The sequence below is a fragment of the Rosa chinensis genome, chromosome 4 (assembly GCF_002994745.2).
Source record: "Rosa chinensis cultivar Old Blush chromosome 4, RchiOBHm-V2, whole genome shotgun sequence".
Classification (NCBI taxonomy): Eukaryota; Viridiplantae; Streptophyta; class Magnoliopsida; order Rosales; family Rosaceae; genus Rosa; species Rosa chinensis.
The window spans coordinates 66,185,333-66,255,579 of NC_037091.1; the positions used below are offsets into that span (position 1 = coordinate 66,185,333).

The following is a 70,247-nucleotide window of genomic DNA, read 5'->3' on the forward strand; positions in this document are numbered from 1 at the left end:
TTTCGACTCTCTTACTCTCTTAGTGCTCCTCCGTGTGGAGGGTTGCATGGGCCGGGCCTGTTTTTGACTCTCTCGGTGGTCCTCGTCCTGTTGGCTACTGGTATTAATATAAGCACATATCCTTCTGAGATTTTTTACGTCTTACATACTATTTTGATCTTAATTTCTATATGTACATGAACTTGTAGTTCGAAATTGAATATTACTAATGTGTGTACATACATGTGTTACATGCAGGGACGGGGCCAAATGCAATGGTTGCTAAGGTTGCGACTGATGAGTCTCTGGGCAGCACGTTCATTGGAACTTGCTTTAGGTATAGCGACTGTGCCGCTGTTTGCCGAACTGAGGGCTTCATCACCAGAGGCGCCTGCCGTGGTCATCGCCAGAGATGCAGCAACTAATCACTCTCAACTAGCAGTGTTGGGAGGATGGATTGGCTGGTGAACATTGATGTATCCATTGGTGAGTCGACGTACACGCTGTTTGAAACAAGTGGCCCAATTGTATGCAATGGGTTTGTGTTGTGATGTATGTTTTAAGTAAACTATATATATATGTAACAACTAATTAACAACGTCTTAATATCATAATTAAAAAATTCCAAACTTGATTCAAATTGAGCGAGAACAATGAACCCTAGCCGCTATGGCTTGGGATTCCATTATCGGCGTCCATCTCCGAAGCATAGCGGATTTCTCCTCTCCGCCGCTCGAAGCTGTTTCGCAGCCTTCCAACATCAACCATGGGTGACAAACACCCAAGCGAACCTGCACTCCACGGGCATGTCCTCTAGTCGAGATGGGTTCAAGGAGGATTTTGTGGGAATTGGTTGGAGGATGCGACCAGCAAGAGGCCGTCTCAAGGCCCTGGAAAGACTGTGACAGACTCAAGGAGGAAGATCAAAATTGGTGTCGCCGATCTTTGGCGTGGAATAGGGTGGACTGGATCTCGGCTTCTGAGGCTTGTAGGCAACGCAATGCTTTTAGTATTCTTCTGGAGATGAGAGCAGTGAAGAGAAGAGCGTGTGTTTAAGGAATCAAGAAGTGAGTTGTTTTCCTTAGTTTTGGGTGTGAGTTTATTTGTGGTGGTTTTGAGTTACTCATACGGGCTTGCAAAAGCTTACCGAGTTTGTTGTGTGGCAACCCGGTGCATCATTCAAACGGTGTAGAGATTAATCCTCCAGGTCAGGGAAATCATGGCTGAATCTGAGATAGCGTGCTAGCAGCTTTATAGTAGGAAGTCAATTTTGTTGTTTGATTTTGGATGGGTGTTGAAAGCGGCAGAGGGGTGCTCAGAGTTGAGGTTTTCCTGGCTATCGGGGCTTGACGTACAACGATGATTGATTTCCTGCTTCGATCTGCCGGGATGATGGTGATAAGCGGCGCACACCGATTGAAGGCGGTGAACATGGCGGCCATCGCAGATGAGGCAGGATGGGTGCCCATATCAGTTGGGAGGCCCAACTCTAATTGGGTGCCCAAACTGACCCTAAAGCCCATTCTGAGGCCCAAACCAATGCTGATGGCCAATTGGGTGTCCTCAGTTTTTGGGAATGTTGCTTGGATCTGGGCTCATTTGTGGACCAGAATCATGGGCTCTTATTCCCTAGGGTTTCGTATTTGGGACCCCGGTGGCTTCATTCAACAATCTACGTCTATGTTTGACTTTGTTAGCCTGCAGATTATAATGTTTTCTCTTTACATCTTGATAATGGAAGCTTCTGGCGCACCGCAATTGAGCGCATTGGCAAAGGAAATTTTCACACAAAATTATCTCTTTGTAGGGTAATGTTGTAGTTTGTTAAGCTCCTTGTTTAAGTGAGCTTCAATGTCTTAAGCGAATGGTGCATGATTCCCGTTTTCTGGGAAATTTGTAAGTGTCGTTCTGGCCTGCGATTATCAATGAAATCTTCATTTACTAAAAAAAAAACAACGTCTTAATATCTATCTAATAGGGAGTCGTCAATTAATCCATCGATCTATTGGTCATTGAACTAACTAAGTACAGTTTAAAATAGAAACGGTTTAGATAGAAAATGATGAATAAGTAGAAGGTCTAAGTTTAATTGTCATTCTCGTTCTAATTTTGCATAATTAAAAAAAAAAAATATATATATATATATATATATAATGATACAAATATAGTAGGGAGAACAATTTTAGTGCTCTAAGTGCATGTGAAATAAAATCACATATTGAAACATGTTAAACAACCTTGTTAATATTATCTTTTCTTGAAAACATATTCTCATGTATCATAAGCTCATCATGCATAGATCATGATTTTTAGGAAGTGTTCCAATTAACAAAACACTAAAATCACAAACAATTTTTTTTTTTTATGAATTTTATTGTTTTTTGGCTTGAAAAATAGTAAAATAAAGTTTGTGCCATGATTTTTTAGTTTTATCAGTTCAATAAATGTTTAAATATCATTGTTTAAGGGTGAATTTTTTTTTGTCTTTTTGGGGAGTCGAGTCCTTGTTATTGTTGAGAATATATATATCCCACAAGGGAAAAATGGGACGTTGCCTATGAGTTTATAAGGGTTTGGGCCACTCCATCCATTACCAATTGGTTTTAGATGTGAACCCCATATTACTTTATCATGGGACCTTGCCTATGAGTTTATAAGGGTTTGGGCCACTCCATCCATTGCTAATTGGTTTTGGATGTGAACCCCAGATTACTTTATCATGGTATCAGAGTCAGGTTACCTACGTGTGCATGTCTAACGGCCACACGGGCTCCACGTCACCCAAAGTTGTCCACGTGTATGGCTTGAAAATTCACCACACGTGCGGGGGCGTATTGAGAATATATACATTCCACATGGGAAAAATGGGACCTTGCCTATGAGTTTATAAGGGTTTGGGCCACTTCATCTATTGCCAATTGGTTTTAGATGTGAACCCCAGATTACTTTATCATGGTAACAAAGCAAGTTACCCACGTGTGCATGCCTCATGGCCACACGGGCTCCACGTCACCAAAAGTTGTCCACGTGTAGACTTGAAAATTCGCCACACGTGCGGGGGCGTGTTGAGAATATACACATCCCATATGAGAAAAATGAGACCTTGCCTATGAGTTTATAAGAGTTTGGGCCACTCCATCCATTGCTAATTGGTTTTGGATGTGAATCCTAAATTACTTTATCAGTTATGATCCCCAATATCTTTGTGTAGAATGGTAGATTTTCATTGCTGCTGTAACCGTGTACCCTTTTTCCATTCTCTGTACGTGTACGATTCTGTAATGCTTTAAGTAGTTCATAATCATGTTCTAGGTTTATAACCATGTTCTCATTAGGTACATGTCTCTTAACTTTCTTGGATATTTTTGTTAATGTTTCCCCTTTTTACCATTAACTATTGGCATCTTAAATATCATTCAAAAATGTGAGCATAAAATACCAGTATTACGTACATTGGTTGATTCAGAAGCATGTGTGAGAAGACCATTCTGCCCATTCCATGATTGAGCAAACTTGGCAAAATGAGTCAGCACAGTACGTACTTGCCATGACTATACCCAGCTCCTCTGTCTTTTTTATCTTTAGTTTTCTCGATCTTTCTGATGACTCGGCTAGCTTCAGTGCGAACTATATAAGGGCTGGTAAGTTTGCATTGTAATCTCATCACATCCTCAACACACTCATACGTACACACCCACATAGCTGGATAAGATTCATAAGAAGAAGAAGAGAAGATATGGAGAGTTTCATGCGTGTGTTTTCGACTTTCTTCGTCGCTCTCTTGCTTCTGGTGGCTTCAGCTGGTTTTATTATCATCTATATCCTTCTGAGATTTGCGTGTTACACTTTTGATCTTACTTTCGGTATGTACATAATCTTGTAGTTTGAATACTATTATGTGTGTTTGAAATGCAGGGATAGGACCAAATGTAATGGTTGCTGAGGCTAGAACTTGTGAGAGTCAGAGCCTCAAGTACGAGGGAATGTGCTTGAGAGAGAGCCACTGTGCATCTGTTTGCCAAACTGAGGGGTACAGTGGAGGCGACTGCCACGGTCTCTATAGCATATGTGTCTGTACCAAAGATTGTCAATGAGTAATTATTAGTATTAGTCGTCACTCTCGGCTAGGTATACCGGCCGGAGAGTACTGTTCCATCGGTCAGTGATGGGAAAATAAATGGTGTTTGTATCTTGTGTTTTTAGTTTGGTGATCTATGGAACATGGATTTATGTATGATTTTAATGCCGCACATTTATGTTGCAGTTTTTTCCTTCTTAAGATTTTCCATCAAGTGTATGCATTGATCATTCATTTTAGCAATATGAAGAAACAACTACTAATAACGATACTAAATGTGCTTCACATCATAATAAGAGTCAATTGTACGTAAAACAAACTATAGACATGTTTATGGAGGATATAATGTGATCCTCAGAGTTGTCACAAAAGTTTCGGAGGTCCTCTTCGAAAAAAAAAAAAAAGGTCTATTAAAATCAATTATAAGAAATTCATCATCAATTGTAGTTTTATTTGTTATAAGCATATCATCATTATAAAAAGTTTGGAATTGGATGCTTGTGGTTGAGGTGAGCTATTGAATTTCGGATCATGAGACAATTGGAGATAGCGCGAATCACTCTAAGGTGGAGATTGTTGGAAAAGTGTGTCTTAGATAAGAGCCCTTTGGAATCTCACATTAATTAGAAAGGTGAAGAGTCATCCTAGGGTTATATTAAGGAATAGTACCAGAAATAGTAATGTCGAGGCCTTTTATATTAAAACCTCAAACCCGTTCTTTACTAGGTGGCTAAAGTGGGGGGAGTATCGCCATTATTGAATCCGTGTATAGGACTCATTTGCCGCTTCCACACGGCAATCATACACACCCACATAGCTAGATAAGAAGAAGAAGAAGAAAAGATATGGAAGGTTTCATGCGTATGTTTTCGACTTTCTTCGTCGGTCTCCTGCTTCTGGTGGCTACAGCTGGTATTATTATTATCTATATCCTTCTGAGATTTGCGTGTTACTATTTTGATCTTACTTTCGATACATAAGCTTGTAGTTTGAATTAATACAAACGTGTGTGTTTGAAATGCAGGGATAGGGCCAAATGTAACGGTTGCTGAGGCAAGAAAATGTGAGAGTCAGAGCCACAAGTTCGCGGGAATTTGCTTGATAGAGAGCAATTGTGCATCTATTTGCAAAACTGAGGGTTACAGTGGAGGCAACTGCGGCGGTTTTCGCCGCAGATGCTTCTGCACCAAAGATTGTTAATGAGTAATGTACTACTAATCGCTCTCAGCTAGCTATATCTGTTGGGAGGATGCATATATCGGCCGGAGGAAACTGATCATGTGTCAGACGTCGACAAACCGTACCTACGTGTTTAGAATAAGTGGTGTTGTGCCTTCTTGTGTTTTAAATTTGGTGATCTATGTCAACTTGGATTTATGTATGATTGTAATGCCACACATTTATATTGCAGTTTTTTCTTCTTAAGGTCTTTTGTTTTAGCAGATATTTTGTGTATGCATCGATCATTCGTTTTAGCAATATGAAGAAACAATTACAAATAACGATACTAAATATGCTTCAAATCACAGTAAGAGTTAACTGTACAACAAAATATAAACATGTTTATAGAAGATGTTAATGTGGTTCTAATAGCCACCTCAAAATTTTCAGAAGTCCTTTGCGAAATATAAAAAGTATCAATTATAAGAAACTCATCATCAAGTATAGCATAAAATCATCTTTCGAAATTAGTTTTATACTTTTATTTTTAGGTCAGCCCAAGAAGTCAAGAACAAATATAGATGTCCTTACGGTACTCCCTCTTTGAAACCCATTAAGAACACAAATAAGTGAATGACTACCCAAATTAATGAACCCGGATCCTCCATCGACCCTTACCATTCGACCCGGAACTGCTTAACCTAACGACGTCGTTCACGTCACCTTGCCCAATAACACTTCATCTCGCTAGAAACCAAAGAAAACAGTCCGACAAATCCAACTCTTTCCGGCAAAGGAAACTATCTATTCGGATGCCGGTTGGTTCGCTTTAGCTATGAATTGATAAGACTAGACCTTATCAACTTGGAAACTTAATTGAATAGAGGGCTTGGATCACTTCAAGGGGATCAACCTCCAATATTTAAATCGAACACTTTCATTCATTCTGATTCTCAAGATAATACATACATCTTCTTATAGGGACTAGATGCACGTTCTAGAGTATGACCCCTAGAAGACCACACCCATAATTAACATTGGGAAATACCAACCCTAATAACTACAATGGAAAACACAAACTTATTTAATATCATAGACTATTAGGAAATTCTAGAGAAGTAGACACTCTCGGCTAGCTATATTGGCCGGAGAGTACTGATCCATCGGTCAGTCCACGTACCATACCTAAGTGTTTAGAATAAATGGTGTTTGTATCTTGAGTTTTTAGTTTGGTGATCTCTGGAACAGGGATTTATGTATGATTGTAATGCCACACATTTATGTTGTAGTTTTTTTCTTCTTAAGATTTTTCGTCTTAGCAGATATCAAGTGTATGCATTGATCATTCGTTTTGGCAATATGAAGAAACAAGTACTAATAACGATACTAAATGTGCTTCACATCATAATAAGAGTCAATTGTAAAACAAAATATAGACATGTTTATGGAGGATATAATGTGATCCTCAGAGTTATCACAAAAGTTTCGGAGGTCCTCTGCGAAATAAAAAAAAGGTCTATTAACAGCAATTATAAGAAATTCATCATCAATTGTAGTTTTATTTGTGGTTGAGGTGAAGCTATTGAATTTCGGATCATGAGACAATTGGAGATAGCTTGAATCACTCTAAGATGGAGATTGTTAGAAAAGTGTGGCTTAGATAAAAGCCCTTTGGAATCTCACATCAATTAGAAAGGTGAAGAGTAATCCTCGGGTTATAATAAGGAATAGTACCAGAAATACTAATGCCGAGGCTTTTTGTATTAAAACCCCATACCCATTCTTTACCAGATGGCTAAAGTGGGGGGAGCATCGGCATTATTGAATCCGTGTGTAGGACTCATTTGCCGCTTCCGCACAGCACTCAAACACACCCACATAGCTAGATAAGAAGAAGAAGAAAAGATATGGAAGGTTTCATGCGTATGTTTTCGACTTTCTTCGTCGGTCTCCTGCTTCTTGTGGCTACAGCTGGTATTATTATTATTATCTATATCCTTCTGAGATTTGCGTGTTACTATTTTGATCTTACTTTCGATATGTACATAGGCTTATAGTTTGAATTAATACTAATGTGTGTTTGAAATGCAGGGATAGGGCCAAATGTAATGGTTGCTGAGGCCAGAAAATGTGAGAGTCAAAGCCACAAGTTTGAGGGAATTTGCTTGAAACAGAGCAATTGTGCATCTATTTGCAAAACTGAGGGTTACAGTGGAGGCAACTGTCGTGGTTTTCGCCGCAGATGCTTCTGCACCAAAGATTGTTAATGAGTAATGTACTACTAATCACTCTCGGCTAGCTATATCTATTGGAATGATGCATATATCGGCCGGAGGAAACTGGTCGTATGTCAGACGTCGACGTACCGTACCTACGTGTTTAGAATAAGTGGTGTTGTGCCTTCTTGTGTTTTAAATTTGGTGATCTATGTAACTTGGATTTATGTATGATCATAATGCCACACATTTATACTGCAGTTTTTTCTTCTTAAGGTCTTTTGTTTTAGCAAATATTTTATGTATGCATCGGTCCTTCGTTTTAGCAATATGAAGAAACAATTACTAACAACGATACTAAATGTGCTTCAAATCACAATAAGAGCTGACTGTACAACAAAATATAAACATGTTTATAGATGATGTTGATGTGGTTCTCATAGCCACCTCAAAAATTTCAGAAGTCCTTTGCGAAATAAAAAAAAATGGTGTATTAACAGCAATTATAAGAAACTCATCATCAAGTGTAGTTGATTTGTTATAATTATATCATCATTATAAAACATAAAAATATGAAAATATCATCATTTCGCATAAAATGATCTTTCTGTTGTAAATATTTGTGGATAATCATGTAAATAGATGTTGAGTAATAGGTGCCTATCCCTATAGATTGGTGATTGAAGGTTGTAATTGTAGGAGTGATTGAATTGTAATTAAGTATTACCCTTTTGTGTACACCATGTAGTCCTATATAAGGCTCTTCATGGTGAGATGAATAATACACACATTCTACTCTTTACGTCTAAACTCTCTCTCTCTCTCTCTCTAATTTTTCACTATTGTTTTACAACACGTTATCAGCACGATGAGTTCTACCATTGAGAATAGTTTTTTGGAGCACGAAAAACTCTGAAATTGCTGATCAACCAAAGGAGGATCATCATTCAATCTGGTTTAGGGTCTAAATCACAATCAAGCTATTAGATTTGTTGGATTGGCTGAGAAGACAACCTTCTCAGTTCTGCACAAATAAGATGAAGATTCATCTGTTCTACATTGAGTTAAGTTCTCCAAATTCTAATTTTAATTTATGTTTTCAAACTTGATTATGTGAACAATCACCATGATGCATGAACCCTAATCCTATCTGATTATTTATTTGGTAAATATATATTTGTTCATGTTTTTGGTTTTGATTGACATATATCATGACACATTGACATGTAGGATTCCTATTTAATATTACTATAATGCCAGAAGCGTTATTCAAATCATTGCCATAATAACGTGCATCATTTCCTGTTAATGCCGTATATTACGCTCATCACCATAATGATTTCATTATTGACTTTACGATATTTATTTACTTCATTACAATTTCTTAATGTTGTACATTAAGTTTATTGCCATAATGATTATGTAATATTTATGGGGTTAATGAAGCGTTAATGCCAAAAGCATTTAAGGGAAAAAAAAAAAAAAAAAGACAGGTTAATGGTGAATATTAAATGAGGTTGAGTCAGAAGCTCAAATCAAGCCCAAAGTCACAACAACAAACCCTAGCTAGAAGCTCAGGCCCAAGTTGCAAGGCTAGAACAGAAGCTCATCACATGTTGCCATGACAAAAGTTATGAATCTTCTCAAACTAGGCTTATCCAGTTGGATGCGATGTCTAGTAACTTTTCATTCCTTGGCAGACCAGTTTGAGCCCAGCAGGCCTCACACACCATTTGACTTACGCATGAAAGGTCGGGTCACAAGCCCGCAGACTAAGCCCGATAGGCTTCACTATCAAGCCCTCTCCTTCTTTAGTCTAGCAGAATCAAAAATAAAAGGAAAAAATGATTCCATATTGTAAATAAATTCACCATATTTAATATGTGTAATTAATTGCCAGAATCATTTATTCACATAATTGTGTGATAATTAATCTGTTATATTACTAGCATGCAATAAATATCTCAATTGATTTGTGATTTTTATTTATCCAATTTGTGAGATTATTTAAATTTGCTCAATTCAATATCATTGTGTTACTTGTCTAAATTTTCGCATCAGAATATATGTGTAGAAAATGCAAGTACCTAATGAACTAGAAGTTATAAATGAACCAGTAGTTCATACATAAATCGAACTTGTAGTTTCGATAATGTCATTTAAGAAACTTGAAGTTTCTTTCATAAATTCACCACACATGATAAAACCAGTAAATTTTACATGTCTAATCTGATTTTTCATACCATGTTATAGAACATGAAGTTCTCATTACTTGCTTATGGATGATATTACTCAAAACACTAATATTATTTGTTCCTTTTCTGTAAGAAATGTCAAATCTCAACATGTTTGACTTTGTTGCTTTGGAGGTGTCCAGAAGAAACTATCTAAAGTGAACTCAAGATGTGAAAATTCATCTGCCTGCAAAGAAGATGAGATCAACAATCAATGCTAACAATGTCATCATTGAGGCTTTTAATATGAGTGCCATAATTTTCAAAAAGGAAACATATGGAGAAAACACTCCAAGCTGAGTATCCGATGAAAAGGATACACAGACTCTTTGGGTCGCTCTAGAAGAGCACTTTCACCATCAAATGACCATTTTCTTGCTTGAAGTAAGACATGATTGGTAGAACAAAATTCGCTCATATGACCGTCTGCCACTTGGCCAAAGTCCAAGAGGCCATGTAATCAAGCTCCACGTGGCCAAGGCCCACGTGGTAGGAACCATGATGCCATAACTCAGCAAGCCCGAGTTGAAAGGAACACTGGTCTGGCCCGCTGCCAGCAGAATCAGCATGATCTTTGTTATCGATGTGGAGGAATTGACTGCTGGTCTCACATCTGTTGTGTGATAGCCTAATCAGTAGATGAGTATTACGCCGGTCGCGGAACTCGAAATACCAACTTTATTAAAGGGTCATTTTCTATCGATTCCACACTAGAGATCACGGATTTTCAGGCAGTTACTGAACATACCGAGGATTAGAACTTGAAGACATGGGTATAATTGGCCCCTTGTGCCATATCTATTTCATCTTAATGAATGAAACATCTTCGAATTTTGGTGATTTATGTTTTCAATTATTTTGGATTATAAAAATGTGGTTATGTTCGAATATATTTAATTCAGTAAACTTATTCATACATGTGATCCATTGAATTAAATAAATGAATAGGCATATTCTGTGGGGAAGTTTGTTGTCTGGTTAAAAGTGCTATTACGCACACCATACTCCTAGATCGGATATATTTTTCAAACTTATTGTCTATTCATACATCTGTGACAACCATATCAGGCCAATCCAATCTGATAGAGGGTTATGGCAAAACCCACTTTATGTTGTCCAATAGTACTAAACTTACCATTAATGAGGCCTTATATTTTCCACGTTCCAGAAGAACGTTATTGAGTATTTAGGATATTCGAACCAATGGTTATCACGCTGAAACCATTGAGAAAAATGAGTGTAATATCTTTGCATAACCTCCAAAGTGTGTGCCCAAAAGCGTACATTGGAGAAATTGGAATCTGTTAGCTAGAAGCTAACTAATTCAAGCAACTAATTGCTATGGCATGACTGTTTGGGACACCCAGGTCAAAGTATGCTGCACCGTATCCTCAATTCATCGCAGGTGCATCCCCTTCTGAATAAGGGTCTTGTATATAATGACACACTATGCCATACTCGTTAAGAATATTTAATACTAGACCATCATATGCAAAGACTAGTATATACACCACCATTTTTTTGCACAGAATGCAAGGGAAATTTGTAGACATATCCAATCACCATGTGGACCAGTTAAATATTAATGGTTTTGGTTGATGTATCGACAAAGTGATCACATGTTACACTATTGTCTGCAAGAAAACGCTGCTTTTGCTAAACTCTCACCTAGATCATGAAATTGAGGGTTCACCCATCGGATTATCCCATAAAGTCTATAAGACTTGATAATACCGGAGAGTTTACATCGAAGTCTTTCGATGATTATTGCATATCCCTTGGGATTGATGCTGAACATATAGTTCCCTATGTTCACACCCAAGATGGTCTCGCAAATAGAATCTTGGTAATGCGCACCAAGCTTCTAGTTTTTGTGTGGGGCTATGCAATCTTGCATGCAGCTATGTTGGTCATGTTGAGGCCCACTGCTACCCAACCTTACTTGGTATTACAGCTGGTGACTGGGTACGAACCTGAAGTTTCGTACTTACACGCATTTGGGTGTGTAGTCTCCGTGCCAATTGTGCCGTCACAACGTACAAAATTGGGTCCTCAACAAAGGATGGGCGTGTATGTCGATTATGAATCACATCCATTATGTGCTCTTTAGAGCCCTTGACAGGCGATCTCTTTACCTTTAGATTTGCGAATTGTCACTTTGATGAGACAGTCTTCCCGCCGTTAGGGGGAGATAAGAACATGAACGTTCCTGATGAACGACGTGAATTAACATGGAATGTCCCCACAATGTCTCATCTTGATCCAAAAACCGCACAAAAATAGTGAAGTGCGAACAATTCTAGATCTATAGAGTATAGAATTAATACAATATGCCAGACACTTTCTTTGATCTAGCTAAAGTGACGAGATCATATATATATACCTGCTGCAAATGTGCCTACAAGGATAGACGTCCCCGTAGGACATGTCGTCCCAGATGGACGAGGTACGACCATGACGGCTAACCAGTCATATGTCTCTACCCAGAAGTGAGGTAGACCATCAGGTTCGAAGGATTCTTATCCCCAGAAGAGGGTAAACTTGGCACAAACGAATCCTCTTAACATCGCAATCTCAAACCGATCAATCTCATGAGATAAATCCGAATTATGGGTCTGTCCTAGAAGAGACGATGTTGGGGAACTCTCCAACATTTGAACCCATTCCCGAGAATAGAGAAACTCGGTAAATTTAGTGAGATTTGGAATCGGGTTGAGATTATCATCGATGATATATTAGTATTTGCGGTGGCTACCAAATCTATACTATGTGATGACCTCGAACGTTGTTTTGTTGATCAATATCAATGAAAAGACGACTGGCTAACAAGGAAATAAGCAATCCAGGTCAAATTAGATTCCTTGACAAAGAGAAAGGTGTTTGGACCTGTTGTTCCTACACCTCCCCATGTTAAACCCGTAGAATTTAAATGGATATTTGTAAGGAAACGTAATGAGAAAAACGAGATTGTGATACACAAGGCTCGTCTAGTGGCGCAAGAATTTTCTCAACGCCCTGTGATTGAGTACGATGAGGCATATTCTCCTGTAATGGACGTCATAACGTTCCGCTACCTTATCAATTTGGTAGATTCCGAAAAACTAAATATGTAGCATATAAATGTGGTCACAGCTTATCTCTATGGGGATCACAATACAGAGATATACATGAAAGTTCCTGAAGGACTTATGATACCCAATGCAAATAGTTCTAGACCACGGAACACGCTCTCCATTAGTTTTGAGGCATTTACTTTATAGATTGAAAAAATCTAGACGGAGGTGGTATAACTGTCAAAGTGAATATTTGATCGGGATGAGATATGTGAATAATAAACTATGCCCTTGCGTGTTTATTATGGAAACAAGTTCCGGGTTTGCAATTGTGCGGTCTATGTCAAAGACATGAATTTGATTGATATTCCTGAAGAAATCAAGGAAACTGCAAAGCACCTGAAGTCGGAATTTGAGATGAAAGTCCTTGGGAAAACAAATTATTGTCTCGACCTGAAGCTCGAGGACAAGTGCAGATGAAATTTTAGTCCATCAACCAAATTACATCCAGAAGATGTTAAGACACTTTAATGAGGATAAAAGCAAGCACACCCATGGTCGTCTGAAGTCTAAAGAGAACCGTATCGTCCTGCAAATGATAACGAAGAGATATTGGTGCCAGAAGTCTCATATCTAAGTGCAATAGGTGCAATATTGTACTTGGCTCAATGCCCTAGACAGGACATCCTATTCGATGTGAACTTGTTAGTTAGATATAGCTCTGCGCCAACACGCCGCCACCGGAATGACATAAAAGACATTTTTCGCTACCTTAGAGGTACGGCGGATATGGGCTTATTCTATCCCTACGCATCAAGGAATGGATTAAACCCCCTTGATCCTCTGAATGATGCTCGCCTTGTTGGATATGCTGATATAGACTATCTATTAGACCCGCACAAGGCACGTTCCCAAACTGGTTATGTCTTTACTATTGGGAATGAAATAGACACTTGTTGCTACCTCTTCGAATCATGCTGAGATACTAGCTCTTCACGAAGCAGTATGTGAATGTACATGGCTAAGAGTCGTTACAAAGCATGTTCGAAGCACATGTGGACTGCATTCGACCACTGATGAACCAACCATTATCTACGAGGATAATGCTGCTTACATAGAGCAGATAAAGACGAGTTTCATCAAAGGAGACAACACCAAACATATTGCACCGAAGTTCTCCTTCAATGAGCAACAACAGGAGCATCCGAAGATTGAAGTTAAGCAGATTTGATCTGAAGACAATCATGCAGACCTCTTCACCAAGTCACTACCAAAGTATACATTCCAGAAGCATGTTCAAGATATTGGTCTACGTAAACTATTTGAATTACCTAACATGTAATTTTCAGGAGGAGTCGAAATCAGGGGGAGTATCCTAAAGCATACCCACTTGACTATCGTGTACTCTTTTTGTCATTCGTCCAGGGCTATTTTATCCCACTGGGTTTTGTTACCTGGCAAGGTTTTAACGAGACACATCTTTAGCATGGTCACCCCAATTATAGTACATCCTGAAGATGCTTTGATTCGACATATACGCATTTGCTCATCTTTTTCTTTCGACCATAGGTTTCTCCCATTGGGTTTGCCGGGCAAGGTTTTGGTGCAGCAACTCTAATGCATCCCTCTCGTAAACATACTACCTACTTATGATGCTAATAGAAGACTTCACCTATCACTGAAGTTGTGATACGACTACTCCACGCTCATGCGCGTTGTGCTCTTTTTGTCCTTCGACTAAGGTTGTTTTTTCTCACAGGGTTTTTTTATTACTTGGCAAGGTTTTTGACGAGGCAACTTAGAAGCTAGCGCACAACCTATGCAACACTATTGACATGGAATATCCAAGGGGGAGTGTTGTAAATATTTGTGGATAATCATGTAAATAGATGTTGAGTAATAGGTGCTTATCCCTATAGATTGGTGATTGAAGGTTGTAATTGTAGGAGTGATTGAATTGTAATTAAGTATTACCCTTTTGTGTACACCATGTAGTCCTATATAAGGCTCCTCATGGTGAGATTCTTCTACTCTCTACGTCTAAACTCTCTCTCTCTCTCAAATTTTTCACTATTGTTTTATAACACTTTCGAAATTAGTTTTATTTTTAGATCAGCCCCAGAAGTCAAGAACAAAGAGATAATGGACACTATGGTCCCTCTTTGAAACCCATTAAGAACACAGAACAAGTGAATGACTACCCATATTCATGGACCCGGATCCTCCATCGAAGCAAGGAACAAGGGTCGACCCGGAACTGCTTAACCTAACGACGTCGTTCACGTCACCTTCCCCAATAACACTTCGTCTTGCCAGAAACCAAAGAAAACAGTCCGACGAATCCAACTCTTTCCGGCGAAGCAAACTGTCTATTCGGACGCCGGTTGGTTCTCTTTAGCTATGAATCAGAAGTTCGGTGGAGGGAAGCTGCCGACCGGCACTCCATCGCTGGCTTGGTCCAGCGTCGTCGTCGTCGTCTCACTTCTCGCCGGAGCCTCCGTCGTCCACAATCTCTACAAGCCCGATCTTGTACACTCACACTTTCTCTCTTTCTCACTATTTATACTTCTTTTTGTGTTCACAAATTTCATTATGAATTAGTGCACATAAGGTGTTCGATGAAATGCCTGACTCAACTTGCAACACAGAATGTTCAATGAAATTTGTCGAGTCTTTTATAATAATGATGGGTTTTTATGTTTCGCTTTGTGTGCAGACATTGCCTCCTGTCGATGGTGTTAATGTGACCAAGGAGAAGGAATCGGAGAAGAAAGAATGAAACTGCTTCCTTCGAGTTTTTCTGCTATGCCAATCGGCTGTGTTTTGAGTTGTAATCGCTTCATGAATATACCTCTTTCGCATTTGTTAGTTTGATTACAATAACTTTGTTGCTGCAAGTTGGAGAGAAACTTCCATGGAAGTACTAAGTCGTATCATTTGTATAATTCACAAGGTCAGCTAATATACACGATAAGAACAAGTAAAATATGATTGCGAAAAATGTTGACAGCTTCAGAGCTTTCCCAAATAACAAGAAATGGCACAATCTGAGTATGAATTACAGCTAAAACTGTGTTAGGGGGATGCTTGAGCATACTTATAGGACATTGTATCTAGTCAAATGAGATAGACTAGAGTTGAGGCATTCAAATGTTCAGGATAGGTTTACCTCATTGTATCTCCATGAGGTAGCTGTGGCTTTTTGTGGCTTACTCGTAAAAATGCTATGAGCAAGAACAAAACATGGGCTGCGATCATCAACCCGTCTGGACCAAGAATTTGCCTACTCTTTTATTCTGTCTCTACGTATATGAAACCCAAATGCATGCATGGTGGAGAAGCTGTTTTCATTACCTTCAATTGCAATTAGAGACTTTAATTACAATAAGACAGAGACTATCCAGGTCTGGTTGTAATATTTGTAAATGATTACCTTTCATATTGCGTTTGACAGCATGACTTTATCCAAATAAGAATTGTCAAAGGATAACACATGTAAAAAATGAAGACTTTTTGCCAACCAAATCAGAATGGGTCATTTACAGAATTGAACAATGATATGTTCAAAGGGAGGCGTTAGCAGTAAATAGTGATCAGGGCAAACCTTAAGGTCTACTTCACCTAAAATGCCCTATAAATAGATTTGAGCTTAACCCTGCTCTTCATCACCATCAATCCGGCCTACTCATTTCCTTAACTCCATTTGCAGTACTTGCGGGTTTAACTTAATTGCTTCGAGTACAAGTTATTACACATACAAATCGAAAATTGGTTTTGTTGAGTGGGGAGTTCAACTTTCAAATTCAATGATGAAGTCTTTTAGCTCCAATGCAAATGTTGCCTTAGTTGCTTTGCTGTTGTTGCTTGCCCTGATGAGCACAGCAAGCTCAGCTAAGCTCTCCTCGACATTTTATGACAAAGCCTGTCCAAATGCTCTCGCTACTATCAGAAAATCAATAAGAACAGCAGTCTCAGCAGAACGTCGGATGGCAGCCTCCCTAATCCGCTTCCATTTCCATGATTGCTTTGTTCAGGTACTATTTATTAGCTATAACCAATTAAGTGATACCATTCATCTTGAACTATAACTAACGGTGCAGTACTCATGTGTTTGCAGGGTTGTGATGCATCAATCTTACTTGACGATACTTCTTCTATCACAGGCGAAAAGAACGCACTGCCTAATCAGAACTCTGTGAGAGGATATGAAGTCATAGATAATGCCAAATCTGAAGTGGAGAAACTATGCCCTGGTGTAGTTTCTTGTGCAGATATCGTCGCCGTGGCTGCTAGGGATGCTTCAGTTGCCGTGAGTTAATTGATTCATTTCATTTTTTCATTTTTTTTTTCTCATCAACTTCTAGCTATCTCATTCTAATTGTTGGAATTGATAATCTGTATACATATAGGTTGGAGGTCCAGACTGGGCGGTGAAGCTTGGAAGAAGAGATTCGACCACAGCAAGCAAAACTCTAGCTGAAAGCTCGCTTCCCAGTTTCTTAGACAGCCTCGAAAGCCTTGCTAACAGATTTGCTGGTAATGGCCTCAATATCAGAGATTTGGTTGCGCTATCCGGTGCACATTCAATTGGACAAGCTCAGTGCTTCACATTCCGCGGTAGAATCTACAGCAACACCAGTGACATTGATGCAAACTTTGCTCGTACTCGCGGACGTGGTTGTCCAGCAGCAAATAACGTTGGTGATGCAAATTTGGCACCACTTGATTTGGTGACACCTAATCAATTGGACAACAGCTACTTCAAGAACTTGATCCAGAAGAAGGGTCTTCTTGCATCTGATCAAGTTCTCTTTAGTGGAGGATCCACAGACAGCATTGTCTCGGAGTATAGCTCAAAACCTGCAAACTTCATAGCTGATTTTGCCGCCGCCATGATCAAGATGGGAAACATTAACCCTCTCACTGGCTCAAATGGGCAGATAAGAAGGATATGTAGTGCTCTCAACTAAAATCGGAGCCTTCATATGCCGTAGTGTCAACAGCAAAGCCACAAAAGTCGGCGAATGTTTTGTTCTTTTGATTCATTCAAATGTAAACTTATACAGTACTTTATACAATAAATCCATGGATAATATGATGAAAAGAGTGGAAATAAGTTCTTCTTCCTAGATCTTGGAGAGAAATTTAGAGTTATAGAAGACAATCAAATTGTACGTTTAAGTGTATATACCATATTGAAATATCAGTTACCTACATGAAATTATGGAGTATAACAACTCCTAAAAATGGGAAACGGGCTTTGACACGCGCTTACCAAAGTACGACCTAGGGATTGGGGCCGTCTCTTACCAGGCCACCGCCATGGGCGAGCCTCCTCCAGCATGCCCGTGGAGTTTTCTTCAGCCATTCTCTGACACGAGATCTCCTTCTTCTACATCTGAACAGAAAATTCACAAGGCAAAGACCTTTGCATCCATTGTTGCAGGTTCAGAGGAAACCCACGTTCCTATCAGCCAACTACCAGCGCCAACAATTCGTGGAGACACGGTTTATGTGAAGATCAATGAGAGGATCTATCAAGAACAATTAGCAGCCTGCCGAAATAATTTGATCGGTTGATTGCTACTCCGTAAGGGCACTATTCCATTGAAAACTGAAACTCTCAAGGCTTCTCTGCATACTCTTTGGCGTCCGTTGGGTCCGTGGCGTCTGGTCCCCATTGGCAAAGGGTATTTTGACATTCACTTCAACTCTGAAGCAGATATGTGCAAAGTTTGGGGCACTGGGACTTGCACTCTCGAATCTGGAATTTTTCGTCTGTCTCAATGGAAACCTGATTTCAGGCCTGGTGATGTGCTTCCCCAAACGCATGCACAAATCTGGGTACATATTTCAGGCCTTAGTCAAGAGTATTGGCAATTGAATGCGGCAACTAAAGAACAACGTATGGATATTATGCTAGAGTGTTGGTGGATGTTGATCTGTTGGGTGCTCTTCCTACGTCCATCATGGTTGAAAGAGCACACCTTTGTTTTCCAGTAGGTATTGAGTATGAAAACCTACCTCCTCAGTGCTCTCATTGTGGTTTGATAGGGCATGAAAGGAATAATTGCAGGCAACTAAAGTCCAAGGACGTTCCTGCGAAACGTAAAGAGGTTCGTCAAGAATATCGTATAAAGAATAAATTGCAGGAAACCCATGTTCAAGAGGCTAGCTTCTGGGACGCACATGCCATTAACGATATTGACGGTAATTGAAAATACTAGATGGAACAATAATTATACAGAACTTTTCACATAAGAATTTATCTAACGAAAATATAATTCATAACACGGAGAATTGCTGACGCAGTGTAAACCTCTCCACTGAGGAAACTTTACTGCGTGGCTTTTAACGTAGCAAACACGAAAAGATAATCCAATATGAAACACTAGAGTTTACAGAATACAAGTAGTGTTGTTCTCAACAAACACTTTCACTTAGCAACACATGCTAACTTGTTTTACAACCGTTCTAACTTCTAATCCACAATTCTAGATAATCTATCTTCAACTTTTCTTGCTCTCGAATGAGTCACTGATCTTGAGAGTAAAAATGAATGATCATGCAATGAAGATACATGAAACAAACACTGAGAGTTTTCAAAGACCGATTTGAACAACCAAGCTATAAGTTCAAGTAAAAACCAATTTTATGCAAAAACAAAAACTCTGCAAATGAATTAGTTTGAAAACCCTTTTATAGGAGCAGGACTCCCCCTCAAACAAATCATATCTTAATCACATAATAAGATAAACATGGAAGGGTTTTAAAACTGTTTTTAGCATGTAATCGGATATGCATATATAAAGAGATTTTGAGATCAATTAAAATCAATGCATATCAATTTAGAATCATGTAAATATGATATGTATTAATTAAAGAGACCTTTATCTCAAGATCAGTGAGATAGTTTCCTTGAAATTCTCTTCATGCGATCTTCCTTTATTTCCTTTGTTTCTGCGAGCAATTAGGAGAGTATCTCTCCTAGTTCTTTGCATGTCTGTTGTCCTTGAGATCTGTAGATACCTCTACTAGCAAGGCTAGTTTGCTACCTCACCAAGCATAAACAACACCCTCATGGGATCCAACCGCTACTTGCATCTTGTAGCCCTATGTTCAAGCTACGCTACGGTATCCGGAAGTCACAAATTTGTCGCTGGGAAGTCACCTTTCCGGCCTTGCCAAGTTGCCTCCACAATATGCTTTTCTAGACTAGAATAGTAACTTTGAGTCCCACATCTAAGAAAATGTAAATGAGGGAGCCTCCTTCCCCTATAAAAGGAATGCCTCCTCCCACTTAAATCCAATCCCATTACATCTCTTGTAATCTTGTTAGGCCGCAAGGCTCGACACACTAGTGCACATTCAAGTGGACGTAGTTTCCCGCTAAGGCGGGAAACGAACCACTATACATCTTGTGTCAATCTCTCTATCTCTTTCTTTACATTAATTAGATCCCCAACGGATCCAAACGTTAACATTGGCGCCGTCTGTGGGAAGCCAACACAAAGGCTTCATCACTTACCATTGAGTTAAGTCATCTTAACGAATCTCAAAAGAGTTCTTTCTTCTCTTCTTTGAATTATCAAAATTGCTCACTGCCATTTTCTTTTTTCCTTTGAATTATTATATAAACTGCTGGCAAGCATGGCACCCAGCCCCATCCTTGGCGGTAACAAAATTTTTCAAACATAAATTTGTTCCCAGTGCTTGCAAGGTTGCAAGGTTTCAACGCCCGTTCAACATCAGATTGGGGATGGTCAACTCTGGTCAACGCCCAACTCTAGTCAACACTATTCAAGGTTGGTCAGCAGCGGTAAAAAAAAAAACGTCACCGCTTAACTATTCAAAAAAAAAAAAAAAAAAAAACTTGGCGGCAAAACCTCTATGGACACCCAGCGAATTCATCTGGACACCCCACTTCTTCGTTGCTCTCCGCTCCGCCAGACAACGCCGCTAGGCTCTCTTCCGCCCAACTCGCTGGCAACGTCCGCTGCGCTCCTCCGCCCAACTGTAGCTCCGAGGACCCGCCAGCGACCGCAGCTCCTACGAGCTCCGCCAGCTAAGGATTCACCGCTCCGCTAAGAATACCGCTGGCAAAGCTTCTTCCTCTACACAGTGCTCCGCCGGCATAGCTCCGCTGACAAACTCTAAGGATTCACTGACTTCAAAGCCTCCGCTTAACTCAGCGTCTCCGCCGCACTTTGAGTATCCGCCGAGCTTCAACACCCAACATTTGATCAAAGCAACCTTCTTTGGAGCTCCGCCGAACTCTACGTCTGCTGTCCCCGCTGATCTTTGGGTCTCCGCTGACCTCACATGTCGAGCCTCCTCTGAGCACGAAGCCTCCGCTGAACTCTAAGCCTCCACTAGCTGTCATTTGTCGTCAATAAACTCCACCAAGAGTACCGCTAGACAGAGGCTCCGCAGGCCAAGTTCGTCTGAGCAACTCCACCAAAAAACTCCTCCGCCGAGCTTCGTCAGCGGCAACCATTGAGAACCTCTGCTAAACTTCATCAATGGCAGCAAGACTAGCGGCCTCCAGCCAGCAGCACCGCACCAAGTAAGAGCTTTGCCCAGCGCTAGCACACCAGGCAGCAGCAAACCACCAGCGTAAACCTTCGGCGGCAGGCTGCAGCGGTAAACGGTCGCCAGAACCCACAGCAATGGCTAGCCCCGCTATGCCTCGGTGGTTCCGCTAAGATCCATCAGCGGCACACTTCCGCTACTCTCCGTTAGCAGCACCTTTCTTCGTTGCATCCATCAGCGCCTCCACTAGGCTCCGCCAGCGCCCGCCCACCAGCCATCTCCCGCTAGCCTGCCTCTGCCAGGCAACTGCCGCTAGCCAGCAGGCTAGACCTTCCACCGCTGATCACACACCACTGATCATGATCTGCCGGATGCAAAACGAGTCACCGCCGAGCACCAAGTCTCCGCCACTAGGAGCAACCGCTGTCATGTTCTTCTTCCGCTAGCCACCTCCGCTAGCAAAGCTCCGCCAGCCACCATGTCGCTAGGAGCAAGGCTTTGTACTCACTTGACCCACAAGCTCCGCTGACCCGCTAGACTGTACACCGCTGAACTCCACCGCTAGCTATCGATGTCCCAGAACCTCACAACCTCTGGCCACGACTCCGCTGAGCATCACAGCTCAACTTCCTCCGCTGGGCACTACCGCCCAACTTCCTCCGCTGAGGCACCACCGCCCAACTTCCTCCGTTGAGCACCGCTGGACAAGGCTCCGTCGGCCAAAAGTTCCCCCATCCAAGCTCCACTGATGTCCCAGCTCTAAACAATGCTCTGTTCATCCCCATGCCTACATCTTCACTCGATCCGGGTTAAGACCCATCCCTTGCTCACTACCATGATGCTCGATGGATATCAATTACGGTGGCCTCCGAGCGTTCAAGCATTCGGTCAACGGTATCTGGGCTATATTCGCTATACCCAACCATAATAGCAATTCCATCTCTACGGCAAAGCTAAGTGTTCCTCCATATATAATTAAAGCACCACGTGCTTCTGCTTTATCTCACAATTTATGGCCACATACACTTTTGCCGCATGGAACACCTGCCCACACATACACCACATATATTTATGTTTATATTCCACTTCCATCAGCTATGGCACATGCACACACAAAGTGTTGAGCTAAGTATCTAATTCATAATTATAGGATGGAACTTTACAATTATGCATGTGGCAGAGGTTGAGAGTCATGTGAACTATACATGTATAACTATATATACATCTAGCATGACGCACGTAGTTATTTTAGCTGGGCCCAAATGTCAAACTGACATGCATCTTCACGTCATGTTTAATTAATGACTATCTCAACAGCCTAAATTTGCTTCCATTACTTTGCCTTATGCACAGCTAGCACTCTATATACTAAAATATGCTGCACACCACAGGAGACAGAACTGAATCATTGTTTATCATAATTCAAATATGTGCATGATCTGCTACGCATTAATGCAATGCCACATATAAATTATGCTTGTCTCCTGTGCACACCTGTTACGCATTAATAGGCATATGCTTTATGTTGGTTATTTACGTGCTGCAATTAGACCATGATTTTATATACTTGTTATAACATGACGCACCATTGTAACCGTGCACACGTTTGTGCTCTTATCTATGCTGCACGTGTCAACTACAACTACAATAATTGTGTGCCACATACAAGTACATAACCTCTCATCTGGACACATTGCTCACACAAACTACTTTACCATATCTATAGTACCATGGGCACATATAATTGAACTTGGCTTATGTTTCTGTACGCCTGCACACGGCCATAGCTTAATTGCTAGACACATGCTACCATGCTCATAATATTATAATATTATGAACATGTTCAAATGGGCTTTGCTTATTTCTCCCATACAATTGAGCTGTTCACTCCAAACTTCGAAATTCATGGTAGAAGCCCACAAATGGAACAACATTTGCTTGTGCACTTTGTTTAAAACTTTATCAAAGTACATATGCAAATTATTTATGTTGATTTTACAAATCTATATATTAATCATCTATTTTGTTTCAAGGAAATTCAACTATTTCTATTGAGCATTCAACCGCAACTACGAGTTGACGTACATTATCGAAGTACTTTATCCGCCACAAGCAAATGAACCTCAAATCGGCATAAGATAAGTGCCTTCCTCTTATCTTTACGCTCTTACAATTTGAGCTACCGCCGATGCCATGACTATACATGTCTCTATAACCCTTAAGCATGCCTACAACATGTTATTAGCAACTTTACTACAAGTACATGCTACACACATACATGCTTAAATGCACTTTCATGTGACATGCATCTAGAAGCTAGTGACACTTACGACTTAATTAAACATGCTCGGATAAACGACTTGCTCGGGTTACGACTCACTTGGGTATCGAGTATGGCCACGACTTGCGCTTGGGCCACGCCTCGCATGCTCGCACAGCGCCTACACACTCAACTACACCCAACTTGCTCGAACAACCCAACTTGCTCGATCATGTTCGACATGCTTTACTTAAGCCCCAAGTTCACAAACGCTTCATTCTATGTCACCGGGACTACTCCCACAAAATTACTTTGGACACCCATTACACTTGCCACTATCTATTGTGCGTGTTATATGGCCATAAGATCCACATATACAACTACCAATATTTTACATGTTCATACACATTAATGGAATATTGAGTTCTTCTACCATTTGTTGTTCACAACAAAACGAATTCTTTTCGCATTCCATTAATACGAGCGGTAACCAATACAACAAGCATTCTACATATGCGCGTTTTTGTCTCATTGTGTAGGTTAAAAGAGTCCCTTCTTGCTTATGGAGCTCGGGGACTTGTAGGGGCCAGGCGCCTCTCGGACATTGTTTATGCTTGATGACTTCATGATTATAACTCCCCAACCAAGAAGCTCCTCTTACTCGGGGACTTCGGGGACTTGTAGATACCTCTACTAGCAAGGCTAGTTTGCTACCTCACCAAGCATAAACAACACCCTCATGGGATCCAACCGCTACTTGCATCTTGTAGCCCTATGTTCAAGCTACGCTACGGTATCCGGAAGTCACAAATCCGTCGCCGGGAAGTCACCTTTCCGGCCTTGCCAAGTTGCCTCCACAATATGCTTTTCTAGACTAGAATAGTAACTTTGAGTCCCACATCTAAGAAAATGTAAATGAGGGAGCCTCCTTCCCCTATAAAAGGAATGCCTCCTCCCACTTAAATCCAATCCCATTACATCTCTTGTAATCTTGTTAGGCCGCAAGGCTCGACACACTAGTGCACATTCAAGTGGACGTAGTTTCCCGCTAAGGCGGGAAACGAACCACTATACATCTTGTGTCAATCTCTCTATCTCTTTCTTTACGTTAATTAGATCCCCAACGGATCCAAACGTTAACAAGATCTTGGGAAAGTCATGTGTTGAAGGGAGTAGGCCAAGTACTTACAATCTCCCCCTTTGGGCAATCCCATTCAACACATGACAATCTTTCAACTTAGTATTCCTGCATGTTAGATTTCAACAGACATATACATATTGTGACAAAGAGTTGCTTGGATAACGGAATCAGTTTCCATCCTTTTCCTCATCCAAGTTACCAAAATAAGGTCAAATAATAATAAAAAGCATCCCAAAGGTACTTGTGCTTATGCACTTACAAAAAAAACTTTTGTCCATCAAAAATTAAAAACATGCAGAAACAGAAAGAATAATAAAAACAAATTTATTCCTTCTCCCCCTTTGAATGGGAATGCCCTTCGACTTCCTCCATAAGCTTGACAACATGATCCTTAAACTCCTCGCTGTCCATTGAAGTGGAGCTCTCCTCAGGGGCGACGGCGACTGGAACAGCAGTGGAGGGACCGGGAGCGTCAAACCCGGGAGGGTGACGCTGCATGTTCCGGATCTCCTGTGTGAGAGTGGTCAGAGCATGACGAGTACGAACTAGGAGGGAATGCATGTCGTCCATGTCCGTAGTGAGGCAGGCAATCCTCCAGTCAGCCACCATGATCTGGTCACGAAGACTATCCAGAGAGACAGGAGGAGGAGCAGCAGAGGTAGCAGAAGAAAAGAAGCGAAGAGGAGGGCTCCGACTGCGCTGACGCTGCATGCCGGGATGGAGAATCCCGGCTCTTGCAGCGGCCTGACTACCTTCCTCTAGAGGAGGGCGACGATGTCCACCAAGTCGAGTGGTTTGCTGTGTGCGAACCATGGTGAGAGAGACCAGTTAATGAACGAACCTGCACACAGGGACAACCAAGAGTAAAATCTGAGGGAGACAAGAGAGGCTATATAGAAAACAATTAGGTTTAGGGAAAACCAAAGAACACACCGATTGGGATAGCGTCTCAATTGAGGAGAGAAGTTATGACAATTTATTTTTCCTAGAAGTACGCATGCAGAGAACGTCTCCCCCTCAACTTAGGCATAATTATTATGGAAATTAAGTACAGTCAGATGGCCATTAAGGAAGGAAACGAAAAGATAAAAGACAATTGTAGAATCGGCAATTATAGCAGATGATCGTTTCCTTTGCGAAGAATTAAGACACTGAATGCATAGGTCATATCGAAGAGAGAAAAAATAGCATAGTTGAATCACAAAGAGCACAAATCATGTAGTGAAGTGAACATAGTTCAAAGTATGAAGCAAGATGTATTCTATCAACAAAAGAATTGGTACTCATATTCAGATCTTAGAGAAAAACTCGGTGATAAAAGTGAGTATAACCAGTGAGTGGGGCTTAGAACCACGTTTAGTGACAGAGAGAAAGAGTGAAATAAGAGAGCTAGACATCCGAACTAGGCTCATGAGATCTCCTTAGAGGGGTAGGAAACATTGTTCCTAAGCACGTACATTATCGAAGTCAGAGACCACTTTGATTTAGTGATAAGTAGTACTCATGTAACAAGACTCTTCTCAGCAACTCCCAGAATAGATATTCTTAGGGTACTAAACATAACAAGGATGCTCCATGGAGAGAGTCTCGAGTAGTTGTCTGTATATTTTGTTGTACGTGCAAATATCACTCACCTACTCGTTTCTTGCAAACCTTAGAAAGTTCACCACAACTAAGGCCTGATTACTTAGAGAGATGAGATGTAGTTATCCATTCTCGTTTCTTACAAATCCTAGAAAGTTCACCACAACTAGGACTTGATTACTTTGAGAAGAGGGAAGAGATCATTTGAGCAATTCAAGTAGTTCACCTATTTCACCGAATCTCTCTGGACATTAAACAATGAGGAGGCCACCACATAAGCTATAAGTGTAGGTGCATATGAGGATTTTCCGAATAAGATATGAAACATGAGTACACAATGTCTTGTCCAGAATAAGGCATGTCAACTAAGAATACATAGTGAACCGTATGTACATTTCACTAGTGACTGTGGTCAAGGGATACTAAGATCACAAATTTCTCACTCAACAGTGGACAGTCATCCGTGTGCCTTAGTGCTTAGAACATATCCCAAGTGCATTTCTTAACATCTCAAACCTAGCAGTGTCAAGGGGCTTAGTGAACAAATCAGCAAGTTGATTTTCAGTGGGCACAAAGTTTAATTCAAGTATGTTTTGTTCAACTAAATCCCTAATAAAATGATATCGAAGATCAATGTGCTTTGTTCGAGAATGTTGAACAGGATTCTTAGTAATGTTGATGGCACTGGTGTTGTCACAAAAGATAGACAACTTACCTTGAGAGATGCCATAGTCATGGAGCATTTGCTTCATCCAAAGCATTTGCGTGCAACAACTCCTAGCTGCAACATACTCAGCTTCTGCAGTAGAAAGAGAGATGCAATTTTGTTTCTTGCTATGCCAAGCAACCAAATTGTTGCCTATGAAGAAACATCCCCCTGAAGTACTTTTTCTATCCTTTAAGTTTCCTCCCCAGTCAGCGTCAGAATATCCTGCAATTTCTACGTTAGTGTCAAAGGTATAGAAAATGCCACAGTCAATTGTTCCTGAGATATATTTGATGATTCTTTTGACAGCCTCCAAGTGTGATTCTTTGGGATTTGCTTGAAATCAAGCACACACTCCCACACTGTAAGAAATATCAGGTCTACTGGCTGTTAGATACAGTAAGCTTCCAATCATGCTTCTATAGAGAGTGGAGTCAATTGATTTTCCATTTAGATCCTTGCTCAGCTTTGTAGTGGTGCTCATAGGATTTGTAACCACCTTCTTGGATTCAAGCCCAAATTTCTTGATGAGATTCTCCGCATATTTGGTTTGAGAGAGAAAGATACCTGTATCAAGTTGCTTTACTTGTATCCCAAGGAAAAAGGTTAGCTCCCCACACATGCTCATTTCAAATTCACTTTCCATGACTGATTGAAATTCATTTACAAGATATTTAGACGTAGAGCCAAAGACAATGTCATCAACATACACCTGAGCTATGATAAGATCATTTTTCACATGTTTAACAAAGAATGTTTTATCAATTGATCCTCTTGAGTACCCTTTTTCCACCAGATGGGTGGAGAGCCTTTCATACCAGGCTCGTGGATCCTGCTTTAACCCATACAAGGCTTTCTTGAGTCTATAAACATGATTCAAATTATGTGGATCTTTGAAACCTTGAGGCTGTTCCACATAGACTTCTTCCTGCAAAACACCATTTAGAAAGGCAGTTTTGACATCCATTTGAAACAACTTAAATCTTAGGTGACAGGCAATAGACAAAAGCAACCTCACTGATTCTAACCTTGCAACAGGGGAAAAGGTTTCATCAAAGTCGAGACCTTCAATCTGTGAATAACCTTGGGCTACTAGTCTAGCTTTGTTTCTTATTATGTTCCCTTTTTCATCACATTTATTTCTGAAAATCCACTTAGTGCCTATTATATTGCAGTTTCTAGGTCTTGGTACCAGGTACCACACATCATTCCTAGTGAACTGATTTAATTCTTCCTGCATAGCACTAATCCATTCATCATCTAGTAGAGCTTCCTTGACATTCTTTGGTTCAATTAGGGAAACAAAACCACACTGAGATATAACATTCATCGTTATTTGATTTTCTGTGATAAAACAAAGTAAGGCATTACCTCGACTTACCTCATCCACACTTACCTGTGGAGCTATTTGGCTTCTAGTTTTGAGACCATCAGAGATTTGTCCAAGAATGTCTAGACGAGAATGATCTTTTTGGACTTGCTTGAATCCTCTTTTCATTTGAAGAGCTGGCTCGAGGATATTGTCAGCATTCTCTTCCTGTTCATCAGTAGTTGGTGAGTCTTCTGATTCTGATATGAAGGTAGGTGATGTTTCTGCAAAAATTTCCTCCTGTCTAGTGTAGTAATCATCAATAGATACGTTAATAGATTCCATAACAATCCTAGTTCGTTTGTTATAGACTCTATAAGCACGACTATTAATAGAATATCCAAGGAAGATACCATCATCACTTCGAGCATCAAATTTTCCTAGTTGCTCTCGATCTCTCAATATGTAACAAGGACTTCCGAACACACGAAGGTGGTGTATATTTGGTTTCTTACCTTTCCACAGTTCATACGCTGTTTGGTCAGTTCCAGGTCTCAAAAATACTCTATTTATGGTGTAACATGCAGTACTGATTGCCTCAGCCCAGAAGTTCGAGCTTAGGCCAGCTGAGTGCAACATTACCCTTGCCATGTCTAACAGCACTCTATTTTTACGCTCAACTATTCCATTTTGCTGTGGAGTGATCGGGGCTGAAAACTCATGGGAAACACCTAACTCATGAAAGTAGTTAGCAAAAGCAGCATTTTTAAACTCAGTTCCATTATCTGACCTTACTCTTACTAAGCCCATGTTGGTAGACTGTTTTTCAATTATCATTCTTTGGTTTAGACCCTTGAATGATTCAAATGTTTCAGCCTTGTCTTTTAGGAAGTTAACCCAAGTATACCTTGAGAAGTCATCAACTATCACAAGTATGTATTTCTTACCTCCAATGCTTTCTGTTTGAGCTGGTCCCATGAGGTCCATATGTAGCAGTTCCAATACTCTTGTGGTAGTGGTAGAGTTTATTGATTTATGAGGAGATCTGGTTTGCTTTCCGGTTTTGCATTCTCCACACATCTTGTCAGTCCTACCGTTTAGTGCTGGTAGTCCTCTAACACATTGCTTAGTGGATAATTTGAGTAGATCCTAATAGTTTACATGTCCCAGTCTTCTGTGCCATATTTCGAAGGTTTCTTCAGCAGATCTCACAGACAAGCAATCCTGTACATTTAGAAGTTCATTAGATTGAATGTGATAACAGTTATCTGAAGATCTCTTACCTCTCATAATATTTTCTCCCTTTTTATCAAGAATCACACATCTTTGCCTGTTGAACCAAACATCCTCATAATCATCCGTCAAGTGACTGACACTTATTAGATTTGCAGTTAAACCCTCAACATACAAAACATTTTTTAGATTAGGAATTCCAGGAGTATTGATTGTTCCTCGTGCAAGAATTTTGGCTTTTCTTCCATCACCAAAGGTAACTGATCCAGTAGTGCTTTCATCTTCGAACGAGGTGAACCAAGCTTTGTCTCCAGTCATGTGTCTAGAACAACCACTGTCCACATACCAGAAATCCTTTCGCTTGTCTGCCAATGCAGTGAGTGCTACCAGGCAGGTTGCTTCAATATATGTTGAAGGGTTATCTGTACTTACACTTGTCATGAGACAAACATCACTAATAGAGTTAGTTGAATCAGAGTGATTAGAATGAGTAGTATTCAAATCCTTTCTAATCCAGACAGATTTATTTCTATTTTTCATGTTTGCTTTAGTAATTAGGTTAGCCAATTTGTTGATAAGCTCCTTCTGCTCTTTAAGCTCACAATGTAAAGATTTTATAGATAGCTTTTCTTCACTAAAAGGAATTGACTTATGTCTCTCAATGCATCTTGGTCTGATATGTCCTAATTTACCACAGTAATGACATGTAGGAATAAAGGATTTAGAGGTTGAGTACCTGTTATCATCAGTCGAAAGCATTTGGTTCATTCTTACCTGAGAGACATTCTGAGAAGGTTTTGGTTCCTTGTCAGCCCGTGTGATATTGTCCTTGATGACTTGGGTGACTGGATCACTTTTCTCCACTTTTGAACTTGACTCTCTCACAAAGTGTGTGCCTTTGGAGCTTTCTCCAGAATATCCAAGTCCAAATGTATCATGGTGAGCTTTTCCGGAGCTGAACAATCTGGAAGCTGTTGCAGAGCTAATTTCAAATTTTGTGAACTTCTCTTGAGTGGACTTCAGCTCTTCCTGCAATGATTCATTTTCAGTTAGCAGATTTAAGTTTAGAGAATGTTGTCCCTTTACCTCAAGTTCAAGAATCTTGATTTTGTTTTTCAATTCATCACATTTTGTCTTCCAGGTCTGGGAATTTTTGTCACTTTGTGAGTTCTGCAGCTCATCCATGAATTTGTTCCTTTCTTGTTCCCAAGTGTTTTGAGAAGTCCTCCATTTAAGCTCCAACTTCTCATTCTTAGCCTTCAACATTACAATATCTTCCAAACCTGCATTTTTGATTAGTGTGGCTTTTGATGCTTTATAGAGTTGTTTGCAGCGGACATTAGTCTCATCATCTGAGAATTCTTCATCACTTTCAGAATCCAGTGAAAGGGACGACACAAAGGCAACATTTTCAATCTCCTGATGTTCATCATCACTCCATGTCGAGAGGAGAGATTTATTATTGCTATTTCCATGCTTCCTGTTACCACAATCAGTAGAAATATGGCCATAGCCACCACATTCATAGCATTTTATTTTCCCAGATTTATTTGATCTAAAACTTCCTTTAATGTTGTTATCTTTGTTAATAACATTTTTCTTGGCAGCATTGAAATTCTGAGAGGAGGATTTATTTCTAAGGAATTTTTTGAACTCTTTGGTCAGAAGAGCAAGATCAAATGATTCATCTTCCTCTTCTTTCCCTTTCACAGCCTTGAAAGCCACACCTTTTGATTTCTTTTCAGGTTTTAGTCTTAGTTCATAAGTTTTCAGATTTCCAATGAGTTCATCTAAAGGGTATTCATCAATGTCAAAAGAATCCTCTATACTAGTGACTTTGGAGTGAAATTTTTCTGGTAAGGCTCTAAGTATTTTCTTGACTACCTTATCTTCATCAAAGGGGGCACCTAGACTACGACATTGACCAGTAATCTTTAGTATTCTACCATGGAAGTCATCCACAGTTTCATCATCTCCCATGGTCATAGTTTCAAATTCATATATCAGACCTTGCAGTTTTTGTGCACGTACCTTTTTGTTTCCTTCATATGTAGTCTGTAGCAGATCCCAAGCTTGTTTTGTAGTGTCGCAGTGACTAATCCTCAGCTTTTCACGTTCAGAGAGAGCAGTGAAAATGCTATTTTTGGCTTTGAAGTCGGCTTGAAGATCACGTATTTCTACGTCAGTCCAGTCCTTTCGTGGCTTAGGAATAGAGACTGATGAGCCCTCACCTTTAGCTGGGATTATTGGTGTCTTCCAGCCATTTTCCACTATGTTCCATACATGTTCATCTTGCGCATACAAGTATGATTTCATGTATATCTTCCATTGAGTGTACTTTTCACATCCTCCATCAAACCATGGAGGACTGTTAACAGATCCACCAGCAGCCCTATCTCGATGTTGTTCCATCGTCCCTGCAATCTACTAGAATTTTCTAGAACCTGCTCTGATGCCAAATGAAAATACTAGATGGAACAATAATTGTACAGAACTTTTCACATAAGAATTTATCTAATGAAAATATAATTCATAACACGGAGAATTGCTGACGCAGTGTAAACCTCTCCACTGAGGAAACTTCACTGCGTGGCTTTTAACGTAGCCAACACGAAAAGATAATCCAATATGAAACACTAGAGTTTACAGAATACAAGTAGTGTTGTTCTCAACAAACACTTTCACTTAGCAACACATGCTAACTTGTTTTACAACCGTTCTAACTTCTAATCCACAATTCTAGATAATCTATCTTCAACTTTTCTTGTTCTCGAATGAGTCACTGATCTTGAGAGTAAAAATGAATGATCATGCAATGAAGATACATGAAACAAACACTGAGAGTTTTCAAAGACCGATTTGAACAACCAAGCTATAAGTTCAAGTAAAAACCAATTTTATGAAAAAACAAAAACTCTGCAAATGAATTAGTTTGAAAACCCTTTTATAGGAGCAGGACTCCCCCTCAAACAAATCATATCTTAATCACAGAATAAGATAAACATGGAAGGGTTTTAAAACTGTTTTTAGCATGTAATCGGATATGCATATATAAAGAGATTTTGAGATCAATTAAAATCAATGCATATCAATTTAGAATCATGTAAATATGATATGTATTAAAGAGACCTTTATCTCAAGATCAGTGAAATAGTTTCCTTGAAATTCTCTTCATGTGATCTTCCTTTATTTCCTTTGTTTCTGCGAGCAATTAGGAGAGTATCTCTCCTAGTTCTTTGCATGTCTGTTGTCCTTGAGATCTTGGGAAAGTCATGTGTTGAAGGGAGTAGGCCAAGTACTTACGGTAATGTTGTTACTTTGAATGCCATAGAGCAACCTTTCACAAGTGATCAAGCTCTCCATTCCGGTAATGATCAAGTGGCTTCACCTAATGAGACTTCAATTCAGGCTCCCATCCAAAGTGATGTTTTTGTGGCTCTTGTAAATACTGTTTTGGAGGAAGCAGCGGCAGAGGTTATGGAGGAACAAGCTCAAAGGGTCATGGAGGAGAATAATTCTAACCTAGCCTCTAATGATGCATATGATGCTTCGGACACAGATATTAGTGATTCACCTACCCGTACTTGGGGGGATATTTTTGTGGAGGAGAGGGTTGAAGGTTTGATCAGAGAGGCTCCTTCTAGTGCTCCACCAAGCCTTGGTCCACCTCCTGGTTTTGTCAAATCTCATGTGGCTTCAGAAATTGATGCGGTTGCAAGATTTGTTAATGGTGAGGATATTGATGGGTTTATTCCGGTTCTCACTAAATCACAAAAGAAGTTGGAGAAAAAAAAACAAAAAACCGCTAACGCTTCTCCAGATCGTATAACTCCATACCCATCAAGGGTTCGAAACAAGCCCCTCCGTCTTAGATGAAGCTCCTTTATTGGAATATTCGTGGTATTGGCAACTCTGATACCCGTGCAGAATTATCAAATTTTTGTTCTAAATATCACCCATATTCGGTTTGCATTTCAGAGCCAATGATTCCTTTTGACTATGTTCCTGCTGCTTACTGGGCTTCCTTGAATCTACGACTAATTTCGGTAAATGATAGAGGTACTTTTCTTCCAAATATCTGGCTTCTTGGTTCTTTACATATCTCTTCTCCTACACTAGTGTTCAACTATCTTGTGTCTACGCGGCTACAACTGCACTCAAACGTCGCAAATTATGGTCGGATTTATTACTTCTTCGTCAACAGACCACCATTCCTTGGATGGCAATAGGAGACTTTAATGCAGTATTGGGGGCTCATGAGGCCATGAATGGTAGTATCCCTGCGCGTTCATCTTGTGAGGATTTTCGCAATGCCACAGAACGATGTCATTTCACTTATCTTGATACTTCAGGGGCTTTCTTTACATGGTCTAAAGGGCGAGGTCGGAAGCACTTGGAACGACGGCTTGATCGCTCCTTATGTGATGATGGCTGGTTTGAGGCTTGGCCATTTACCAACTGTATCGCTCTTCCCCGAGTGGTTTCTGATCATAATGGTTTACTTTTTTCAGCCGGTAAGTCTGTACCAGGGGGTCCTAAACCTTTTAGTTTCCAATCTATGTGGCTTCTCCACTCTTCTTTCAAGGAGTTGGTGGCGAATTGTTGGTCGACCACCAGGCCAGCTGGTTGTCCCATGTATGTGACGCTACAAAAATTAAAGGCCTTGAAGTCATGCCTTAAGCAATGGAGCAACACGGTATTTGGGAATGTTCATAGAAACTTGGAGTTGGCCCGTGCTAAGTTGACTGCTATTCAACAAGATATTGCTTCTAATGGTTCTACTGATATTAACTTTGAGGCTGAAGTTCTTACAAAGGCCGATGTTCTTAATGCGGTTAAGCATCAGGAGGCTTTTTGGAGGGACAGAGCTCGTGTAAAATGGTTTACCGAGGGGGATAAATGCTCAAATTTTTTCCATGCTTATGCCCGCAATAAGGTAAGGCACTCTTCAATGAATTGCTTACAGGTTGGGGGAAATCTTCTTACTGATCCACAAGATATTGCTAATCATGTTGTTGAGTTTTATAAATCGTTATATGCTTCTGTAGATACCTCTACTAGCAAGGCTAGTTTGTTACCTCACCAAGCATAAACAACACCCTCATGGGATCCAACCGCTACTTGCATCTTGTAGCCATATGTTCAAGCTACGCTACGGTATCCGGAAGTCGCAAATCCGTCGCCGGGAAGCCACCTTTCCGACCTTGCCAACATGCCCTCACAAATAGGCTTTCTAGACTAGAAATGGTGGTTGCTTGTCCCACATCGAAAACCATGTAAAGGAGATGGCTTCCTTCACCTATAAAAGGAATGCCTCCTCCCACTTAAACACGATCCCATTACATCTTTTGTAATCCCCTTGGGCCGCAAGGCTCGACACACTAGTGTAACATTCAAGTGGACGTAGTTTCCCGCTAAGGCGGGAGATGAACTACTATACATCTCGTGTCACTCTCTCTCTCTCTCTTTTTAAAGCTAACTAGAGATCCCACGGATATCTAACGTTAACATTGGCGCCGTCTGTGGGAAGCCGACACACAAAGGCTTCGTCACCTACCATGAGCTAAGTCTGCTTAGCGGAACTCAAAGAAATTCTTCCCTCCTTCTTTGAGCCATTTCAAATTCATTGGTCACCCGTTTCTGTTTAGTCATTCTGGAGTCTTCATTGGTTCCCAGTGAGTTTATGTTTGAATTTATGCTTCTTGGCGGTAACTTTTGCCAAAGCATGATCAACATCACTCCAGCGGTACAACCAGAGCAAAATTTGCATCTTAAAGGGCTGGTCAAGGTTGGTCAACGCTGGTCAAGGTATGGTCAACGCCCAAGGAATGGTCAAAACTGGCTGAAACTGATCAAAACACCAACGCATGGGCTGGTCAAGGTTGGTCAACGCCGGAGATGGCTGGTCAACGCTGGCAAAGTGTTAGTCATACTTGGTCAACGCTGGAAATGAAAAAAGTCACCGCTGGCCAAAAAAAGAAAAATGTTTTGGCCTCTGGACACCCAGCGATTTCATCTGGACACCCTGCTTCTTCGCTGCTCTCCGCTCCGCCAGTCAACACCGCTAGGCTCTCCTCTGCCCAACTCGCTGGCAACCTCTGCTCCACTCCGACAACCGGCAGCAAGCCTCCCTAACACTACTGCTGACCCAAGCAAAATCCCCGCTGAACTGTGCACCGCCGGGATGCACCTCTGGAGGTTCACTGCCGAGCTGCACCGCTGAATGCCACTGGCGAGCATTACCGCTGAGCAGCACCTCCGCTGAGCAGCTGCAAAATTCCAGTCCGGTCCTCCGCCGACTCTCCGCTGCACACTGCAGCTAGCTACAAACACCGCCAGGACACACCAGCTGCAAAACCTCCACCGAGATCGTCCGCTGGGCATCACCACTATGCTCCTCCGCCAGTCATGCTCCAATGGATGCGAAAGCCAACCACCGCTGGCGTCATCTGGTAACCATCGCCGCTAGCCAAGGTTTCTCCACTGACCATCAAAGCTCTACTCTACCAACAGGCAGCGGCCTCCCCTAGCATTCACCACTGGCCAAGCACTGCCGAATATCACCCATGGCCCCGCTACTGCAAACCGCTAGCAAACAACGTCGCCAACCTCCGAGCCTCCGCCGAGCTCTGAGTGTCCGCCGAACGTCGATCCTCCGCTGAGCTCAAGTGTCGAATCACAGCTGTCTCCGCCGAGTTCCAAGCGAGCACATGCTCCGCTGAGCTTCACTGCTGGATAGCTTCACCGCTGGATAGCCTCCGCTGGGCATCACCGCCGAGCTATCGCCGCTAGGCATCACCGCTGAATTTCACCGCTGGGTACCACCGCTGAACACCAGTTCTCCGCCGAGCATCAACTCTCCGCCGAGCACCAAGTCTCCGCTGAGCTCCAAATCTATTGAATTTACTATGGGTACCTGGATCATTGATCAGGACACCCACCCACCCTTTCTCTGGACTTCCACCGAGTACTCCATATCTAACATCTTCTATCAACACCCAAGTATCTGTTTGGGCAACACCAACATCAGGAGAGCTCTCAACTGACCAAAAACCCAACCTCATCTCCCATCGTCTTCGATCAGCGTCGGCCACTGCTGATCGTCACCTCTTTGACGGCTCTCCGTCTATGCTGGAAAACACGGAGCCTCAACGCGAGTCCCCTCATTGTCCATTGCTCATTGACAGCCCCCAGTCAACCTCTGCTCGTTGTTCTTAACAATTACTTCTGCAGAAGAAAGCTAATCTGAGCACATAGGAGTAACGCGCAAGCACCCAACCACAATAAACAGATAAGTTAAATGACTATCTCAAATATCTACATGCTTTCAATTATACAAGCATGCCAACGAATTGTTAGAAGTTCCAGACTTCTAGTTTACAAGTCTATCTTGCTCACTACATTGCACATACCGACATATATATGGAGTTTCGGGCACCACGTGTGCAATGCCTCTTATCAAGACCTGGTAGACATACACGTATAGCAGTACAACACACATCCACAATTTCTTTACATGATCTACTATATATTATTGAAATTGGCTGCATATCAGTGGTACCACAATAGGGCAGCTCAATGATGTATGTGATTGATAAATGTGCTACTTTAATACAATATGTTCAAAGCCATGTACAGATCGGTACACATGGACATGTTTATATCCATTGAATTGTATATTGGCTGCATGCGCCAATCTTATCAACTCACGAGTACATACGCATTTAGTATCATGATTAGTTATCAAGAGGATAGCTCTATATATATATATATATGTGTGTGTGTGTGTGTGTGTGTGTCTATAGGTACATATGCTTAGCCTCTTTGCCAGCTAACTTGTCAGTATTTATAATCTTTTGTGATTAAAAGAACATGCCCAGATGCCAAACATATGATATTCTCATATCTCTATATTGACCACATGATTAGCTAACTTACACACAAGCATGTATCTTTGACATCAACTGTCAAAACCAATTGTATATTTATCTAGCTTAGCCTTGTTCGAGCTATAATGCACATAATGCACGCTGAATCCATGCTGCTGTGTCGTTCATATGTAATATACTCATCATTGATCAATAAGTTCATACCTCAAAAGCTTAGATGAGCATTCACCCTCTTCGGGGACTTGTATCTCACATATGTGCTCTTACGGCCATCTCTCATTGTTTGTTAGACATGCACATTTGACATGGTAAATTCCATCGAAAATTCTTCTCTAAATTTCATTGCTAATTTGAAATTCATTGCTAATCAAACATGTCATTGTCATCAACTACTATATCGCCTATACACTTTCCTAAATATTTTATCAAAGTATACATGCAAGTTACTAGTATCGACTTTACAAATTCATTTACTAATCACCTATTTTGTTGCAAGGAGACATAATCACCGATCACCTCTCTCCAATTAGCGAAATCATCATCCTTCTACTAAGGAACTTCGCCAAAGCAATATTGGAGCGTCATGCTTAGACAACTCCAACATGATTTGGGTACTTACATCATTTCCAACTCCAACTCGCTCCAAATTGGCATAAGATAAGTAACTATATCTTATCTTTTACGCTCTTGCAATTTGAGCTATTGACATGCGCGCCTTTACATGCTCTTAAATGACTTTTAAAGCATGCTTATAACACGTTATATGTCTTAGTAGCACCCCTACTATACCTACACTACATTGCCATGCTTTATATCTCAAAGAACTTTAGCATGTTTACAATAATGCAAAAATGTTAGTAGCAACTTTACTACAAGTACATGCTACACACATACATGCTTAAATGCACTTTCATGTGACATGCATCTAGAAGCTTGTGACACTTACGACTTAATTAAACATGCTCGAATAAACGACTTGTTCGGGTTACGATTCGCTTGGGTATCGAGTATGGCCACGACTTGCGCTTGGGCCACGCCTCGCATGCTCGCACAGCGCCTACACACTCAACTACACCCAACTTGCTTGAACAACCCAACTTGCTCGATCATGTCCAACATGCTTTACTTAAGCCCCAAGTTCACAAATGCTTCATTCTATGTCACCGGGACTACTCCCACAAAATTACTTTGGACACCCATTACACTTGCCACTATCTATTGTGCTTGTTATATGGTGATATGATCCACATATACAACTACCAATATTTTACATGTTCATACACATTAATGGAATATTGAGTTCTTCTACCATTTGTTGTTCGCTACAAATCGAATTCTTTTCGCATTCCATTAATACGAGCGGTAACCAATACAACAAGCATTCTACATATGCGCGTTTTGTCTCATTGTGTAGGTTAAAAGAGTCCCTTCTTGCTTACGGAGCTCGGGGACTTGTAGGGGCTAGGCGCCTCTCGGACATTGTTTATGCTTGATGACTTCATGACTATAACTCCCCAACCAAGAAGCTCATCTTACTCGTGGACTTCGGGGACTTGTAGATACCTCTACTAGCAAGGCTAGTTTGCTACCTCACCAAGCATAAACAACACCCTCATGGGATCCAACCGCTACTTGCATCTTGTAGCCCTATGTTCAAGCTACGCTACGGTATCCGGAAGTCGCAAATCCGTCGCCGGGAAGCCACCTTTCCGGCCTTGCCAACATGCCCTCACAAATAGGCTTTCTAGACTAGAAATGGTGGTTGCTTGTCCCACATCGAAAACCATGTAAAGGAGATGGCTTCCTTCACCTATAAAAGGAATGCCTCCTCCCACTTAAACACGATCCCATTACATCTTTTGTAATCCCCTTGGGCCGCAAGGCTCGACACACTAGTGTAACATTCAAGTGGACGTAGTTTCCCGCTAAGGCGGGAGATGAACCACTATACATCTCGTGTCACTCTCTCTCTCTCTCTTTAAAGCTAACTAGAGATCCCACGGATATCTAACGTTAACAGCTTCAGATGTTGCTCCAAGTGGTGTAGTTGATTTCTGCAAGGTCATTCCCTCCTTGGTTTCTGAGGATGATAATTTAGTTTTGGTTTCTATTCCCACTGCAGAAGAGATTCGACGTGTTGTTTTCTCTATGGACCCTTCTAGTTCTCCTGGTCTAGATGGTTTTCCTGGCTCTTTTTACCAAAGTTGCTGGGATATTGTTGGTAATGATGTTATTGGCTTTGTGCAATTCTTTTTCCAACAAAATTGGTTATATCCAAATGCGAATTCTAACTTCATTGTGTTAATTCCAACGACGGAAGGGGCGAATATGATCTCTCAGTTTAGGCCAATTGCTTTGGCCAATTTTTTATTTAAGATCATTCCAAAAATTATGGCAGTTCGTTTGGGTCCTATAGCTTCACGTATTATTTCAGCTCATCAGACTACCTTTCTTAAAGGCCATCGTATTGCAGATTGCATTGGCCTTGTTTCTGAGGGCTTCAATCTATTGGATAGGAAAATCTACGGAGGTAATGTGGGCATTAAAGTTGATATTGCCAAAGCATTTGATACTCTTCACTGGCAGTTCCTTTTTCAGGTCTTAGAGAGGTTTGGGTTCTCCTCAAGATTCAGAAATTTAATTCATACTATTTTAAATTTTGCTGAGCTGTCAGTCTTGATTAATGGGACGCCACAAGGTTTTTTTTCTTGTGCTCGAGGGGTAAGACAAGGGGATCCTCTATCTCCTTTATTGTTCTGCATTGCAGAACAAGCACTAAGTCGAGGACTGTCCTCTCTTTTTGATGCTCAAAAGATCAAACCTATTTCTATGCCGAGGAGTTGTCTAATTACTCATGTGCTCTATGCTGATGATCTTTTTATTTTCTGTCGAGGGGATATATTTTCTCTTAACCGTTTGCAACTCTTTCTGGAAGAGTATGGTGCTGCTTCAGGTCAAATAGTAAATAAAGAGAAGAGTACTTTTTATACTGGTGACAACTATTCTCATCGGCGTAGGGTTATCAAACGTTTATTAGGCTTCAAGTTAGGTACTACTCCACTTACTTATCTGGGTGTTCCTATATTCAAGGGGAAGCCTCGACGTATACACCTTCAAGCAATTGCTGATAAGGCTAAATCTCGTCTTGTTGGCTGGCAAGGCAAGTTGTTGTCCATGGCGGGGCATGTTCAGTTGGTTCATGATGTATTTCAGAGTTTGCTAATTCATAGTTTCTCTGTGTACTTGTGGCCTTCTTCACTATTGAAACACTTGTCTACATGTGCTCGAAACTTTATTTGGTCTGGAGATTTATCAAAAAGATAACTTGTCATCGTTTCTTGGCAGCAGGTTTGTGTGCCAAAGAAGGAGGGGGGCCTTGGGCTACGTGATCTCAAGTCTCTTAACTTGGCAGCTCTGATAACTCTTAGTTGGTCTACTCTCACATTGGGTTCAATATGGAGCAGCTATGCATCTCAACGGTTTTCTATTTGCTGCAATATGAAATATCGGTATTTTAGGTCCTCGGTTTGGCATGGTTTAAAGGCAGCTCTTCCTTTCATTTTCCATAACTCCAAGTGGCTTATTGGTGATGGAAAGTTGGTGAATTTATGGATGGACAAGTGGTTGAATGCCCCCTTAATTGTAAAATTACAGGCTCTGAATTTTCCCAAACGTTTGATGAGTACGGTGGAAAATTTTATTACTAATCAGCAATGGACCTTGCCCAACGAATTTTCAATTTCGTTTCCGGTTTTGGCGGCTGAAATTCTTCAAATCCCACTACCAATTGAACCAGAAAATGATGTATTAATTTGGGAGCCTTCAAGCTCAGGTTCTTTCTCTTTTCTGATGGATACCATCTAGTTCGACAATCATTTTCAGAAGCTGAGTGGGTTTCTAAGGTTTGGCATTCTTTCATTCCACCACGGTTATCTTTATTGGCATGGTGCCTTTCCTATGATAAACTACCTACTTATGTGCAGCTTCAAAAACGAGGTATCCCAACAGTGTCTGTTTGCCAGCTTTGTACTTTTGGCTATATTGAGGATTCTACTCACTTATTTGTCACTTGCTCGTTTGCGCAACATGTTTGGCAATGGCTAGCATGCTGTTTTGGGACTTTCTTACCGACCAGTGGCACTATTGGTGGGTTATTTACCTCCATTATTGGCAAGTCTTTCTCTCCCCAATTGAAAAATATTTGGCTTGCTAGTTGTCTCTATGCTCTTATGGCTATATGGAAAGCTCGCAATAAGCTTAGATTTGAGGACAAGCGCCCTTCCCTCATGTGAATTTTCAGCTCTCTCAAGGCTTGGCTTCGCTTTGCTGCTCCTTACATGCCAGGTTATTCGAATGGTTTGGTTGACACTCAGTTGTTGGTTGGGTTGGGTATTCAGCCTATTCCTAAAAATCAAGTAGCGCCGCGGTTAGTTCTCTGGCATCCTCCAATTTTTCCTTGGATTAAGTTGAATACTGATGGTCTTGCAAAGGGTAATCCAGGACCTGCAGCTTGTGGTGGTGTGTTTCGTGACACCCATGGTCATTACATTGGCGGTTACTGTCAAAGATTGGGACACAAATCTGCCTTCTACGCAAAGCTTATGGGTGTGATCATTGGGATTGAATATGCCTTCCAGTATGGTTGGCGATGCCTCTGGCTTGAATGTGATTCGACTAGTGTAATTGCATGCATCAAATCCTCATCTTTTGTTCCACCTTGGCCGCTACGAATTGCATGGCTTACTTGCTTAGCACGTATTAGAGCAATGACTTTTCAATGTTCCCATATTCTTCGGGAAGGAAATACGGTGGCTGATAGAATGACAAACATGGGCTTACTTTCTCCATCCCTGGTATGGCATGTTTCTCCTCCGCCTAATATATCTCCTTATCTTCGTATGGATGATCTGGGATTCCCTTACCTTCGCCATGTTTAACTCTCTTTCTTGCATGGGTTGGTGTTGGGCTTGTTTTAACAGTTGGAAGTTGGGTAAATTTGAGGTTCTGCTTCAATCTTTTCACTTCCTTTTGACTTTCTTTCTAGCTTTTGGGGTAAGGTTTTTGTCCCCCCCTTCTTTAGGTTGTATTTTCTTTTTATGTTATTAATAAAATAATAATAGGGGGACGGGCGGTGGGCTCCCAGAGTGTGGCAAACCCCTCTCCTTCGGGATTGAGGGTGGGACTTGTTCCCTACATCGTTTGCCTCCGAGGAGCTAATATCGCTTAATCCCTTATTCAAAAAAAAAAAAAAGTCATTAAAAAAAAAAATGGAGTATAACAAATTTTACTATATGAGGAAGAGAGTGGAATGATAATAAGAGTCAATTGTACGTAAAAAAAACTATAGACATGTTTATGGAGGATATAATGTGATCCTCAGAGTTGTCACAAAAGTTTCGGAGGTCCTCTTCGAAATGAAAAAAATAAAAAATAAAAAAGTCTATTAGCATCAATTATAAGAAATTCATCATCAATTGTAGTTTTATTTGTTATAAGCATATCATCATTATAAAAGGTTTGGAATTGGATGCTTGTGGTTGAGGTGAGCTATTGAATTTCGGATCATGAGACAATTGGAGATAGCGTGAATCACTCTAAGGTGGAGATTGTTGGAAAAGTGTGACTTAGATAAGAGCCCTTTGGAATCTCACATTAATTAGAAATGTGAAGAGTCATCCTAGGGTTATATTAAGGAATAGTACCAGAAATAGTAATGTCGAGGCCTTTTATATTAAAACCTCAAACCCGTTCTTTACCAGGTGGCTAAAGTGGGGGGGAGTATCGCCATTATTGAATCCGTGTATAGGACTCATTTGCCGCTTCCACACGGCAATCATACACACCCACATAGCTAGATAAGAAGAAGAAGAAGAAAAGATATGGAAGGTTTCATGCGTATGTTTTCGACTTTCTTCGTCGGTCTCCTGCTTCTGGTGGCTACAGCTGGTATTATTATTATCTATATCCTTCTGAGATTTGCGTGTTACTATTTTGATCTTACTTTCGATACATAATTAAGCTTGTAGTTTGAATTAATACTAACGTGTGTGTTTGAAATGCAGGGATAGGGCCAAATGTAATGGTTGCTGAGGCAAGAAAATGTGAGAGTCAGAGCCACAAGTTCGCGGGAATTTGCTTGATAGAGAGCAATTGTGCATCTATTTGCAAAACTGAGGGTTACAGTGGAGGCAACTGCGGCGGTTTTCGCCGCAGATGCTTCTGCACCAAAGATTGTTAATGAGTAATGTACTACTAATCGCTCTCAGCTAGCTATATCTGTTGGGAGGATGCATACATCGGCCGGAGGAAACTGATCATGTGTCAGACGTCGACAAACCGTACTTACATGTTTAGAATAAGTGGCGTTGTGCCTTCTTGTGTTTTAAATTTGGTGATCTATGTTAACTTGGATTTATGTATGATCGTAATGCCACACATTTATATTGCAGTTTTTTCTTCTTAAGGTCTTTTGTTTTAGCAGATATTTTGTGTATGCATCGATCATTCGTTTTAGCAATATGAAGAAACAATTACTAATAACGATACTAAATATGCTTCAAATCAAGTATAGCATAAAATGCTTCGTTAATAGACGATGTTAATGTGGTTCTAATAGCCACCTCAAAATTTTCAGAAGTCCTTTGCGAAATATAAAAAGTATCAATTATAAGAAACTCATCATCAAGTATAGCATAAAATGATCTTTCAAAATTAGTTTTATACTTTTATTTTTAGATCAGCCCAAGAAGTCAAGAACAAATATAGATGTCCTTACGGTACTCCCTCTTTGAAACCCATTAAGAACACAAATAAGTGAATGACTACCCATATTAATGGACCCAGATCCTCCATCGACCCTTACCATTCGATCCGGAACTGCTTAACCTAACGACGTCGTTCACGTCACCTTCCCAAATAACACTTCGTCTCGCCAGAAACCAAAGAAAACAGTCCGACAAATCCAACTCTTTCCGGCAAAGCAAACTATCTATTCGGATGCCGGTTGGTTCTCTTTAGCTATGAATTGATAAGACTAGACCTTATCAACTTGGAAACTTAATAGAATAGAGGGCTGGGATCACTTCGAGGGGATCAACCTCCAATATTTAAATCGAACACTTTCATTCATTCTGCTTCTCAAGATAATACATACATCTTCTTATAGGGACTAGATGCACGTTCTAGAGTATGACCCCTAGAAGACCACACCCATAATTAACATTGGGAAATACCAACCCTAATAATTACAATGGAAAACACAAACTTATTTAATATCATAGACTATTAGGAAATTCTAGAGAAGTAGACATTTTTCAAGAATTCACCGACTCTACCATTCCACCCCTCTGAAAACAAACCTTGTCCTCAAGGTTGGGATGTAATGAAGTCGGGGAACTTCTCCTTGATTGAATCATAAGGCTCCCATGTAGCATCCTCAACGGGTAAGTTTGCCCACTTGATGAGAAGGTCCACATCAGCTTGATTGTTGCGCTTAACAAGCCAACGCTCTAGGATTGCTTCTGGTTCAAATTTAGTCTCCCCAGTAAGAGAAACATCTGGGAGATGACTCTGGACAGAAACTTGAGCTCCCAGTTTCTTCTTAAGACATGAAACATGGAACACAGGATGGATTTTAGCTTCATCTGGTAAATCAAGCCTGTAGATAACTGGTCCGATGCGTGCAAGGACTTTGTAAGGACCATAAAAACGAGGAGATAATTTCTTGGATGCACGTACTGTAACAGAGGTTTGCTTATAAGGCTGAAGACGCAGGAATACCCAATCACCTACCTCAAACTGTCGTTCACTACGGTGCTTGTCAGCTTGATGCTTCATTCTAGCTTGTGCATCAACCAAATTATGCTTCAAGAGTTCTAGCATTCTGTCTCTATCTCTGAGGTCACAGTCCACTTGATGAACACTCGAGCTACCATGGGTATAGGAAGTAATGAGTGGAGGGGGACGTCTATAGAGAGCCTCAAAGGGAGTTTTCTTGATGGATGAGTGGAATGTTGAATTATACCACCACTCAGCCCAAGGGAGCCAACGAACCCAATCTTTTGGCCGATCACTGGTAAAGCACCTTAAATAAGTTTCCAAGCACCGATTGACTACTTCGGTTTGACCATCCATTTGTGGATGGTAAGAAGTACTCATTTTCAGTTGTGTTCCTTGTAAACGAAAGAGTTCCTTCCAGAAAGTGCTAGTGAACACTGGGTCTCGGTCACTAACTATTGAATGGGGCATCCCGTGTAGCTTGAAGATATTCTCAACAAACAATTGAGCCACAGTAGCAGCAGTATATGGATGAGATAAAGGGCAAAAGTGTGCATACTTGATGAGACGATCAACCACCATACAGATGATATCTTTTCCTTGAGATTTGGGCAGTCCCTCCACGAAATCCATTGAAATGTCTTCCCAAACATGTTTTGGAATTGGTAAGGGCTGCAAAAGACCCGAACTAGCCACTGTTTCACCCTTGTTCCTTTGACAAGTATCACACTCTTTAACAAACTTCTTTATTTCCTTACGCATACCCTTCCAGTAAAAGGCACGAGAGACCCTTTTGCATGTTCGAAGGTAACTGGAATGTCCCGCTGTGGGTGAAGCATGGAATTCATGGAGTATTAATGGTTTTTGAGCCGAATGAGCTACTAGAACAATGCGACCCTTGTGTCTAAGGTCTGTTCCATCCCATGTATAGTGACGAACAATACTGGGCTATTTTTGTATCTTACGAATCAGTTCTTGCACCTCATTGTCTTCCCTCCATTCCCTCCTTATGTCATCAATTCCTGCAAAAATAGGGGCTGAAATTGCCGAGAGTTCAACTTGTTCCGGCAACCGTGATAATGCATCGGCGACCACATTCTCAACTCCCTTCTTGTAGATTATTTCATAGTCATATCCCATAAGTTTAGATACCCAACGTTGTTGTTCCATTGAGGAAATTTTTTGCTCCAAGATGTATTTGATGCTTTTATGATCTGTTTTAATCTGAAAATGTCTCCCAATAAGATAAGGTCGCCACTTGGTAACGGCATGCACTATTGCCATCATTTCCTTGTCGTAAACTAACATTTGTTGGTGCAATGGAGAGAGAGCCTTGCTTGTAAAAGCCAACGGTTGACCTTCTTGCATTAGGACAGCACCAATCCCTACTCCGGAAGCATCACACTCGAGCACAAATACTTTATGAAAGTCTGGTAAGGCCAGAACTGGGATTGTGGTCATTGGTGATTTCAATTTGACAAAGGGATTCTCAGCTTCTGAATCCCATTTAAATGAATCCTTCTTTAGAAGCATTGTTAATGGGGCACTGATCTTTCCATAGTCCTTAACAAATTTTCGATAATAACCGGTCAATCCAAGGAATCCTCTTAGTGCTCGAACCGTCTTTGGAGTTGGCCAATGCACCATTACTTTAATCTTTGAAGGGTCTGCTGCTACACCTTCTTTTGACACAATATGGCCAAGATATTCCACCTCCTCTGATCCAAAGCTGCATTTGGATTTCTTAACAAACAGAGAATTCTCCCGAAGGAGATCAAGAACTATACACAGATGATTTAAGTGGGCATCCCATGATGAACTATAGACAAGAATATTATCAAAGAATACCAAAATGAACTTACGAAGATATGGCCGGAAGATATCATTCATCAAGAGAACTTGCCACAGCAGTTTAAGGAACAAGAGAAGCCAAGAGGTCGCTCTCTTGATGACCATGCTGAGGGTAGTAGAGGTAAAAAAGTTCGTCAAGAATATAGGATCAAGGCTACTCCAAATATTGTCTCACATGTTGAACAACTAGAAATTGAGCTTGCTTCTCCAGAGAATGTCCACATTGAAGATACCATTGAGAATGAGGTATCCACGGAGCTATTTAATCCATTGGTTGCTCAAAGCACTGATAATAGGCTTGCTTTAGTTGATGCATCTATTGATGAGATTGGGCCTATTGATTCAAATGTGACTGTGTTCGCTGGTCCAAGTGAACCACATGTGGAGAGCATAGCTCCAATAGGATCTGCAGGTAATGTCCATGTTTCGACTAGTAACAGTTTTGAGATCCTTGCTCAAGTGCAACAAGAGCCTATTGTTGCAAATGAACAAGAGATAGTTGGACTCCCCTTAAACACTTTGGTTGACAATGAGGATTCTGCTTTAGTGAAACATAGTGTTCAAAAGTTTTGTTGGGGTGATTTGGAAAATGAAGAACCTCTTGGTCATACAATTTATGCTCAATCTGAGATCAATTATGAAACTTGGTTTGATGAGGGTGAAGCAGCTTTAGATGAGAATACACTTTGCGCTCTCCCAAAGTCTCAACACAAAAAATCTAAGGCACAATATCAAACGAGTTCAAGGTATCCTGCACGCAATCGGACACCTACAATGCGTTTCAACCTTTAGTCGTTTGGATTTTGGTTAATCTTCAACCATTTTCATGGTTTGATGATGTTCTTTGCATTTTTATTCCTTATAAGGGTTTTGGTCTCATGTCCCCCCTTTTGATGTTGATCTCTCTTTCATTTAATAAAATTTAACTTCTTTTGGAGCCAAAAAAAAAAAAAAAAATCATTCATCAAGCTTTGAAAAGTGGATGGGGCATTTGTAAACCCAAACGGCATGACTAGGAACTCCATCATGGGTTCTAAAGGCAGTTTTTGCTATGTCTTCTTCATGTACCCGAATCTGATGGTATCCAGCTCGAAGGTCTAGTTTGGAAAAATATTGAGCTCCACCGAGTACATCTAGCAGTTCCTCCACCACCGGAATAGGATATTTATCCTTTACTGTCATTTTATTTAGCACCCGGTAGTCGACAGAGTCTCCAAGAACCGTCTTTCTTGCGAACCAATAATACTGGGCTAGAGTGTGGGCTAACACTTGGCCGAATAATCCCTGCTTCCAGCATCTCCCTAACCATCTTCTCAATTTCTGTTTTTTGTATGTATGGATAGCGATATGGTTTGACATTAGCTGGTGTACTTCCTGGTAGCAAGGGAATACGATGATCATGTGTGCCCTTGAGAGGAAGTCCTTGGGGTGCTTCAAATACATCTGTGAATTCTGAGAAAAGATCCTCCAATTCCCGAGGCTTTGTCTCTGAATATTGGGGCCTCATGCTCCATAATTGTGCCAAAAATATTTCGGGCCCTTTTTTGAGAATCTGTTCCATCTGATGAGAACTAACACTGGACACTTCACCTTCCATTCAAAGTAAATTTCATAGTAAGTTTAGCAAAGTTCCAGATGATATCACCTAAAGTTCGTAGCCATCGTGCACCTAGGACCAAGTCATACCCATCTAATGGCAACAAGAAGAAAGGAGCGGTGATTTTCTGACCTTGAACCGAAATTTCCACATTGGGGCATCTCCCAGAGCAAGTCACTGGTCTTCCATCAGCAACCTTAACTTTGAACGCTTTGCATTCAATGGTTGAACAGGCTAGTCGCTTGGCCACCTTTATGTCAAGGAAATTATCAGTGCTACCCGAATCAATGAGAACAGTTACTGATTGTTTCTTCACATACATATCCTTCAACTCGCATGGTCTGTGGATTTGCATACCCGGCCAAGGCATGAACAGTAATGGGAAATTGATCATCGTCATCCGAATTACAATCACCAATTTCTCTTTCTGACTCTTCCTCTTCCTCATGACCCCTAGAAGACCACACCCATAATTAACATTGGGAAATACCAACCCTAATAATTACAATGGAAAACACAAACTTATTTAATATCATAGACTATTAGGAAAATCTAGAGAAGTAGACATTTTTCAAGAATTCACCGACTCTACCATGAATCAGAAGTTCGCTGGCTTGGTCCAGCGTCGTCGTCGCCGTCTCGCTTCTCGCCGGAGCCTCCGTCGTCCACAATCTCTACAAGCCTAATCTTGTACACCCACTCTATCCCTCTTCCTCACAATTTATACTTCTCTCTGGTTCTAAAATTTCATTATGAATTAGTGCACATAAGGTGTTCGATGAAATGCCTGCCTCAACTTGCAACACAGAATGTTCGATGAAATTTGTAGAGTCGTTTATGTTGAATGATGAGTTTTTATGTTTCGCGTTGTATGCAGACATTGCCTTCTGTCGATGGTGTTAATGTGACCATGCAAGGAGAAGGAATCGGAGAAGAAAGAATGAAACTGCTTCCTTCGAGTTTTTCTGCTATGCCAATCGGCTGTGTTTTGAGTTGTAATCGCTTCATGAATATACCTCACTCGCATTTGTTAGTTTGATTACAATAACTTTGTTGCTGCAAGTTGGAGAGAGACTTCCATGGAAGTACTAAGTCGTATCATTTGTATAATTCACAAGGTCAGCTAATATACACTATAAGAACAAGAAAAATATGATTGCAAAAAATGTTGACAGCTTCAGAGCTTTCCCAAATAACAAGAAATGGCACAATCTGAGTATGAATTACAGCTAAAACTGTGTTAGGTGGATGCTTAAGCATACTTATAGGACATTGTATCTAGTCAAATGAGATGGACAAGAGTTGAGGCATTCAAATGTTCAGGTATGGGTTGATCTTTCCTATGAGGTAGCTGTTGCTTTTTGTGGTTTAATTCTTCGTTTTCGGATTAATTTACTCGTAAAAATGCTATGAGCAAGAACAAAACGTGGGCTGCTATCATCAACCCGTCTAGACCAAGAATTTACCTACTCTTTATTCTGTCTTTACGTATATGAAACCCAAATGCATGCATGGTGCAGAAGCTGTTTTCATTACCTTCAATTACAATTAGAGACTTTAATTACAATAAGACAGAAACTATCCAGGTCTATTTGTAATATTTGTATATGATCACCTTTCATATTCGGTTTGACAGCATCACTTTATCCAAATAAGAATTGTCAAAGGATAACACATGTAAAAAATGAAGACTTTTTTGCCTACCAAATCAGAAAGGGTCATTTTCAGAATTGAACGGTGATATTGTTCAAAGGGCGACGCGTTAGCAGTAAATAGTGACCAGGGCAAACCTTAAGGTCTACTTTACTCAAGAGTGCCCTATAAATAGATGTGAGCTATAACCCTACTCTCCATCACATTCAATCCTTCTCATTTCCTTGACTCCATTTGCAGCACTTGCGGGTTTAACTTAGTTGCTTCGAGTACAAGTTATTACACATACAAATCGTAAATTGGTTTTGTTGTTGAGTGGGGGAGATTAACTTTCAAATTCAATGATGAAGTACTTCAGCTCTAATGCAAATGTCGCCTCTGTTGCACTGCTGTTGTTGCTTGCCTTGATGAGCACAACCACCTCTGCTCAGCTCTCCTCGACATTTTATGACAAAGCCTGTCCAAATGCTCTCGCTACGATCAGAAAATCAATAAGAACGGCAGTTTCAGCTGAACGTCGGATGGCAGCCTCCCTAATCCGCCTGCATTTCCATGATTGCTTTGTTCAGGTACTATTTATAGCTATAACCAATTAAGTGAGACCATTCATCTTGAACTATAACTAACGGTGCAGTACTCATGTGTTTGCAGGGTTGTGATGCATCAATCTTACTTGACGATACTTCTTCTATCACAGGCGAAAAGAACGCACTGCCTAATCAGAACTCTGTGAGAGGATATGGAGTCATAGATAATGCCAAATCTGAAGTGGAGAAACTATGTCCGGGTGTGGTTTCTTGTGCAGATATCGTCGCCGTGGCTGCTAGGGATGCTTCAGTTGCCGTGAGTTACTTGATTCATTTCATTTTTTCATTTTTTTTTTCATCAACTTCTAGCTTTCTCATTCTAATTGTTGGAATTGATAATGTTTATACATATAGGTTGGAGGTCCAGACTGGGCGGTGAAGCTTGGAAGAAGAGATTCGACCACAGCAAGCAAAACTCTAGCTGAAAGCTCACTTCCCAGTTTCTTAGACAGCCTCGAAAGCCTTGCTAACAGATTTTCTGGTAATGGCCTCAGTGTCAGAGATTTGGTTGCACTATCCGGTGCACATTCAATTGGACAAGCTCAGTGCTTCACATTCCGCGGTAGAATCTACAGCAACACTAGTGACATTGATGCAAACTTTGCTCGTACTCGCGGACGTGGTTGTCCAGCAGCAAATAACGTTGGTAATGCAAATTTGGCACCACTTGATTTGGTGACACCTAATCAATTGGACAACAACTACTTCAAGAACTTGATCCAGAAGAAGGGTCTTCTTGCATCTGATCAAGTTCTCTTCAGTGGAGGATCCACAGACAGCATTGTCTCGGAGTATAGCTCAAAACCTGCAAACTTCAAGGCTGATTTTGCCGCCGCCATGATCAAGATGGGAAACATTAACCCTCTCACTGGCTCAAATGGACAGATAAGAAAGATATGTAGTGCTCTCAACTAAAATCGGAGCCTTCATATGCCATAGTGTCAACAGCAAAGCAACAAAAGTTGGCGAATGTCTTGTTCTTTTGATTCATTCAAATGTAAACTTATACAGTTCTTTATACAATAAATCCATGGATAATATGAGGAAGAGAGTGGAAATAAGTTCTTCTTCCTAAATCTTGGAGAGAAACTTAAAGTTATAGAAGACAATCAAATTGTACGTTTAAGTGTATGTTCCATATTGAAATATCAGTTACCTACATGAAATGGAGTATAACAAATTTTACTATATGCAATTCCAAATTTCAATTGAAAGAAATTCTAAGGTTCTGTATAGCAGAGTACATACTTGAACAGGTGCATTTGCCAAACACTCTGATTCTGTACACTAAACAATCGAGCCCTCTAATTCTATGTCACCTCAAAGCTACTTTGCAACCATTTCACCTGCATTTCCAGACCAGAATCTGCCAAAGCATTCAAGGCGGATCGATAAAGCCTCACATCTAACCCTGTTCCTTCTGCTTTCATATCTCGCAGAAGCTTCACCAACTCGTCAACACGACCACTCTTGGAGAAAACACCAACCATCATTCCAGCCATAGCCTTGTCCAAGACACCGCCATGAGTCCTATACTCATTGTAAAATCTCAAGCACATATCAAAGTCCCCTGCCTTGTTATAAGCACCTATAACAGTTGTGTAGCTCACCTTATCTGGTGCTACCTTCCTTCGCTTCATTTCGCTCCATAGCTTTGCAACTTGCCTCATATTATTATCCCTTCCATGCATATCCATCAAAGAATTGTAAATCCACACATTCGGCTTACACCCTCTTTCTTTCATCTTGGCCACAAGCCTCATTGCCTCTCTTGGCCTTCCTGTCTTCCCATACATTACAACCATGCTTGAATACGCCACAACACATTTATCAAACCCTTTTTCTTCCATCTCTCTAAACACCATCTCAGCCTTAGAATGAAGCCCAAGACGACAATACACATTGATAATCGAAGCATATGTCACCTGTCCCGGTTCACATCCCATTGAGATCAAATCTTCAAACACTTTAACTGCTGTGAGAAACCTGCTTTTCCTGGAGAAGCCACTCACAACTGCGCAGCATATGTTATCGGAAACTCTGATATTTGCACCCTTCATTGCCTTGACTATTTCAAGAGTCTTATCCACCGACCCTTCTTCAACATACATTGTGATCAGTCTCAAAAATACAGTCGGATTCCTCAACATTTTCTTGGTTTCTGCTTCTTCAAACAGCTCTTCAGCTACCTTCACTTCTCGAATGCTTGCAAATGAACTGATCAAAACAGAATATATCTTTGAAGAGTCTAAAGAAATGCCTTCCTTTGACATACTTCGAAAAATCTCAAGAGCTTCTAGAGGCTTCCCCAATTTGGTTAACGACTCGCATAGAATCTGAGTTGACAATGGTGTCAGATCTAATTGCCTACTTTTCAGTTCCTGAAACAATTCAACAACTTTTCTATAGTCACCCTGTTTGAAATAAGCTTCCATTATCCTAGAATAACACCCAGAATCCGGACCAATTCCAGTAGATATCATTTTTTCAAACACAGACATGGTACTTTTATACATGTGAAGCTCATTGTAGCCTCTCATAGCAGAATCAAAGGCCAGCAGAGCAACATCGCCGTTGGACTTAAACACTTCAAGCAAAGTGCTAACAATCTTGAACTTCCTAGCTCTAATGCAACTAGTGACCAGTCTAGAACATGTATAGCTATCAGGCAGCAAATCATATGTCTTGAAATCATTAGAAACTGAAATAATTGAACCCCATTTCTTTGATCGTACCAAATACCTTGTCACATGCTCCAATGTTGACTTGTTTGGTCTGAATTCTGATATCTTCTTGGCTTTCTCATACTGTTCATGTCCCATTGCTTCAGTCTCAGGGTCTTGAAACAGCCCACATAGGAATTCATTTAAGTTTTCGGCATCCGGGATTTTAAGTTCTTGAAATTTCAGGTCCACTTCAATGACTGGCAAGTTGGTCGATGCTTGATCTTCAAGTATTGGAGAAGGGCAGCCAGAGGAGTTGATGATGTTGAAAGCTCGAACATTCCAGGTGGGAATGGAGAAGAAGGAATGGGATTTCTGTGTTTTGTGGGATTTTCTGCAAGATATCAAAGAAGCCAAAGACCAGTCTCCAGAACTTGGAGAAGAACTGGAGATGGCCATCGGAGATAAGGCTTGAATGAACAGAGTGATCAGGACTCAAGTTACGTGGCTGGTTCGACTGTATATATATATATATATACCTTATCCCAGTGGATTTCTGCCATGCGTGTAAATCTTGTGAGCCATTCATAGCGGGACACTTGGACATTTCAGGGCGGGGAAATATCTGTCAAAGGGAAGGCCACGTGACGGTTAATATTCATGGTAATGAAAAAATAATTTAGGTGGTAATACCACATATATAAGAAGCTCTTCTAATGAAAATAATTTTAACGAGGACAAGTTGATGTTTAACCTACTAATCGGATATTTTATTTAACGGACTCGTCATATTTTTAAGGGGCCATGCCGCTGGATTCCTGTCACCGGAGTCGGCGGCCGGCGACTGATCATCGGAGTCCGGTAAGGTATCCGACGACTTCTCTCTCTAATAAGTGAAAAAGAAAGAGAGGGCAAAAAAGTCCCCAGAAATAAATAAAAAAGAATAAATTGGGTAATAGAGAAATAATCTCTTAGAGTGTTTGGGATAAATGAGGTTAAAAAACTCTTAGTGGAGCGAGTGGGTAATTTTTAAGCTGAAATTAGGTAAATGATCATTTCCCCATATATTAAACCAACAGAAGGAAGTACAACACAACCAAACTGTGTTGTGCTGAGAAGATTGAGTATGCCCTCTCTAATGTCTGTCCAGAAATCTCATGGATATGTGGATAAGCAGAGAGCCTCAGACCAATTGTAAAAACAGTAAATAAACTCCATATCTTATCAATCTCACCAACAACAGCTTAATTAATCAATGTATATATAGGGATCGCTAGCAACAGCTTAACATTCTGCTTAATTACTTTGATGGGGAATTCTCGATCATCCAAGGAAAAAGGACTCTTTAATCTTCATATCCTCCCAAGGATCCATTGCACGTGTACCTCAATTTCTTTAGCAAAATCAGGAGCTCTCGTACTTGTGAAGAAAATCCTAGAGGGATCGGGACTAATTGAGAATAACCAAAAGGACTATGCTTTGATTTTCAGTTTAAAAAACAAAGCATTGGCTTTGTTTGTTTCTAAGCTTTCTTGAATCATAATTAGTGTACTCTTTAACATGGACCGGATTCAACTAGCAACACACATTGAATTTGCCAGATCTAGAACATGCTAAACTGGGAAAAGCCTATAACAGATGATCACAAAAACATATCATTCCAATCACAAAGACCCTCACATTGAATAGTGATCTCGAGTATTGCAGTTGATTGGCTTGATTGCAATCACAAACACCCCACACACACACTAGGAGCAAAAACACAACAAACATCACCAATTCACCAGTCAAGCTTAGGCAGAAGCTGTCATCCACCACTGCATGATCTCTTTCATGCTGACACCAATGACATTAGCCAAAAACCCTAGATCGTGTGCGTAATTAAGAAAATCAGAAATTAAAGAATATTCAACTCTTTTATATGGTGCTACATTAGTTCACTTGGTTACCAAATAAATGCTTCAAATTTCTTACAACTGATCGATATGCAATTGAAGCAGGTTGCTCACATGTTAGCTCAACCAACAGTCAATTAACACAGCGAATAGTACAGCCCAGGAAAATTCCAATATATACAACAAGTTATTCGACTATACTTTTGTTCTTATCCAAAGTAACTGCAAGTATGAAAAAAGAAAACTGAAGAAACAAAGTAATACTCTAGCTGATTAATAACATGGAAGAAATTATGGTGGACACCATGGTGCTACGAATGGTCAGGGTGATGAGTGATGACGCTCTGGGTCAGCTAGAAGGCCTTGAAAGGCTCCAAGAGAGTCATAATCAAATCTTCAGGTAGAGGGCAGTGAGAAAAACAAGGATTTCCATTGATTCATTATCTGAAAGGGATGAATCAAGACATATGGTGGAACGTGAGACTTGGGAAACCATAGGATCATAGATATTATGATCCGAATATCTCCCAAGTCTCAAGTTCCTCCATATTGAAGCTCATCAAGATGAACCCATGGAAAACCTTTCTTCTTCGATCTCGCTGCCCTGTACTTGAAGATTTGACCATGACTCATTTAGAGGTTGGAAAGAGAGGCACCTCCGGATCCCGGATTGAAAAGAGAGGATGCAACACGGCTTGGATAGTTAGATCTAGAGGGTTGACAGTTCAAGCTCCCTGTCTATGCGGCTCAGTGATTGATTTGGCAGAGCTAACACATACTTATATACAGGCACAGACCCTAGCTAACAATCTAATTCCACGTGGGCCGGATCCAATGATAATTAAAAGTAAAAAAGAGAAAGAGTAAATAGTCCTTAATCACCGCCGACTTTCATGCAAGCATATATTACTAAATTTTTTTTTTTATTTGTCAATTACACGGTGTATTCAAAGGCTTCCTAGGCCCAGAGACTAATCCGTGTTCGGCGGATCTTGTCAGAACGCTTCCTCCCTCCTGGCCACCAAGAATATATTGGGATTTAACTCCAATAAACATCGGCGGGATTCGAACCCGGGTGTGGGGGTTCCACACCTGGAGGCTCTTACCAACTCTATCACATGTGGTGGTTTATATTACTAAGTATTTACATTTGGTACAATATTTACGGCGTTGAAGACTTTCTCGATCAATAAACTTGTCGGTCGTCACACACGTCACAAGGGAAAAGGTCACCGGCCGGTATGTCGTTGCATGCATGTGACACGTCGAACTCATCAATCTTATAATGACATCGATAACAAATATTAATTCATGGGTCCTTGACCTAAAACACCAAAATAAATCAATTATCTCACTTACCCTAACAACGAATTTTTATTCCCACCAACCCAATTCAAAGTAAAATAACAATTTACCCTTAACCTAATTAAGAAACTACATCACGCCACTCTCTATCTCTCCCCTCTCTCACTGACGACTTTTTCTTCTTCTTTCTCTCTCTCTCCCCAATCTGTATTGTTCTGCAAAGGATGCGGCGCCGCTGCTGTACCATAGATGAAGGCAATGACAGCTGAAGAGCAACAGATCATGGTGGCTTCGTTTATTAAGATCGCCGCTGGCCAGAACGACGAGACTGCCCCCACGGGTCGGGTATGGATTTGGAGGTTGAGGGTGATAAAGTCGGCCGGGTAGGTGTTGTTGGCATGGATGCGACAGACTTTAGTGGTGGTGAGGATTATGAATTAGGGTTTTTCGACGGCAAAGAAAGACTCGACGTCGTTTTGGCGTGTGAAGTCGAGGTTGGCATGGGTGCGGAGAACGAGGTTGGTGAAGCCTAAGGATTAGAGCTTGCGGACGATGGCGGAACCCACCAGACCACGGTGGCAAGCGACGAACATCTTTGCGGATTTGTTGGAGAAGAATAAGGAAGGCGAGGTGCCATCTGGGGATACAGAAAAAGAGGAATGAGACAAAAGGGATCTGAGCAAATGTTCATGTATAACTACGAAATCAAAATGATGAGGTTGATTGTGGTTAGAGCAACTCCACCGGTGCCCTCTTGACCAGTCTCCAGCTAGGCAAGGTGAGGTGGTGACCTCCATTTCAGAAAAAATGGCTTCCACCGGTTGAAGCTTGACTGGCTGAATCATGACTTCTGGCATCCCAGGCGAAGAAAAAGGGCAGCTGCTTGACTGAAAACTTGACATTTCTTGGCCGGCTGCCAGCTTGGCCCAATGGCAATGTGGGATCGGTGGAGAGAAGGGACACGAGAAGCAAGGCGCGTCTTCTACAGATTTTTGGCGTGTAGCGGTAAAAAGTCAGGCGTGTGATGGTAACGTGTTCCAGAATTGAATGGTCAGTGGTACAACACGTGGAAGCTAGCCGTTGGCTAGTTTAGAAAATTGAATCCAACGATCAATTAATCTGAACCGTTGGTTTCAATTAATGTGAGGATCCAACGGCTTGTAATTAATATGTAGGAATATTAATGTAACAGTAACAAAAACGGTAACTAAAAAAGCTGTAAAAAATTCTAAATTTTTTCCTATAAATACCTATCATTTATTTTACCTCTCACACCCAAAAAATTATATTTCATAGTTACACAAAGTTGTTCTTCCTCCTCTTCCTCGCGTCGTTCCCTTTCCGAAAAGCTATAGCAATCACAATTCTGACATTAATTATCCATAAATCTCTATTATTACCATCTATTTACATCAAATCTATTTCAATTTTCCAATAATTTTTTTTTTCAATGAACAGTAAATCTGATTGGTCAATAAACAGAACGGGTGGAAACCCATATCCAGGCAGTGAACAGTTTCTTAATTGGTCGACGCCTTGACTTTTCGACCTTGACATTTCTTGACTACGGGTGAACTTGCTCTTACCAAAATAAATGGTCAAAACCCTTAATTCATGGGTGAATAAGACAGGGCAATAGACAGAACATGATTAAAATTGCGTCAAAAACTGACCCATTCAAGGCTTGTACAATTCTAGCTAGTCTTGAGGCCCGTGCTTTTCAAGCCGGCCCATTGGTTTTATACTTTTTACTATTGGTTTATTTGCATATGTGCTCCTAATGCAAATACTATATTACCATATGGAGAGCATAAAGCAAAGATGGGTCGATGACGTCAGACGAGACGTCATCCAACGACACGCGCATTTTCAATTTGAAATGAATTAGGTGTATTACCCACAAATTGGTTTGAATTCAAAAGTAGGCACATGGTATTGCTAATTTGCTATCTCTATTAGTCTACTTCATTCAACTACTTTTTCCCTTCCTCATGAAATTTTAGAAACTACTCTAAATGAAATTTAGGAAAAAATAAATAAATTTTAGCAAATAATAATATACTTATATAGTATTTTGATCATTTCTTATCTAGCCAGACTACTCTTTGTTTAGCTTATTTAAGCTTCGTCTTGTTCAATTGTCTCAATTCGCTCTTTATAATCGAAAGTGGGTTCTCATATATATATATATAGGACTTATGCAAGTTTGGTTTTCAGGTTGATGCCAAATTGAGTGATATATACTTTTCGAATCAAGGCAAAAGCCAATATATTTATCACAAGTCAGAATGACCATTACATACCCTTCTGCTACTAATTAGGAGTGGGCAAGAAGTTGTACTAGTACAGTAGTACCCCTAGTGGTACGTAGAATCTAGGGTACTTATTTGACATTAAATACAATGAAATAGTATGAATATTCCTTCGGTATCACTCCAAAAGATTCGCTAAAAGACACATAAATTGTGCGTAGCTCCCTAAAACTAAGGAAATTATTAAAAGTAAACTAAGGGCACGTTTACTTACTTAGAAAGAAAGGGAATGATTAGGGGGTAAAAACATTCCTGCATTTACTAACACATAAAGGAATCGGAATGATTTCGGGTAAAAAAATTCCTGCGTTTACTAACACATGAAGGAATCAGAATGGATGTAGGTCCCACCTCCTTATCAGGAATCTATTCCTAAATACTAAGGAATTCGATTACGAATGGGGGAGATGAGTTTAGGAATCATTCCTCCGGAATCAATATCGATTAATTTCTTCTCCCATTCCACTTGTCCCCGATTCATGATTATTTTTCATTCCAAGTAAGTAAACGTGCCATAAGCTACTAACATATGGTAGGTCTAGGGCTCACACCCAAACCCAATTCACTCAGGCCCAATTGCCAACAGCCTAAAGGATCGTCCTACTCAAACACTAGTAAAATGGCCCAAGTCTCCATCTCTTTCGCACAATGGCTACAGCCATGATCACCATGAGTCCACGACCACGTTGATGCCAATTCGGCGCCCCCATGACCACGTCGTCTCCAATTCCAGATGCCGCTGACAAAGAAGCTCCGACCATCCATGAGCCCTAGACGCTGAAACCCAAGCAAAACCCGAATACAAACCGGTTTGAGTTCACCCAAATTCCAGATCGATGGAGCCCACCAAACACAAGCGTTGCCGCTTGGAAAGGAAGCAGATCGAAATCCAGTCCCTCCCAATTCGCCATTGACATCCCCATAATCAAAACAGGCCAACCAATATGCTTGAGAGGTGTTGCACCAAGCCCGCAGTTAAATCCCATCCTACCAAACTTCACGCAGCGAAAATCCAAGAAAACTATCCCTGAGCCCTTTGATGAAATCACCCGTCCGACAGCAGGTCACGAAACGTCGGCAAAGCCAGTGACTCTCCCAAACGTCGTGCGCTGCCGGATGAGCACTAATGCACAGATACCAGACTCTGGTTTTAGGGCGCGTGCAAGGGCGTTCTTAGTTCTTAGGTTTGAATGATATATACTTAAAACTGAGTTAATGTCATTTTATATTTCTAAATGTACCAATAGATGGGGGCTAATTTTATTTTTTATTTTTTTTAAAATATCGAAGTTGTTTGAAACGCAAGCCCCCCAGCTTATGTAAAGAAAAGCCGAATAGCGCCGCAGGCCCACACAGCTGGAGTGAAGGCCCAACCCAATAGCCGAAAAGATTACACCGAACCTTATCTACAAAAGCAATAGTCTCAGACTCTCATCAAAGCCAATGTAGAAATTACAGAGATCAGAAAATGAGGGCTTGGGCAAATTGTTCGATTCAATTTCCTCGAATCGGTGGTCCTAGATCTGACGGCGGCTGCGATCGACTCGGTACTGGGCGCCGGCGATCGTCACTGAGCTCGGCGCCTGCGATCGACTATGTAGTCGGCACCGGCGATCGACTCGGTACTCGGCACCGACGATCGATTCGGAGCTCGGCGCCGGCGGTTGTTTCAGTGGTTCGGTCCGTCGGTTAAGTTGGTGGTTGAATTCGTCGATGGCGGTCGATTCGGAAACTCTAGGGTTCTCGAAGATGGACCAGGTGAAAATTTCTTTACGTCTCAGTTAGCAATCAAAATATTCGTCGTCTCCTTCAATATTTTACTTTCAACAGCAAAGAAATTACTCCGACTGCGCTAATGCTCAAAAGTTTTCTGGTGGCTTAGTACAAAAATTGGCGAAAACTGTTCATGATGCATTGGATGTTGCCTTTTTGTATACTATTTTGGTTTTGATAAGACCTTTTTGACACTAAAATTATCATTATTAAAGCTGTTCAGTGTAGTCGTCTCTGTGATTGAATCAGAGCTGGCTTCTTTCCTTAGGGACTTGCTCAATAGTGAGAAGTGCCTCTTGAAATAGAATAGGAACTCAAATTTGAGGCATAAGTTGTACACCTTAGGTTTTATAAAGAGAGATGGTCATTGTTTGTGACAATTTTTTTTCCCATTGCCATTTGTGGTAGAGCCAGAAAAATATATTGCTAGGGAATCCCAAGACATGGTGTGAGGTCAGAAACTGAAAGTGGAGAGGTGAGAGGTAAGGGTTGAGGTCTGAAATTGGGGTAAAAACCTCCAACCAAAGGAACATGGGAGGGACTGTAGTTAAATTTTTAAGGTGACTATGTTAAATAACTCCACACTTTACCTGAAAAATCGAGTTGGGGCAGGGGGACTTATGGCCTCCCACGTATGCTCCTAACCACAATATGTGAAGTGGCCTCTAGTAACATTATGTGAAGTAGCATATATTGAAACATTTGAAATTTGAATAAGAATATGCTTATTTTGTAGAGAGAGACCAAAAGGAATGGAAATTTACATTTAGTTTTCTACATGTTTAAGTCAGTAGATAATGTGATCTCTGAAATTTATTTATTAATGAGTGCTGCATTTGCTAAGATATTATTAAGCATAATACTGGCAATATAAAAAACTTTGGCTATATCACTCGCTTTGAATGAACTAGAAACCAGGTTGGATGAATGGGTTTTTGTTGATCAAGTTGGCTTATATGATGCATTATCTTCACTTGATTGGTCCCAAAACTAATATTCCAGAGCTTTTGTGTTCTTCGTCGTTGTATGGATAAGGCCTATTCCTAAAACAATACGTCCATTTGTAACTTTGTTTCTAACTATAAAGAGTTAGTCAAGAATCCTTTGTCAATAATTTCCTGTTGAAACGTCTGTTAATTTATGAACAATCAATTGGATCTGATTTGTCTTCTGTTCTGCACAACTCTCCATCAACACTGTTTGATATCCAAGACTTGCTATTTTTCCTATAGACTGTAGTGTTTTCTGCTTTCTCCTCTCCCTCACCCTATTCCTTTTTGGATATGGCTGGGTAATGAAAATAATTATAAATGTGTTGTGTTACATGGTTGGGATTGCCCGACTACCCTTTAAATTTTGATATTTTTTCCTGGATACCATTACTTTGCTGTCCAGCTGTGGGGTTTCTCATTTGAAATATGCACTTGTTGAGCTTTAGTCCTATACTATCTCTCGCTTATGCTATGAACATGACATCCAGTTATGCTATCCTAAAATCAGAAAGCTCGTTGGATTTTTGGAATGTGGCCCAGTTGACCTGCTACAGCAAATAGTGGTTTGTATATTTGTGGGAGTTGCCGAGGTCTACTGCTACACAGCAATATTGGATATCTGCTTAAACAAGTGGCAAGATTTGTTTGCATTGGGACAATGGCAAGATTTCAGGTATTGTCTGTTCTTATTGTTTGGATTGCATCTTTACTTTAGCTATGCATACTTCTATTTTTGGGAAACTTGATAGTTATTGTTTCTTCTATGTCTCTTCTGTTACTGATTGGATTATATCTCTGTTATATGGCCTAATAGGCTTACCATAATCTGATGGCGTTTCGAAGGTGCAGTCGAATCGGTACTTGGCAGTTGTTTCTGTGGTTCAGTCCAACAGATAAGTTGGTGGTTCAATCCGTCCATGATGGTCGACCTTGATATTCTATGGTTCTCGAAGATGGAGCAGGTAACAACTTCTTTACGTCTCAGTTAGCAATCGAAAAATTCCTTCTCTCTTTCTATATATGGCTTTCAGCAGCAAAGAAATTAGTCCAATCTGTCTACTTGTTCTTTTTTTTTTTTTCCCAATGTTTTAGTACAAAAATTGGCGATGACTGTCTACATGCATTAGATGTTACCTTTTTGTCTGCCTTGGTAACTATTTTTGTATTTTGTATACTAATTTTTTTTTAATATGACCTTTTCAACACTAAAATTCTCCTTTGAACAGTAGTCATCTTTGTGATTGAATCAGATCTGACTTCTTCCTCAGGGAGAGAAGTGCCTTAGGAACCACGATTTGAGGCATAAACTAAACACTCTTAAGTTTTGCAAAGATAGATGGTCATTGTTCTTAATAATTTTTTCCCCATTGCCATCTCTGGTAGTGTCAAAAATATATATCAGTGGAGCACCCATGCTAAGACATGGTGTGAGGTCAGAAAATGAAGATGAAGATCCGAGGTAAGGGGTGAGGTCTGAAAGTGAGGGAAAAACCTACAACCACTGAAACAGGGAAGACTGTTAGGTAAATTTTTAAGGTGACTATCACTACAATTTTTACTCAAATACCTGAAAATCTGAGCTGGGGCATAGGCATGTGTTGCACCCCTAACTGCAGTATGCAAAGTAGCATATATTGAAACAATTTTTTTGTTGTCAGAATATATATATATATATATATATATATATATATATCTATACTATTATTAAGAGAAGAGAGCTTGCTCTCCAAAACTAATTTTTTTTTTTACTAATTTAACCTTTATATATTAAAATATTATGAAATATAATTAATCAATAGGGATAATATAGTAAATTGTAAAATAAAAGAATAAAAGAATAAAAAAATTATAAAAAAAAAACAGAAAATATGGTAGTTGTACGAAAATTTTTCCCACTACCTTTAACTTCTCTCCACACACATAATGGGTGGGCCCTGCTAGTATGTATGTATACACACACACACACACATACATAAGAGAGAGAGTTATTACTTTTAGTCTTAGCAACATACTTTTCTATCTGTTTAACTTGGTAGATTGTGATCTCTTTTGACTGTACCACTCACTTTGAATGAAACTAGAAACCGGGTAGGATAAATGGTCTTTGTTGATTAAGTTGGTAGTTTGATGCATTTTCTTCACCTGGTTGGTCCCAAGACTATTATTCGAAGGTCACTTTGAATGAAACTAGAAACCAGTAGGATAAATGGATTTTCTTTGTTGATCAAGTTGGCAGTTTGATGCATTTTCTTCACTTTGTTGGTCCCAAGACTAATATTTCAAGGCTTTTGTGTGTTCTTCGTTCCTTGTATGCATAAGGTCTATACGTAGAAATTAGACGTTTCAAAAGGAAATTCCTGACAAAGGATTCTTCACTAACCCATTATTGTATAGAAAAACAAATAAACTGACATGATTTTTATTAGTTTATGATCAATCAATTGGATCTGACTTGTCTTATCTGTTCTGCATCAACTTTCCATCAACACAGTTTGATATCCAAGATTTGCTGTTTTCCTATAGACTGCAGTGTTTTCTAAGACTATTCATTTCTGGATATGGCTGGGTAATGATTATTATAAATGTTTGAGACTGCCTGACTACCCTTTACTTGTTGATCTTTTTCCTAGGATACCATTACTTTGCTGTGCAGCTGTGGGGTTTCTACTTTCTCGTTCAAAAAATGCACTTGTTGAGCTAAAGTTCTATATTATTCCTCTTATGCTATGACCATGACATCCAGTTACTTATGATCAAAAAGCCTGTTGGATATTTGACATGTGGCTCAGTTGACGAGCCATAGTGGTAGTTTGGTTTATATACTTGGGTAGTCTCCAGAGGTCTACTGCTCCACATCAAGATTGGACATCTGCTTAACTGAGGTGTTCTGAAATGTCACCCAAGCCAGACCAAGCAGATTTGCTTGCATTGGGACAGTGGTAAGATTTCAGGTATTGTCTATTCTTATTGTTTGGATCGGATCTTTAATTGTGTTTTTGTCTGTATATTCTATTTCTGGGAAACTTTATAGTTATTGTTTTTTCTATGTCTCTTGTGCTTATAGTTATTTCCTAATGCGCTTATCTTAAAAGTTATTCAGTATTTGAAACTTGGTCAAGTCTTGGTAAAAACTATGAAAGGAAATTCATATGAATTGTTCAGAACTGGCATTTCAAATTTTTGGATGCTGCAGATCAACTAGTCTAGTTGGATGTTGAAGATGATCAGGGTGAGGACGAAGGGTGAAAAACAGTAGAGGGGACCTTCAAGAGGGTGAGGAAAATGGCAAAACAATGGGACCTTCGGACTTGTATGCAGTGCTGCACCCTGCTAGTCAATGGTTTTGGGGGGAATTTTTATATATATTTTTTCACTTTATCAACTGTTTTTAGATATGTCATTGTAAACCAGCAAATCTGCAAAATCATAACAAAAAAGAGTGAGAAATGAAATCAAAAAAATATGAGGTACAAAGGAAAAAGATCAGTTTGGGTTCTTGGTTTTGGGCTACCGAAAACATGAATTGGGCCTATCTGACATGAAACATTAAATGCGCCGACACCTCCAATTAAGCGCCACTAGGTCGGGTCGATCATTTATTGCGCCGCCAGCAGTTAAACTGGGCCGCGAAAACATGTGTGGGGCCTGGTTTTGAGCCCGCATAACATGAAGCAGTAAATGCGCCGCCACCCCAATCATTGTCATTTAATGCTCCGATACATGGTCGGGCAAATCATTAGCCGCCACCTGGTCGGATAAACATTTATTGCGCCGGCATAACGTAAATTGGCCCTCGGATTGGGCCTCTTCGAGATGAATTGGGCCGCAAAAAATGAGTTGGGCCTTTAATACATGAAGCACTAAATGCGCTGCCACCTCAATCATTGTCATTTAATGCTCTGATCGGGTTACTCATTAGCCGCCACTTGGTCAGGTAAACATTTAATGCGCCGCCATAACTTAAATTGGGCCTCGGATTGGGCCTCTTCAAGATGAATTGGGCCGCAAAAAATGAGTTGGGCCTTTAATACATAAAGCTTTAAATGCGCCGCTACCTCAATCATTGTCATTTAATGCTCTGATCAGGCTAATCATTAGCCGCCACCTGGTCGGGTAGACATTTAATGCGCCTTCAAAACTTAAATTGGGCCTCAAATAGGGCCTCTTCAAGATGAATTGGGCTGCACAAACATGAGTTGGGCCTTTATAACATGAAGCATTAAATGCGCTGCCACCTCAATCATTGTCATTTAATGCGCCGACACATGGTCGGGCCAATCATTAGCCGCCACCTGGTAAGTCAATCATTAAATTTGCCGCCAAAACTTAAATTGAGCTCGTGTTGGGCCTCTTCAAGATGAATTGGGCCGCAAGAAACATGAGTTGGGCCTTTGACAAAATGCATTAAATGCACCGCAAACTCAATCATTGTCATTAAATGCGCCGACATTTTGTCGGATCAATCATTAGACGCCAGCTGGTGGGGTAAACATTTAATACGCCGTTACAAAGTAAATTGGGCCTTGTATTGAGCCTCTTCAACATAAATTGGGCCTTCCATTGGGCCACATTAAACAACAGTTGGACCTTTTATGTCGTGAAAAGCATTAAATGCGCCGCCAACCAAATCATTTTCATTAAATGGGCTGACATTGACCTTCAGTCATTCAATGCCACCAGCACAACGTGAATCGGGCCTCGTATGGGCCTACTCAACATAAATTGGGCCTTCAATCGAGCCACTTCCAACTTGAGCTAGGCCTTCATGACATAAACATTAACTCGGATTATTTATGTATTTGGGTTTGTCATTTTCTCCCGCTTCCAATAAGTTGGGCCCCCTTTCAGGGTAATCATAAAAGAGATAGGCCTACTGTGGGCCTTCGGTGAGAAAAAACTTGGGCCTTTTGCAACTCTTATATTTGACTAGGCTTTTGCGCCATTTTTCTTTACCTTTTAATTCGTCAATTAATAGGTTTCCAAAACAGAAAAAATTCGTCAATTAATAAATCTGAGATTTTTTTGGGGACAAAAATTCACGTAATTTCAAGAATTGCTCTGTGGACCAATTTTATTCTCAGTGGACGAATTAGAGCTGAGATTGGTTGATTATAAGCGCTTTTAGACATTTTCTGAAATGCTTTTGCCACAAAAAAATTAAAAGACTACAAATGTATCTTCCGAGAGATTGCAAGTCTTTCGATAAGAAAGTTGACAAGATAATAAATAAATAAATAAAATGTGCAAGCAATTTGGACTATACTCATAATACAAAATAGTTAAAAATGCATCCCAGAGTCCACGCCCATTTCAGAAACAGAGACGATACAGCAGCACTGGAAATGGAACACCGTAACAGAATCACTTGAGCAGACACCGAATTTAAAAAGCAACAAACAAGACAGCAACCCGAGGGGCATAAAATACCAAGACAAGACAAGCAAATACTATCCTTTTCCCTCTAAAATAAAACAGTATCAATAGGGAAAAAAAACTTCCTGGATTGATCATAAACGCATTACTAACAGTTTAACAGACACAAGGGAAATTACAGACAATGGAATGCACTCATTAGAACATTATACTTCACGAACATACCCACAAATCAAAGTTCAAGTCCTTGATATTTCTTTAATGCGCCAGAATATTTGTATATAAATAATAGAAGATAAGAATCGCTAACCCAGACCAATGCCAAAAGCAGTAAAAATCTCTGTAACTAATGGTTAATTATTACCTTTATTAATCCTCACATGAGCCTTGAGGGTAAACCATGTTATGCTATGTTGTGCTCTACTTCAACCAATTGTCAAATTCCTGATCACCTAGCAAACAGAAGATGAAAAAAAATTTGAAAAATGATATACATATATGAAGGATATCAAAAAAGTTAACAAAATAAAATGATTAGTCTTTAAATGTTCTGAACCCGACCCCAATCATAGTTATGGGCAGTTGTAAGGTTGGACATAAGAAAGTAAAAGGAACTAAAGTGAGATCACCATAGGGCCAGACTGATACCCAACTAACGACCAACACATTGTTTGACAAAACAGAAAAAAAATTTTCTTCATAAATACAGTAAAGGGAATAATATTCAAATATGCAATGCTTATATGAAAAACTCCGGCAAATGATATACATATAACTTTCTCTTACCTGTTTCTTATCACAACATACCGATCATGCTTTCAGTCAACTTGCAGGAAGGATCCATCACTTCAAATCTACCAAAACCAATGTTCTGTGAGTCAGAATGGACATCTATACCAGTAAAGCAAAGTACAAGAAAGCAATATTATTTTGCTGGAACCCCTCACTCCCCTGTTACTTAACATAAATAAATAAACAAATAAACTGACATGATTTTGAAAGGAGATAAAAAAAATGAAAAAAAAAAGGATGGAGCTGAAGAAACTGATAAAATAGACAACCAAAAAGAATCATTGTAGGCAGCTAACAGCCCATCTTGTGCTACCTCCAGCAATTTAATTGTAACTCTGAAGTCTCAAACATCATGACCATAGTAGAAAACAACCCTACGGCCCACATAAAATAGGTACATAGATAAACCAACATTGTAACTCAGCCACATATTCAGCAGTATGAAATCAAATTATCCACAGGTAAAAACATTGCTGTAAAAGTAACTCAAGACCTTTGGTCTCTACCCGGACCCCGACTGAATGAAAGGGCATCAATTCAAATCCTGGATTTTAAAGACTTCCTAACAATTCTCAGCTTCCCGGTAAAGACTACCACCCCATTCATCCGGGAAGGGAAAGAGAGAAAAATATCTAAGTAATAACATTGCTTAGATAATAATACTTCAAAGACTCAGTAATAACATTGCTGTCAAAGTAACACAGAGGTAAAAAAAAGAAAAATATGGAACTCATCTACCAACTCATGCACAGTAACTGCATCTATCTATTTGCTACAAGAGGGTATTATCTACATCTACGCACATATCTAAGTAGCATACATTAAACATCACACCTGATGAACATCAAAAAACAAACTCATAAGTTTCCAGCTGCCTACAGCAAATAAGACCAATCTAATTGCTCAAGCAAAGCAACTGCATCTACCAAATTTCTACTAAAAATTGCTCCTCAAGACTTTCAGTATGAGATAAAGATAACTGACATAATAAGCAAGTGGAAAAATTAAACATCAGGAACAATGATCATCAACAAACACACTCACAACTTTTCAAAAGCCAAAAGCAGTCGGTGACCGTAAATATAAGGATAAAATTCACAACCACACACTCATCATTGCTTATTAGATTGAATACATGAAGTTTTGAAGCATTGAACCTACCCAAATCAACGATCTTCTATGTTTTGTAGTGACAACTCCCCAGTTATGGGCATCCAGCTCCTGTAAGGAAATTATACGAAACCCTAACCTGCAATCACCAATCAAAATTAAATGAAACACCAATCGATTCCTGAAAACGTACCGTAAAATCAGAACCCTAACTCAGACTCATACTCCAAAGCCAAACCAAAGAGAGAAGTTTACCGCATCGTTCGTGCTCCTCAGCAATGAACTCCCAATCGGCATCACTCATATCGATCGAATCGAAGACCGGAGCGGTATCTCGAACCAGAAACGGCACGCCGTATTGGAGATCGGAGAGGTAAATCTCCGTCTTCTGGAATCGAAACAGGATGAGGCAAGGGCGTGTGATTAGCGGTGATGTGGCTCTCGTCCATGAGCGATCGTCTCCTCGTTCCGTCGTCGATGGTGGTGTTGGGCGAAACCCTAGAAATGAGTTTTGAGGGAGAGAGCACCGGAGCGAATCGACTGGCGGATCTGTGATTACTAAAATTTGGCGAAATATGATGCCTTTGAAATTATAGAGTTACCAATTTACCCCGCACAAGGGGTCCTTTTCGAAAAATTTAGAAAATTAAATTTGCCAGAATTTAGTCAATTTAAATGAACATTTTTGTAAATATAGTGTTAAAATTTAGGTTAATGTTCACGTTAACCGACCACTTTTTTATTCCTAAAACAGTGATTCAGTTATAGATTTGTGCTTATTCCTCCTTGCTCCTTGCTCTCTGACCTAGAGAGCCGCCCATCTAGGTCTCTTCAGTCAAGGCTCATGGCCTGTCCGAGGGCACGCCCTTGCGGCGGCTTCGTCGGACGGGCCAACGGGGACCTCGTGTCCGGTGATTCGTCCAGTCGATGGAATGGCAGCGTGGGAGATGCTTCGCTGGTTAGAACGCTTGGGGTTTTTGCCAAGGAGAGGAAAAGGTGGCTGGTGGTGTGGAGCTCGGAGTCTGGTACGTGGACCGATTGGGCGGCGCGTGATACGACGTCGCCAGATGGCGATAGGCGTGTGGCGGCATCGTCGGAATCTGTGGTGAGCAGATCAGATCGACAGATGGTGATATGGTTTGGGTTGCTAGAGTTCGATCCGAGGATGGTGGATGGTGGTAAGGATGATATTC

General features: G+C 40.4%; 8 protein-coding genes and 3 long non-coding RNA genes across 16 annotated transcripts; 8 read left to right on the plus strand and 3 right to left on the minus strand.

The window, feature by feature from the left end:
* The first annotated feature begins 3,660 nt into the window (after nt 1-3,660).
* Nucleotides 3,661-4,258, plus strand: LOC112199797 (defensin Ec-AMP-D1). Its single transcript, XM_040517523.1, has 2 exons — nt 3,661-3,782; nt 3,895-4,258. The coding sequence occupies exons 1-2, from the start codon at nt 3,716-3,718 to the stop codon at nt 4,071-4,073; spliced, it is 246 nt and encodes an 81-aa protein (XP_040373457.1). The 5' UTR covers nt 3,661-3,715; the 3' UTR covers nt 4,074-4,258.
* A 514-nt stretch (nt 4,259-4,772) lies between these two features.
* LOC112201078 (defensin Ec-AMP-D1) lies at nt 4,773-5,486 on the plus strand. The gene is made up of 2 exons (XM_024342090.2): nt 4,773-4,969; nt 5,082-5,486. Exons 1-2 carry the CDS (start codon nt 4,903-4,905, stop codon nt 5,255-5,257), a joined length of 243 nt encoding a protein of 80 aa, XP_024197858.1. The 5' UTR covers nt 4,773-4,902; the 3' UTR covers nt 5,258-5,486.
* A 1,512-nt stretch (nt 5,487-6,998) lies between these two features.
* Nucleotides 6,999-7,709, plus strand: LOC112201028 (defensin Ec-AMP-D1). Its single transcript, XM_024342037.2, has 2 exons — nt 6,999-7,192; nt 7,310-7,709. Exons 1-2 carry the CDS (start codon nt 7,126-7,128, stop codon nt 7,483-7,485), a joined length of 243 nt encoding a protein of 80 aa, XP_024197805.1. The 5' UTR covers nt 6,999-7,125; the 3' UTR covers nt 7,486-7,709.
* A 7,125-nt stretch (nt 7,710-14,834) lies between these two features.
* LOC112200147 lies at nt 14,835-15,791 on the plus strand. The gene is made up of 2 exons (XR_002936170.2): nt 14,835-15,250; nt 15,438-15,791. It is a non-coding gene; the product is annotated as an uncharacterized LOC112200147 (long non-coding RNA).
* A 610-nt stretch (nt 15,792-16,401) lies between these two features.
* LOC112200519 (lignin-forming anionic peroxidase) lies at nt 16,402-17,850 on the plus strand. The gene is made up of 3 exons (XM_024341557.2): nt 16,402-16,755; nt 16,839-17,030; nt 17,131-17,850. The coding sequence occupies exons 1-3, from the start codon at nt 16,528-16,530 to the stop codon at nt 17,689-17,691; spliced, it is 981 nt and encodes a 326-aa protein (XP_024197325.1). The 5' UTR covers nt 16,402-16,527; the 3' UTR covers nt 17,692-17,850.
* An 11,552-nt stretch (nt 17,851-29,402) lies between these two features.
* LOC112199798 lies at nt 29,403-31,898 on the minus strand. The gene has a single exon (XM_024340760.1). The coding sequence runs from the start codon at nt 31,896-31,898 to the stop codon at nt 29,403-29,405; it is 2,496 nt and encodes an 831-aa protein (XP_024196528.1).
* Nucleotides 31,899-43,119: 11,221 nt separating this feature from the next.
* On the plus strand, nt 43,120-43,838 carry LOC112201044 (defensin Ec-AMP-D1). The gene is made up of 2 exons (XM_024342049.2): nt 43,120-43,321; nt 43,438-43,838. The coding sequence occupies exons 1-2, from the start codon at nt 43,255-43,257 to the stop codon at nt 43,611-43,613; spliced, it is 243 nt and encodes an 80-aa protein (XP_024197817.1). The 5' UTR covers nt 43,120-43,254; the 3' UTR covers nt 43,614-43,838.
* Nucleotides 43,839-50,446: 6,608 nt separating this feature from the next.
* LOC112197933 (lignin-forming anionic peroxidase) lies at nt 50,447-51,970 on the plus strand. The gene is made up of 3 exons (XM_024338909.2): nt 50,447-50,821; nt 50,904-51,095; nt 51,194-51,970. Exons 1-3 carry the CDS (start codon nt 50,594-50,596, stop codon nt 51,752-51,754), a joined length of 981 nt encoding a protein of 326 aa, XP_024194677.1. The 5' UTR covers nt 50,447-50,593; the 3' UTR covers nt 51,755-51,970.
* LOC112197932 (pentatricopeptide repeat-containing protein At5g13770, chloroplastic) lies at nt 51,957-54,022 on the minus strand. Its single transcript, XM_024338908.2, has one exon. The coding sequence runs from the start codon at nt 53,959-53,961 to the stop codon at nt 52,150-52,152; it is 1,812 nt and encodes a 603-aa protein (XP_024194676.1). The 5' UTR covers nt 53,962-54,022; the 3' UTR covers nt 51,957-52,149.
* Nucleotides 54,023-60,453: 6,431 nt separating this feature from the next.
* Nucleotides 60,454-65,260, plus strand: LOC112200048. 5 transcript variants are annotated; one of them, XR_002936138.2, is made up of 5 exons: nt 60,454-60,772; nt 62,288-62,452; nt 62,594-62,741; nt 64,410-64,730; nt 64,973-65,260. It is a non-coding gene; the product is annotated as an uncharacterized LOC112200048 (long non-coding RNA). The 5 variants fall into 5 exon arrangements; XR_002936139.2 differs by having other exon boundaries at nt 64,410-64,718; XR_005809941.1 differs by having other exon boundaries at nt 63,163-65,260.
* A 1,716-nt stretch (nt 65,261-66,976) lies between these two features.
* On the minus strand, nt 66,977-69,618 carry LOC112197973. 2 transcript variants are annotated; one of them, XR_002935809.2, is made up of 5 exons: nt 69,310-69,618; nt 69,106-69,193; nt 67,939-68,006; nt 67,517-67,604; nt 66,977-67,115 (listed from the first exon to the last, which is right to left on the minus strand). It is a non-coding gene; the product is annotated as an uncharacterized LOC112197973 (long non-coding RNA). The 2 variants fall into 2 exon arrangements; XR_002935808.2 differs by having other exon boundaries at nt 66,977-67,604.
* Nucleotides 69,619-70,247: the final 629 nt, after the last annotated feature.

What these genes read in the sequence shown, in the direction of transcription:
- LOC112199797 (XM_040517523.1), top strand. Translation starts at nt 3,716, where the DNA reads ATGGAGAGTTTCATGCGTGTGTTTTCGACTTTCTTCGTCGCTCTCTTG. An exon ending in GCTTCTGGTGGCTTCAGCTG is followed by an intron (nt 3,783 to 3,894) that starts GTTTTATTATCA and finishes TTTGAAATGCAG; the next exon opens with GGATAGGACCAAATGTAATG.
- LOC112201078 (XM_024342090.2), top strand. Translation starts at nt 4,903, where the DNA reads ATGGAAGGTTTCATGCGTATGTTTTCGACTTTCTTCGTCGGTCTCCTG. An exon ending in GCTTCTGGTGGCTACAGCTG is followed by an intron (nt 4,970 to 5,081) that starts GTATTATTATTA and finishes TTTGAAATGCAG; the next exon opens with GGATAGGGCCAAATGTAACG.
- LOC112201028 (XM_024342037.2), top strand. Translation starts at nt 7,126, where the DNA reads ATGGAAGGTTTCATGCGTATGTTTTCGACTTTCTTCGTCGGTCTCCTG. An exon ending in GCTTCTTGTGGCTACAGCTG is followed by an intron (nt 7,193 to 7,309) that starts GTATTATTATTA and finishes TTTGAAATGCAG; the next exon opens with GGATAGGGCCAAATGTAATG.
- LOC112200519 (XM_024341557.2), top strand. Translation starts at nt 16,528, where the DNA reads ATGATGAAGTCTTTTAGCTCCAATGCAAATGTTGCCTTAGTTGCTTTG. An exon ending in TCCATGATTGCTTTGTTCAG is followed by an intron (nt 16,756 to 16,838) that starts GTACTATTTATT and finishes ATGTGTTTGCAG; the next exon opens with GGTTGTGATGCATCAATCTT. An exon ending in CTAGGGATGCTTCAGTTGCC is followed by an intron (nt 17,031 to 17,130) that starts GTGAGTTAATTG and finishes GTATACATATAG; the next exon opens with GTTGGAGGTCCAGACTGGGC.
- LOC112199798 (XM_024340760.1), bottom strand. Translation starts at nt 31,898, where the DNA reads ATGGAACAACATCGAGATAGGGCTGCTGGTGGATCTGTTAACAGTCCT.
- LOC112201044 (XM_024342049.2), top strand. Translation starts at nt 43,255, where the DNA reads ATGGAAGGTTTCATGCGTATGTTTTCGACTTTCTTCGTCGGTCTCCTG. An exon ending in GCTTCTGGTGGCTACAGCTG is followed by an intron (nt 43,322 to 43,437) that starts GTATTATTATTA and finishes TTTGAAATGCAG; the next exon opens with GGATAGGGCCAAATGTAATG.
- LOC112197933 (XM_024338909.2), top strand. Translation starts at nt 50,594, where the DNA reads ATGATGAAGTACTTCAGCTCTAATGCAAATGTCGCCTCTGTTGCACTG. An exon ending in TCCATGATTGCTTTGTTCAG is followed by an intron (nt 50,822 to 50,903) that starts GTACTATTTATA and finishes ATGTGTTTGCAG; the next exon opens with GGTTGTGATGCATCAATCTT. An exon ending in CTAGGGATGCTTCAGTTGCC is followed by an intron (nt 51,096 to 51,193) that starts GTGAGTTACTTG and finishes TTATACATATAG; the next exon opens with GTTGGAGGTCCAGACTGGGC.
- LOC112197932 (XM_024338908.2), bottom strand. Translation starts at nt 53,961, where the DNA reads ATGGCCATCTCCAGTTCTTCTCCAAGTTCTGGAGACTGGTCTTTGGCT.